The following is a 72,089-nucleotide window of genomic DNA, read 5'->3' on the forward strand; positions in this document are numbered from 1 at the left end:
AAACGCCCCTGGGTGCCATCATCCTGTGTTAACACCGCAGGTACAATACAAGTACTTTTTATCATAAAAAGGTGACCTGAGGAATAGAAAATGGTTAGATGTATTCTGACATAGTTTTAAAAAAAAATAAAATGGAGAAAAATCAAAAAAAGGTGTTCTAAAGTTTTGGTTAATAAAAATAGGAAATGAAAGATGTATAAAGATGCATTCATTTTGCTTTGGTTTAACATTTTCCCTTCCCATTTCTCTCTTGGTAACAAAGAAAAAGACCCAAGCATGTGGAGTAATAAAGGAAAAACCTTAAAACAACAACAACAACAAAAACCCCAAACCAAACAAAACCCAACCCCAAAACCCTCAACCAAACCCGAAACCAGAAATACTCCAGAACATTTTCAAGGCAAGTATTCTACATTCCTGTATTTTCAGGGAAGCCTGGGGGAGGAAATAGCATATGCTGAAAATAACTCCTTTTCATGAACTATATGGTAAAAATTACTCTGCAAGAAACCCCTTTCATGGCAACTGATTAGTGGGGTGCAGACAGGAGGAGGGGGAAGACGTGAGCCTCAGTAGCTGATTAAATACATGGCTTCTCATTTTCAGCATCATGGACTTCAGGTATAGTATTTATGACACCAATGTAAAAAAACCCAACAAACCCCAAACAAGGGAAAACCCAAATTCTTTTCCACAGGTAATAAAAGCACTCGCTGGTGCAGATCACCAACTTTCAACACTCCTAACAAACTCTATCTGTATGGAATAGCTCTTTGCTCCTACCCATATGACAACACGTAGAAGGCTGAAGAGGAAACAAAAGTTAAACCAAACCATTTAAAAATACAGTACTGTGACGGATTTTATTTCATTTTTCTCAGTACTACATGCTTACTATCACTATGAACAGACATGCCTTTTTTTTTCTTTTTTCTTTCTTTAAACCTATATTAAATGTTGGCCTAAAGCTTGCTGTGCCTTGGAAATCTGGCTCAGGAGTTAACTGAATGAATTTTTATTTAAATAGATAAGCACTTATGTTTGAAAATGAGACAAATACAGGTGAACAGGAAAATTAAATTACAAATTCAGTTCATACAAATATCTCTTATTCTACGCACTAAATTGTGTTACGCTGAGATCTTAAAAAATTCTTAAAATACTTATGAAACATTATTTACAAATTATATAAATAAATCCTAGGTCACTTTTAAATTAACCAATACAACAAAAAAGTCACCTTTTTGTACTGCGTGTACTAAAAATGTTCTTGTTTATTGATCGTAACCCAGTTTGCAGTATAAAATGTTTGATCACTTACATCAAAATGGGTTCAAATAGAAGGAAGGAAGGTATTGGTTTCAAAAGAAAACAAAACAATATTATAAATGCTTAAAATCAATGAGTCTTCTTAATGTTCTTTTCTGCACAGTCTGCAGTCATTTTTAGAAGTCCCTTCTACAGTATTTGTCTTGTGAACAGGTCATCTCAAAATAGCAGAGACATAGTTTTAGCAAAGGGAAAATACTCAGTACATTGCTCACACTTCACAAAGACCTTTCACAAGGAGGAAGAGGACAAAGAATGGAATGTCAGTGGCCAGCACAAGCCTTTACAACATTTAACTTAAAAGGCAGCATTTATAGAACTAATCACAGACTATACACATCCTGCACTAAACAGCAATCAAAAAGACTGGAAAATATACAATTAGGAAAACAAGAGACCAACGGTTTTCCATTACCTTTGATAAAATTAATGCTTTTCTCTTTTGTCTTTCGTTTTAAAACCAGCATCTACACCACCACCAACTACAACTACTTTTTTCTTTAACATAATATATGCCAGATAATTACCACATGTGAAAAATGTACAATAAAAGGAGAGAAACCACTGAATTTCCTATGCAGACACACGAAAATATAAAGCCATACAGATTCCAAAGTGCCATGAATACTAAATTCAAGTGATGATGGTTTATAGCATGTAGGAAAGAAACTAAATGAAACTTGCTCTATGGGTTGCTGAGCCCTTCAGCTGTACCTTCAGTTTCCCCTTTGGCCGCTTTGGTGAGAATTTCCATCCATTTCATCTGCAGTTCTTCATCTTCCGCACTGAAATATAGAGTTTGCTGGGACTGGCAAAGCTTAAAGATATGCTTTACTTCAAACTTCTCACCAGAACCTGGTAAACTGACTTCATATCCAGGCAGAGGAATAGGACGTGGGCTCCGTCCATCCTAAAGAAGAGAACAAATGTAAAAACTCAGCAACAAACAGTACTTGAAACGGGAGGAGCGGAGGCCTGCTGTGGAGGAATGAAAGATTCCCTCCCAGTGGGATTAAAGAAGAGCCTATTTTGAACGTTCCAAGCTCGCTCTGCAGTAGTACAGTGTGGCTGGAGATGCGTTACACCACACTGGGGGCATGGTCACCAGGCACAGCCTCAGGCGCAGCAGCTACACCACAGCTCCCCCGGCACCGGAGCATCCCAGGGTGTGCCGCCAGCTGACACACCGCCCCCCCCGCCCCGTGCCAGCGCCTGCAGAGCCAGCCCGCACACACCTCAACCAGCACAAGAATGCAGTTCCAGAGCCATGTACAGTCAGCTCCCCAGGCAGGACTGTAGCACACAACACAGAGAAGAGGCTATACTGACTGCTTACCTTCGAACAACAAAAGGCAAAGAGTTACTGGTGCTGTATTCTTATTTAACAAGTTTCTGTTCACAGCAAGAATATAGATCCAGCAGTGGCATCACTGGGGCTTTTCATCATATAATTTCACAGACAACTAATGCACGCTGTCTTTTACAAAAAAAACCCTTTGCATTAGGTATAGGCAACTGGATCCTGCTGAGAATAGGTCAGCATGGTCTCTTTTGAACTTCAAGGGACATTTGTAGGATTGGTTAAAAGGAGACAAGCAGAGTCAGGCACTGAGAGACATAAATACAACCACCAGGGAAGAGACTGAAATAAAGGAAAATTTCAGCTTTTAAATAAGTTGGTGAATCTTCTCAAGAAGGTCTGGGGTTAATAATACTGCTTTTCAGAGCTGTCAGGGGAGTTGGAGCTCAGATTCTTGAACATCCCTTCAAGGCCAAATTAACTCAAAGACCTAAGGAGCGATACAGGTATCCAACAGTCAGATCCTGAGCATCAACCAACTCTTCTAAGCTCTCAGGAAAGGTGTACTTCAGCAAGGCAAGACTATGCCATCACCAAGCAACTAATTTCAACTGATGCCAGCAAAGCACTTTCAAAGGTGGGTCCCCAAACTGAGGTATAAACCACACAAGCATCAATATCTGTAAGAAGCTGTTGCCTCTTGTAGCAGCTACCAAAGTTAACAAGGTATCCCACAAAGAAGTGGCAAAGTTGTTCTTTTGTCACCCCTTATGGAATGCAGATGACTTGGTAAATCTGGAAGGGGACCACGGCTCTGAGAACAATGGCAAACAAAAAAAGAAAAACTTCTTTTTTCTAACCCTCAGACTGAAGGAATTTAAGTTTCAGAACTGCCCCCATCAGTGCAAACACACACATTAACCACAGGGTAAAAACTACACAGTAAAAAATGTGTCTAAACATTTTATTAAATAAATACAGGCTTCCTTCTTGCTGTTATGCAAAAATGCCAGATCCCACCTCTTAAAGACCAAACACTATTCAAGGAGATTCACTGCAGCTTTAGGTCAAACACTGAAGAATTCAGTTCCTATTTGAGCGTAAGCAGTTGTCTTACAAGCAGCATACAATCTCTAGATCCTGACACCACAGCCATCAGTATGAACAGAGAGGTCTGCACATGCGGGGGTTCAAACAGACCTGCATACGTGGCAGTGCTAAAGCAAAGAAGCATGGGACTCATGAATACAAAATGCACAAGAGCACATGCAAGCTCAACCATGCCTGCTTCACTGAACTTGGTTTAGGAAAACAGGCACTACAACTTGCCACATGTAAAGCTGGAGGTTGTCCATGACAATGGAAAATGATTATCGTTTGTAGCCAAGAAGTGCAGTGTAAGAGCAAATTGATGTTTGAACTGTACAGGTTACACCTACCCAACATGTGCAGACACAGGCAAATTAAGCAGCCTGCCTTTGGTCTTGCTTCCTCCCTTTTCTTAATATGATGCCTTTGCGACTTTCTGTGTACCTGCCTGATCCAAAAGGAATGGATTTCAATTATCTCCGCACAGCTGCGCTACTGACAGATAAAGGCGAAGCACAGCCCCACATCACACACTCAAACCAGATCTCAGCACCATGAGCATCTTGGATTCCCTCTATTCCACTGAGCCCTTTCCCTCCTACCTGGAGGCCAGCAAATACAGTGGTTATTCTGCACGCACAAGGAATTCAGGACCTACACGGAGCACTTCAGTAGGATTTACAGGCCTTACAGAGAGACAAATTTCACATTCCGGTTTAAGAGCGTACTGGATTTGGCTGGTTTAATTGTGGTGTTTTGTTACTTTTTTTTTATATTTGCGCATGCAATATACTAAGGTTGCATGGTATCAGTATCCTGTGAAACCAAACCCCCCAGTCCTGAGGAGAGCTTTGCTTTAGCGTTGATTTCATTCCTTTTCCTGAGATAGTGAGTGACATATAAAAATCTACTGGATGTGTAACACTGTCAGTAATCACAAGCATTGTGCACTCATCATGACTCTAAGCAGTGTCATATAATGGGTTATTTATCTAGATAATCACAGCAGCATTTATTTATTGCTCTATAATAGCCATTACAACACATACAGAGGCAGCTCTATTTCATGCCCCCCCTCCATACAGACATGCCTCCTGCACTGCACAACTCTCTGCAGCATATGAGCTCCCTTACACAACTACACTGAACCCACTGATGGACCATCTTCCCCTCCTACTTTTGAGAAGGCTTAGAAAATCCCTGTTTTTTCTATCCAAATTCCACTCTCTACTCCCTTACGATCTAATTCCAACTTCAGACATACATGACACAATGTTCACCTTAGAAAAGATATTTTGGAAGGTCACTAGTCCCTAGCCTGACATCAAATTCACTGAACAGACCATGTCATTGTTCCCAACGACTGGAAAAAGGGAAATATAACCTCGATTTTCAAGAAGGGGAAAATGGATGTCCCAGGGAATTACAGACCAGTCAGTCTCACCACTGTGCCTGGCAAAATCTTGGACCAGATTCTCCTGGAAGGCATGCTAAGGCACATGAAAAACAAGGAGGTGGTTGGTGACAGCCAGCGTGGCTTCACGAAGGGGAAATCCTGCCTGACCAGTCTGGTGGCCTTCTATGATGGGGCTACGGAACTGATGGACAGGGGCAGAGCAGTTGATGTCATCTACCTGGACTTGTGCAAAGCATTCGACACTGTCCCACACGACAACCTTGTCTCTAAATTGGAGAGACATCAATTTGATGGGTGGACCACTTGGTGGATAAAGAACTGGCTGGATGGCTGCACGCAAAGAGTTGTGGTCAATGGCTCAATGTCTGGCTGGAGACCAGTAATGAGTGGTGTCCCTCAGGGATCGGTGTTGGGACCGGTCTTGTTCAACATCTTTGTCGGTGACATGGACAGTGGGATTGAGTGCGCCCTCAGCAAGTTTGCCAATGACACCAAGCTGTGTGGTTCGGTTGATACGCTGGAGAGAAGGGATGCCATCCAGAGGGACCTTGACACGCTTGTGAAGTGGGCTGATGCCAACCTTATGAAGTTTAACCATGCCAAGTGCAAGGTCCTACACTTGGGTTGGAGCAATCCCAGGCACGGCTACAGGTTGGGCAGAGAAGAGATTCAGAGCAGCCCTGCAGAGAAGGACTTGGGGGTGTTGGTCAATGAGAAAATGAACATGAGCCGGCTTCAGTGTGCGCTCTCAGCCCAGAAAGCAACCGTATCCTGGGCTGCATCAAGAGGAGCGTGAGCAGCAGGTAGAAGGAGGTGATCCTGCCCCTCTACTCTGCTCTTGTGAGACCTCACTTGGAGCATTGTGTGCAGTTCTGGTGTCCTCAACATAAAAAGGACATGGAACTGTTGGAACAAGTCCAGAGGAGGCCATGAGGATGATCAGGGGACTGGAGCACCTCCCATGTGAAGACAGGCTGAGAAAGTTGGGGCTGTTCAGCCTGGAGAAGAGAAGGCTGCGTGGAGACCTCATAGCAGCCTTCCAGTATCTGAAGGGGGCCTACAAGGATGCTGGGGAGGGACTCTTCATCAGGGACTGTAGTGACAGGACAAGGGGTAACGGGTTCAAACTTGAAGAGGGGAAGTTTAGATTGGATATAAGGAAGAAATTCTTTACTGAGAGGGTGGTGAGGCACTGGAATGGGTTGCCCAGGGAAGTTGTGAATGCTCCATTCTTGGCGGTGTTCAAGGCCAGGTTGGACAAAGCCTTGGGTGGCATGGTGTGAGGTGTCCCTGCCCATGGCAGGGGGGCTGGAACTGGATGATCTTGAGGTCCTTTCCAACCCTATTCTATGATTCTATGAAAAACCACTGGATTTAACAATTAACAGTGAGGAACCATCAAATTAACAGCACCACGATGGAGAGCCAGATTTCACTAGTGGTTAGGAGGGCACCAGCGATGCTAAAGACAGGCAGGCTTCCGAGATAGCTCAAGGGGAAGCTTTTGGCACCCTTTGGGCAGCAGACCCTCACAAGGCCAGCAGTGCCTAGCTATCAGAAACTCCACAGGTGTAGTTTACCTGGATTCTGATAATAGCAAAATCATGTGCGAGCAACCTGGTCTAGTGCAAGGTGTCCCTGCTCATGGCAGGGGGTTGGAACTGGTTGAGCTTTAAGGTCCAGCCTGAACCTGTCTGTGATTTTGTGATACAATTGTGTGCCAAGATGCAAAGCTCTGCAGGACCCTGAAAAAGGCAAGGCTGAGTTTTGTGCAGGGCCAATGAAAGCTTCACATGAACAGGGTCAACAGACAAGCCCAAAAAACACTTCTCTAAAACTCTGACCTCAACTTCAAACTCAGATACTCCTGTATTTTCTAGGAGTAAATCACATTTCCATGATTAACAAAAGATTTTTCTTCAGAAAGCACAGTTTTCTCTTGGATCCAACCTGGTGACTATTACATACACTAACTCTCACTAGTACAGATTCACTCTCCGTATTTCTCAAAAATTAACTTCGTTTCTAGCTATCTGGGACTCCCTAATTCTTCATTCCTCCATCAGGTGTAGGTTAATGCAGAGCTGTGGTGGTAGCTGCACATTTTACAAGGCCAATGGGGGCAGAAGCTCCAGGTTCTTTCCCAGGCTCTTTCCAGAGCTCTTGGAAAGACAGACCAGTGTCTATAACAACCCTGATCATTAAGCTTGAGGTGGTCTTTGCTTATAAGCAAACTTCTATAATTCTACTCCAACATTTAAAAACCAGCTGCATAAGCTCTGTTCAGTCTGAGGACAGATAAAAATGGTACGATTTCCGTATCTAAATAAGCTGTGAATTTTATCCTTATTGCCTTATGCAAGACTTACTTAAACTGTGAACATTCAGCAGATTAATTAATTCTGCTGGAACAAGGATCTAAAGCAAAAGAGCAGTTTTCTTGCTATTTTAAAGCCTGTGAGTTGTATTTCCATCTGCACATCTTCGGTGTAAGGGCTGGGAGTGCAGAGGACAAATGCTGTCAGGGCTTTTACTGCGTCAGAAGCTCCAGATTCACTTTGGTTTACTCCTTCCTCCCAGGAAGCAGCTATTCTTTCTGTTGTTTTAAAAAGCAATCCCCCAACTTCCCAGCTCCTGCAGCCATGCTTCACTTGGCCTGTGTTTGAAGACCTTTAATACCATTTTTGGCAATGTTATTCCCAAGAAGCCCCTCTTCTTTAGGCACTGAAACTTTTATGCTTATTTGCAGGCCTGAAGAGGTTTGTGAGACGCTTATAGGTGGTTTTACAAAATAAAACAATGCCTGGGTAAGTAACATTCAAGCACGTGAGTGTTTCCCACTGACTGCAGACACTCAGCCACCAGGAAAGAAGCTCTAGAAGAGATTTTTCTCGGAATTCTAGTGCATACTCTGTAAACATTAACTTGGGTTAATTATTAACTTGTGTTAATACCAAAGAATGCGATTTGCTTTGTAATTTTTTCCTTCAGGTGGATGCAAATGGAAGAAAGTAAACAAGTGGGAATGGTAAGCCCTTAAAGAAGGGGTTCATTTTTGTTCCTTATAGTCTCAGCCTGCAACTGTTGATTCCTGAGACTAAATCTTGGCTTAGTTATTGATAAATCAACCTTGTCCTGTATGCTTTTTTCCCTGCTTTATTGGAAGATTTATCTCACACCTAAAATAGTTGAGGACACTACCCACTAAATTTGACTGTCATAAAATTAACAATCAGCGTCAAAGGCATCCTTTCTCCCTAAAAAATAGCATCTTACTAATAATATCAGCAGAGGCTTAAGATCAAATTTGGCAGGACATGGAGCAAAGAACATAGTATCTGAAGCACAGAAGCTCCTACAGCTTCCAACCCTGACTTTTCACAACTGTCAGGAGGGGTCTGGAGAACTGAGCATCATTCTGCTGTGCATTAAATGCAGCTGATGTATATCCCATGGGGTTATAATTTGTACTGTCCTGCAACAATTGATTGGGCACTAGGAGAAATTATCTTCCTAGGTCAAACCATGTAAGAGACATTTTTTCCTCTCAGTTCCTCCTTCTAGTCATCTCTCAGATGACATACATTGCTCCTGAGTGAGGAAGGCCAAAAACTTAGACTTCTTCCCTCTAGTCCCACTCATCTTCCTCAAGCTTGCCTCTGTGTGAGACACTCTGGCTTGATTTGTATGGGATATAGGGCTTGTGCTGGTCTGCTGCTGAGACACAGCTTTCACATCACTTGAAAAGTTTTCCAGTGAAGCCATTCTCTTTGCTTTTTTTTTTAAAGCTTTTTTTCCTTTCTCCAGACTCTGACTCCAGAGAGATCTGAAGATTGGATTTGCTGTATTCATCTCAGTGCTTTGTCTGAAGCCGTTTGCTTCTTCAACTGGTAATTTCAGTCATGCATCTCCTGTTTAGTAGGAAAGAAGCCAGGCGGCCCATTGCCCGCGGGATGAATTGGAAGCTCACTCAGTGTGGGGTGCGAATCCCAGACAAAGCCAAGTGAGCTGTGTCTGGAGCTCCACATTTAAGCTTAGAGACTCTTCAAGCACTATGCATAAAACATCACACATGCTTATTTAAAAGCAGAGGTGTTCTTGCTGACAAGCAGCAAAACTAGCACACTTTTAAAGATGTGTTCTTCTTGCTGAACATTTGCTACAGGGTAAGCTTTACTCTGAATACCTGTATAAAATAATGAGTAATATTTAGTTCCCAGACTGTTCCTTGCTACAGCCATTCAAACTGATGCTAATAAAAAATAAACCCTTCACATCATGACATGCAGCAGATTAGGCTTAATTCAGACCCACTTCTTCCTCCATCCCACCCAGGAGATGAAACAAAGCTCTATATAAAAGTGTCAAACACCAAATATAAGATTGGGTATGGGAAATCTCATTTCAGCGTTGTCATTCTTTACCTTCAGCACTAAGGAAGCATGACTGATATTTCTATTTTGGATAGTCTATCTTGCATATAGATATTCCTATCCCTTGACTTTCATCACACGCAAATGCTAGTTAGTTTCAACAACACACTTTAAAAAAACCGAACCCACTTATTACAGTGATTATTTCAAGTAAAGATAAAATTCCATGATGCTCTGACAAGGAGCTTTACCAAATACAGTCCATTTTTGAGGCCAAACAACATCTACATTTCCAGGAAATCTTCCACCCTCTCAAACTTGAGCTAGGTTTAAAAAACCAGAAAAGCCTGAACCAGCAATTGCAATATTCAGACTGCTTTGCAGCTCTATACATCTTACCAGGAAGGGCTTTCCCTAATAAAATCTTTGAACACAACTGTCAGAAACCCCTAAAATGCCCCAAAACACAACCACATTAACCTTATTTTGTCCTTTTTGGTTAAAAACTTGAGAAGAAAAGCAATGAGCTTAAACATTTGCTCATACCATATCAGCAGTAACTGCAGATCGCAAATATTTGAAATCTCTGAGGCTTTGCGCTATATATTCAGAATACCAAGTTCATATGTGTTGTTGAAACCAAGCCAAACCCTTTGACCTATTTCCCAGCTTGACATATTTAAACTTGATGCTTTTTTCTTGTTTTCCTTTTGGTCTGTGTTATCCAGGAATGCCATTTTACCTGACTACTCCCTTGCAGGTACAGAACAAGAGGTTCAGTCTTGGGGATGGTCACCCACATTTTGTACCAAGTCTTCCCTTTTTCAAGGAACTGGAGGTAGCTGCTGAAGAGGCTGTTTTCAGCTGCCAAGATGCTTTGCTTCTGGAGGAAAGAGAAAAAAAAGAAAGAAAAAAAGAGAAGAGAGCTGTTTGTTTCCATTGATCCTTACGTGGGCAAAATGCTTCAAGAATTTAGTATAAAGCATACTTAATTTAAGTTGTTCAGAGTCAAATACTACTGTAGGGCAAATGCTGGATAGCACAAAAATGAATACAAGCTTAATCATTATTATATACTACCAAGAAACTGCACGATTCCATGTAATAGAGGCAGATGCTGAACTAATGTTCCCAGCGGACATGAAGCCAAATTCCACCTCCACCAAGTACATGGAGAATGGTGATAAAGATGATGCAGCTACTTTCTTGATTAGCAAAGTAGGCTGGGGGATGAATTCATATTAATGCAAAAGGTGTATTAACAGACACTGTTGTGCCTGGATGCAGAGAGACAGGAGCCAAATCAGAGCACTAGTGCAAAGAAAGATTGAAAGAGATTTTTGTCTTCTGACAAGAAGAAAAACAAACTTCCTGCTCACATTAGACCTTGCACAGACATCTCCTGGGGATTCCTAGCATCTGATAATAACATCTGTAAAGTGGCAATCTCCTCAGCTGCCATTAAGCTTGTTAAGAAAGTTTAATGTAAATAGGAGGGAAAGGAAAAGTCCGGCTCTGATCTTTCTTTTTTATACACCCACTTTCTTGCATTTTATCTGCTCCTTTGAAGATTGAGCAGAAGGCTAGAAGCCTGAGCGTATGACAGCAAAACTACTCTCTTCCTTGGGTTTTTACAACATTTTGCTATAATCTGCTTTCTAGAGTCAAGCCACGGGTCATATTTCCCTGGTCTGCTTTTTGGGTTTTCAGGTTAACAGCGCTCTTGGCTGGGTTAGCAGCAGGTTTTCTCTTTTCAGGCAAACAGCTCTGTTGAAACAGTGCTATAAAGTTTATCATGAGATATCATAGACTATATATAGTATGAGCATATTAAGTGCTCATCATCTATAGGCATTGCTTATGAATCTGTATATAATGCAGTATATATCTGAAGTTTTTAATACATCTAGAATCTTGTCAGTGCTCTGCAGACACGGCAGTTAAGGAAAGGGCAATGTGCATTTGTAACTCTACCCCACTTGGTATTCCTGAGGTTCTGGATGTGTTTGGGTACAAAGCACCTGAGCAGCAGGATTCGCTCTGGTGTACTTTTACCTACATAGGTATATTTAGTAGCCTGGAAAGAAATATGACATGCTGGGAAGCAGTGGGGCAGGGTCTAAGAAGACTATTCGAGAAAGCATTTACAACAGGAGCTCTGGATATGCACTGGCAGGTTTCCATTTCCTGCTCAGTCTAGCTATATTCCATGTAGTTTGGTTCTGCTAAGGAATATAACAGGTCTAGGAGCAGTGTAATGGCTCTGAGGGATGGCTTCCAGAAAGATGTTCTTCAAGATAAGATGTTTTTCACTATGGGCTGCGACTGTTTCTCAGTTCTCCATGCAGTGCTCAAAGCAGGATGGTGCACGTCACCATATCAGAAGGAATGATGGTTTGCAATGAAGTTTAGTTCTCAGCGTGTCAGTGTCACTTTCAGGAACCCAATGTCCCTGCAGGGTGCACTTCCAATTGAGACAAATGTCCTCTTTTATACACGCAGTGACTTCTGGCTGTATTTCACAGGTAAAATAAAAACCTTTTTCTCAAGGTGTCCCATGAAAAGCACGGCGTGTAATGGTACTCACAGCTCTGCTGTAGTCTAAAACGGGCACTGGTAAGAGAAGGTTCAGTTGTTGTGGGTGAGGATAAAACAAAGCAGTTTGCCAATATGTTTCTGTTCTTGTACAAAATAAGGGTAGGATGTGCTGCTACCATGGTGTAAAGCTTGGTGACATCTGTGGCAATTGTGAAGCAGTAGTTCACATATTATATAATTTGTGGAAGTCACATCTTGCAGGAAAAAGTCCGCATTATAGCACGTTTGAGAAAGTTTCAGCAAATCCTGATGGTCTTTCAGAAGGATGCCAAGCTTTTACATAATTGGCAAAATTCATTTCAATGAGATTCTGACAGGATGCGAAATAAGGAGTGCAAAAGTATCTTCTAGATGGAGTTAAAAGTGAAAAAAACAAGCCTTATTTTGCCAGCAGTTACTGAGCACAACTCAGGATTTGAAATGCACCATAAGAAAAAAAAAAAGCCAGAAGTTTTTCCTCTAATTTTTTTCACTTTGAAAGCTGAAGCTCAGCTGCAGTACCTGTCTGCAGCCCCCTGTAATCAGCATCCTCTGATGAACGCTTGCCATTCGCAGACAGCAGTCGGGCTGTGTCACATTCAATGTAAGTTAGAGACTAAAGGGTCAAATACCATGGTGGGGGAAGAAAGATAATCAAACAACTTTATTTCAAACAAGACTCAAGCAGCTGGCACACCATAAGTTTCTTAGCTGAATTCTGTACCTCTGCAGCTAGTCTTTTCTTGTGTTCTCCCACGGCTTCCACTCCAGGGCTGCAAGGGCTTGCTGGTAACTGCAGAAAACACTCTTTACACACTCGATTATGACGGTTGTTATCTGCAAGTGATTTAAACTCAGAACATTTTGCGCAGATCACCTGTATCAGAAAGATGGTGCTCTATTATGAATCATTAAAACACAAAGAAAGTGACTTGCAGAACAGTTGTCATTAAAGTAAAATCCAGAAAACTAATGTAAGCATAAGAGAGACCAATTGAATACTTACTTTATTTACCGCCATTAATAATTAATGGTTTTGTGATCCCATGCTGCATACCAATATATCTAATTAAAGAAAACACATGCCTTTTGGGAACTACTTTATGATTAACATCATGCAGGTTTGTTTTTCTTTTCTTATAAGCCTTCACGAGTCCAAAAGAGCTTAGGTTGACAAAGGAATTAGTGCTTTTTAATGCCAATCATCCAATGGTCTAGGAAGGACTGATTCTGAGAGTAAAGGTGTCTGACACTTCGCAAATTAACTTCTTTAATTTGAATGCCATTGCCACATCAGTAAACATGGCACAACCAACCACTGTTTAACAGCAGATTATTAATAATGCAATTCTTGTTATATTTCTGGCCACAACGGAAGCTAGTATTTGCAATGCAACATTGTAAACCTCCATAAACGTATTTCATGATTTTAGTAATCATTAATAAAAACAAACTGAGAAGGTTGAAAATCCCAACCCCAGTGCAAAAAGTGCCTCCTCCACAGTAATTTTATTCCAATTGCTGGAACTGAGGTTTCTTTAAAGATCTTAATTACACACTTAGGTGTCTCTCTTCAGCTGAAAATTTTTCTGCAGTTCAAATGAATAATGGTATTTAATGGTATTTAACGGTATTCTGTACTAGTAACATTAGAAACACTGAACTGTACAACTGAAGTCACAGTAGGCAGGTTTCAAGTCATATTTGCAGAAATCAATCTCATTTTGGCTGTGGTGATTTGCAGAGAAAACCCCCCATGAATTAAGCTGTCAGCGAATGGCACTGGGGAAGGGTGGCCAAGTACCTTCAGCAACCTGGCTTTGAAACTCCAGGACTGGTTTTTTTATGACTTTTCAAGCAGGACAAAACAACTTTGGCACAAGCAATTCTTGACAACTCTGCTTCAGGGGAAGAGGAACCCATCTATCTTTAATATTGGATGTTCACTGTTCATCCTAGAAAGAGCTGCTTTATGAAGTAAGGCTGTCAGGCGGCCATTCTGTTTTTGCACACGAAATATAGGGGACAGCTCCCTCCCCAGACACATGCACATCCCCAGGAAAGGCACTACCTTTCCTTTTATCTACCGAGGCACTGTATTTGCCTTTAAACCAGCACAGGCTATGCCCTTTGCCCCAGAGTTTTACTTTTTTTTCCCCCTGATTCCAGGGAGTAAAGCAAGTGGAAAGATCTGTCAATGACCTGCCACGAACCAGAACATCTTGTAGTTCCTGCACTGGAAAATATTAACAAATCTCTTCAACGGTCTCAGCAGAAGAATCTAAAGAGCTTAGCGCATCCTGATACTTACTGCCCCACACTGCTTACAGTGGTGCCGCCTTTTAGTGATGGAGTTGAAGCTTTCACTGCAGCTCTTGCAAGCCTGTTTCTCCTTGTCTCGCTTGGATTTGGAAGATTTCCTACAGGAATCACTCTGAAATGGAAAGTACAATTCTGTGACTATTTTCTTTTCCTTTTAAAGATTGCAAATCAACTCACAGAGCTCTCCTACTGACCAGGAGCCCTGTGGGTTTCACACCTTTCTAGGAAAGAATTCCCATCAACTCTGCCGATGGTGTGCAATGGGTGGATGGCCCAGACACTGGGTGGTTCTGGGGTGGCATTGAGTGATCTCAGGTTGCTAAAGCCAACTCCTCACGTCCCTCTCTGCCTGCCTGTGCCCTTCCTGCCACTGAGTGACTTTATCTCACCACCCTCTGGTAAGGAGGAAGAGGAACTGGCAACCTGATCTGGTTGAAGATATCCCTGCTTATTGCAGGGGCGTTGGACTAGATGAGCTTTGAAGGTCCCTTCTAACCCAACCTATTCTGTGATTCTACGTGGGCTTCTCAGGAGCAGCTTTCCTTCCAGCACTCACCTGTTCTGCCTCCCCCCACTGCAACATGACTTGGTTAAGCAAGGTAAATGCTGTTGACCTAGTGAGTGTGTTATACTCGTCTGTTCATGGGGAGGAAATGTGAAGATTTTGGGGGAAATGGCTTGACTGAAGAAGTGAATGGTGCTGACAGTGGATTTCTGCACCACCCAACTTCAAATGCTGAAATTAGGAGTTTCTTTAGGCTCTCTCCCAGCCCATGATGAAATATAAAGCTACCCAGGACAACAGGGACACCCATACCAGGGACCTACTATCAACTCCTCTGGCCAGCAGACACTTTCTATCATCTGTCTAGATGGCCAAGCAAGTTCAGCCTCTTCAGCTAAGCACTTAAGCTAGTACACAAAGTCACTCAGAGAATCACACAGTGTTTTGGGTTGCAAGGGAACTCACCCAGTTCCAACCCCTTGCCACAAGCAGGGACATCTTCCACTAGAGCAGGTTGCTCCAAGCCTCTGTGTCCAACCTGGCCTTGAACACTGCCAGGGATGGGGCAGCCACAGCTTCTCTGGGCACCCTGTGCCAGCGCCTCAGCACCCTCACAGGGAAGAGCTTCTGCCTAAGAGCTCATCTCAGTCTCCCCTCTGGCAGGTTAAAGCCATTCCCCTTGTCCTGTCCCTACAGGCCCTTGTCCAAAGCCCCTCTCCAGGTTTCCTGTAGCTTCTTTAGGTACTGGAGCTGCTCTAAGGTCTCCCCTTAAGGAGCCTTCGCTTCTCCAGGCTGAACCAGCCCAGCTCTCTCAGCCTGGCTCCAGAGCACAGAGGTGCAATTAAACTCAATTGTACAATTTTCTGATAAACTGAAGACCATGAACTTCACAATGTGCAGTTCACAAAAATAGTTTCACAGAAAACTTCAAGCAGATTTCCTGTTTTTTTCTCTTTGTTAAATAAATAAATGTCATTCCTCCTTCCTAGTCAGGATGGCTGTGTGCAAGGGAACAGGAAGCCCAGGGCACCCCCAGCCCAGCAGTGTCTGCTTGGAGACACATGCCCCAAGGATGTGGCTGCATCATGTTCTCCTGGCACAACTCCTTCATGAGAAGAGGTTTGGTAACTTCATTTTTGCTTGCTTGGCATGCTCATTTAACACTACTGGGAGAAGAAACATTTCTCTAAGTCAAAAGAGAAGAGAAGATCAACCAGGTGAGGACAGGCCCTTTGTTACACAGATTCTGGACTCCTTGACAACCCTCCCTTCCCTTTAAAGTACTAGCACATACTAAGTCACAGCTTAAATCCACTTGAGAGAGAACAATTCACTCAACAAATTTCCCCTTCTTCAAAGCTTTTCTTTAACACAGGATGTGGGCATGTGGGGGTGTGAGGAAAGGCAGCAACAGTTAAACTGAGCAGAGGTTGGTGGCACCAGCATTAGGGAAATCTCGCTACTCACTCTAAACTCTCACCTCAGTGGTTACAACTAACCTGCAGAAGTCATTAAAACAGGTTTTCAGGCCAATTAAGAAAAATAAAATATCACTTTTAAAAGCTGACACCTCAATCCCATCTTTCAGCCTCCCTGGGTACAGAGGAAAGCTCACTGTTTTTCAGCAGAGCTGCTGAAAGCACCCTGGCTTGTAATGGCAATACACACCAAACCCACACTAATTACTTCTGATTGGATTGGCTTTTTTAATGTTCATTATCTTTTCTATAGCTGCAATAGCAATGTTTCAAACTTGTATACAAGTACATAGGATACACTGGAATCCAGCCTGGGAAAGCACAGCCAGATGGATTTGTTCATTCAGGAAAATCACCACAGCCGCATACACACACTAACTGCTCAGCAAACCAGAATTCCTGCAAATCTGAGCCTTCCCCCCACAAAAGCAGAGTGCAGAATTTCACTTTTCTTGTCAAGAACCAGATGTAACCAGTCCCACCGGAATTACACCAATCAAACAATGCCTCAGATGAATCACCTGCACAAATGTTCCTCTCAGGATCTATCAGACTCCTCCAAAGCAGGCATGTAATTAAGGCAATTTGAAAAGCTTTTACTGATCAGCAGCAACCTACAGAGTAACTTTGTTATTTATATCACATATATAGGCTAAAGTCAGCCATTTCTCACTCTGATTTTTATACTAATGCTATTAATTGTTTTAGAGCACTGATTTGCCTTCTACTGGCTAGGGATGGGTTCCTCTTCACTTCTTAGGTCACAGCATTTCCTCACTGGTCAATCTATTTTTTCTCTCCTTACTAGAATTTGCATATAGCACAACAAGTCATTTGATTCTGATGGTAACATCATCACTAGTCTTACTGGCATGGCAAGGGAGTAAATCAAGGCACCATTTAGCCTTGTGAGATGTAGCTGGAAGATGATGCTGGTAAATGCTCAACAAAACCAGTTTTTTGCTTTCAATTGATACCTACATGTGCCTGCACAGCAAAAATACTGAAGTTCCTCTAACATGAACTGAATGTACTGCTTCATGTAGAAATTGGTTAATTTTTTGTACTTCAACAGGAATATCCATCATCACCCACATACATGTTTACATAACATAGGTAAGACTCCAGTTGAACACTTCCTTTAATGGATCTCGTATTTGACTTCATCCTCAATGTGCAACAGCCTAGACAGTGTTCCCTAGCAGAAATACACAACCCATATACTTAACAAAGGAAAGATAGCAGAAAGTGTATTATATTGGCCAAGATTTGTTATAGTTACACACGAGCTTTTCTTTCAGAGCATTGTATTTTAACTTGTGCTGTAGCATACAATAAGCATTTAATACTAACTTCATTAATCAAAAAAGCCCCTGTATAAAGAGGCCTTTAGCATTTGATGAATACCAGAAACGTTTCATAACATTTCTCAACATTATGAGAATACAGTGAGAACACAAGAGTTTGAAACATTGCTATTGCAGCTGTAGAAAAGATAATAAAAATTAAAACATATTTTCTTTATGACTTGGCAAATTCCAATGAGCAATTACATAAGAATGACTTACTCAGTATTATAATATTTAACTGTTGACACTGGGAAAGAATTAAGCAGTCCTTAGCTTTCCATCCTTGTGAAGCTATGGGACCCTGCTGCATGGGCAGCCTCCTAATCCCACTCAGCAGTGGCTCAGGTTGACCTTGCCACATACTCTACCTGTCACCATCTGAAAAGAGAGGCTTTTGTAGAAAACAAGGGCATGCATTGTCATTTACAAACCTTGTTCATCAAAGATAAATATAAGTCACTAGGCATCTGTGTCCTTTATTACACAAGCTACAGTATTTACTGTTGATGTATATTAAGAGGGAAGTACAAAGCTGCCCTATTTTCAACTATCTTAATACTAATCCACTTGAATAATTGTCATATTTCTCATCTTTCTTCCTGTACCCAGCTGTGTTTTGAACCTGGTGAACCTGACACAAAAAAACCCTCTTGCATAAAATCAAGTTCAGAGGCAGGATCTAAAATAACTTCTTTCAGACTGGGTTGTTTCGACCACTATTGTGCTCTTACCTTACAGCTGCATTTAACTCTCTAAATCTTGACAGTTTCCTCCAACTTTAAAATTTTGGTGGAAGAAGAGTATACACCTCAATGAGAGGTACCACTCCTACCTAGACCTAAGTGACTGCAAGGTGAAGACCTGTGGTGGCCTGCTCAATGAACCACTGCAGCCTTCATTTGCTTCTGAAAAGCGGGGAGGAAACACCAAAGGGCTGGAAGAAAAAGCAAGAAAACCAGTGGGCTCAGGAGACTGTTGTTCTGTGGTTTATGACTTGCTTTATATTTCATCTTGTCTGGGACAGGAAGTAGAAATGAGGCCTCGATGCTGTACATGCAATATAGACACACAGAGACATTTCTATAGGCAGATGCATGAGAAACAAAGGCATTTCAAATATTTTTCTTCTCATTATGCTTATGCTGCTGTGTAGTTTCCATTTACAAATTACATATTTGGAGACACCTGCAACAGGGCAGAAAATCACCAGATGCTTCTGGAAATCACAGAACCATAGAATGGTTTGTGTTGGAAGGGACCTCACCCAGTTCCAACCCTCTGCCACGGGCAGGGACACCTTCCACTAGAGCAGCTTGCTCCAAGCCCCTGTGTCCAACCTGGCCTTGAACACTGCCAGGGATGGGGCAGCCACAGCTTCTCTGGGCACCCTGTGCCAGCGCCTCAGCACCCTCACAGGGAAGAGCTTCTGCCTAAGAGCTCATCTCAGTCTCCCCTCTGGCAGGTTAAAGCCATTCCCCTTGTACTGTCCCTACAGGCTCTTGTCCAAAGCCCCTCTCCAGGTTTCCTGTAGCCTCTTTAGGCACTGGAGCTGCTCTAACATCTCCTCTTCACAAAGCAGAGGGGCAGGATCCCCTCTCTGAGCTGCTGCTCATGCTCTGGGGGTGCAGCCCAGCACACGGGGTGGTTCTGGGCTCAAGTGCACACTGAAGCTGGGTCATGGGGAGCTTCTTGTCAATCAACACCTCCAAGTCCTCCTCAGGGCTGCTCTCAGCAGCATGTGTTTGTGCTTGAGACTGCCCTGAGCTAAGGGCAGGACCTTGCACTTGGCCTTGTTGAACTCCATGAGGTTTGCATGGTGCCACCTCTTCAGCCTGTCCAGGTGTCTCTGGATCCCATCACTTCCCTCCTGTGTGTTAACCGCACCACACAGCTTGGTGTCATTGGCAAACTTGCTGAGGGTGCTCGATGCCACTGTCAATGTTGCCAACAAAGGTGTTGAACAGCACCGGTCCCTATACCAGCCCCTGAGAAACTCCATTCATCACTGATCTCCACTTGGACATCGAGCTGATGATAACAGCCCTTTCAGTGTGACCACTCTAAGGGGAACAGAGGGCCCTATATGCCTGCCTGATCAGACTCACTGCTGCCTTCCTGGAGTCCGAATGAGGGACGTCACCAGAAAACTCACTCATCTGGTACAGCCCTGTGGCTACTATCCTTTATTAGTCTTCCAGGTGAGCAATGAAGAAATCTCTTCAAGATGCCTGAGAAGACTCAAGAAAGACTTCAGGGCACTGGGGGGTGACTGGTTCAGGATTCGGGAGCCCAAGTAGTGTTCTTGTCCCTCCTGCCAGTCACAAACAATGATAATGGTTACATCAGAAAAGTCACATTTATTAGTTCCTGGCTCTGTGACTGGTGTCAGCACCAGAATTTGGGGGTTTTTGACCATGGGTCAGTTTACGCAGCACTAGGCCTGCCAGCAGCAGATGGGCTATGCCTGTCCTAAAAGGGGAAAAGGATTCTAGCCCAAGAGCTAGCAGGGCTCATAGAGAGGGCTTTAAACTAGGTTTGAAGGGGAAGGGGATAACACCAGGCTCTCTAGAAATGAGCCATGGGGTAATGTGCCACTGCTGGAGTCCAGATGTAAAGGGCAACTTAAATGCATTTATGCCAAAGCCCGCAGCATGGACAACAAACAGAAGGAACTGGAAGCCATTGTGCTTCCAGGGAAATCATGACATAATCACCATCACAGAAACGTGGTGGGATGTTTCACATGATTGGAGTGCTGCAGTGGATGGCTACAGGATCTTCGGAAGGGACAGACAAGGAAAGAGAGGTGGTGGGGTTGCGTTGTATGGTAGGGACTGCATCGACTGCCTTGAACTCAGTGTTGTGAGCGAGAAGGCTGAATGTTTGTGGGTGAAGATCGGGGGAAGGCCAACCAAGCTGGTATCCTGGTAGGAGTCTGTTATAGACCACCCAGGCAGGATGAAGCTATGGATGAAGCGTTCTTCAAACACCTGGGAGAAGTTTCACCATTGCTTGCCCTTGTTCTCGTGGGGACTTCAACCTACCAGATGTCTGCTGGAAGTATAACACAGCAGAGAAGAAACACTCCAGGAGGTTCTTGGAGAGTGTGGAAGACAAATTCCTGACCGAGCTGGTAGTGAGCCAACTGGGGGAGATGCCTGGCTAGGTTTGCTGTTGGCAAACAGGGAAGGACTGGTGGGTGAAGTGATGGCTGGGGCCATCTTGGGCAAAGTATCATGAAACGGCTGAATTTTCAATCCTTGGAGAAATCTGGAAGAAGGTCAGCAAAATCTCCACCTTACACTTCTGGAGGGCTGACTTCGGCCTGTTTAGGATGTTGGTTCGCAGAATTCCTTCAAAAACATTACTGAAAGACAAACGGGTCCAGGAAGGCTGGACACTCTTCAAGAATGAAATCCTTAAAGGCACAGGAGTGGGCAGTACCCCTGTGCTGAAAATCAAACTGGTGGGAAAGACCAGCGGGGCTGAACAGCGAAATAGTGCTGGAACTTAGGAAAAGAGAGTTTATTGCCTGTGGAAGAAGGGATTGTTAACCCATGAAAAGTATAAAGATGTTGTTAGGTTATGTAGACAGAAAGTTAAGAAGGCAAAGGCACAGATGGAACTAAATCTGGCCACTGCCATAAAAGATAATAAAAAGTATTTTTTCAAATATATTAGCAACAACAGGAGGGTCAAGGAAAACCTCCATCCTCTGCTGGATTCTAGGGAAAACCTAGTGACTGAGGATGAGGAAAAGGCTGAGGTACATAACACTGCCTTTATCTCAGTCTTTAATAGTCACACCAGCCATCTCCAAGGTACTCAGTACCCTGATTTGGATGGCAGAGATGGGGAGCTGGCTGAAGTCCCCATAATTGAGGAAGAAATGGTTAACAACCTCCTGCTCCACTTAGATATGCACAAGTCTATGGGACCTAATGGGTTCCACCCAAGAGTGCTGAAGGAGCTGGCAGAGGAGCTTTCTAAGCCACCCTCAGTCACCTATCAGCCATCCTGGTCTAGTGCGCAGGTCCCAGAATATCTCCTGCTATGATAAGGTGACCTGCATGGTTGACGAGGGAAAGGCTATAAACATTCTGTATTTGGATTTAAGCGTCCGACACTGTCTCACACAGTTTGCTCCTGGACAAATGGAGGACATTGCCTATGGCCTGGACAGGAGGATTCTTCGCTGGATTGGAAACTGGCAGGATGGCCAAGCCCAAAGAGTGGTGGTGAATGGCAGCACATCTAGTTGGTGACCGGTCACTAGTGGTGTCCCTCAGGGCTCAGTGTTAGGGCCAGTGTTGTTTAATATCTTCACTGATGATCTGGATGAGAGGATCAAGGGCACCCTCTGTATATTTGGAGACGACACCAAGTTGGGTGGGAGTGTTGATCTGCTCGAGGGTAGGACGCTCTGCAGAGGGACATGGACAGGCTGAACCCATGAGATGTCATCAATGGGATGATGTTCAACAAGGTAAAGTGCTGGGCCCTGCACTTGAGCCACAACAACCCTCTGTAACACTCCAGGCTTGGGAAGGGTGGCTGGAAACTGCTCATGGAAAAGGAGCTGGGGATGCTGATTGATGGAGCTGAACAGGAGCAGCTTGTGCCCAGGTAGCCAAGAAGCCACCAGCATCCTGGCCTGTATCAGCACCAGTGTGGCAGCAGGGTCACGGCAGTGATTGTGCCCCCGCACTGGGCACTGCTGAGGCCGCACCTTGAACCCTGTGTCCAGTTCTGGGCCCCTCACTACAAGAGACACATTGAGGTGCTGGAGTGAGTCCAGAGAAGGGCAATGGAGCTGGTGAAGGTTCTGGAGAATAAGTATGATGATGAATGGCTGAAGGACCTGGAGGGGTTTAGTTCAGGTTGTTTAGAAGAAAGGGCTCAAGGGGACCTTATCACTCTCCACAACTACCTGACAGGAGGTTGTAGTTAGGTGGGGTCAGTCTCTTCTCCAAAGGAACAATGGACAGGACAGGAGAAAATGGCCTTAAGCTGTGCCAGGGAAGGTTTAGACGGGAGATTAGGAACAATTTCTTCACCAAAATGGTGATCAGGCATTGGAACAGGCTGCCCAAGAAAGTGTTACTTTCCTTGGAAGTGTTCATAACCCGTGTAGATGAGGCCCTCAGTGATATGATTTAGTGGTGGTCTTGGCAGTCCTGGGGTAACGGCTGGACTTGATGATCTTAAAGGTCTTTTCCAACCTGGTTGATTCTATGATTCTACCAAGCCAATTCCTTATCCACCGAGTGGTCCTTTTGTTAAATCCGTGCCTCTCCAGTTTAGAGACAAGGATGTTGTAAGTGACAATGCCAAATGCCTTGTACAAGTCCAGACAGATGACATCAGCTTGTCTGCCTTTATCCACCAACCCTGTAGCCACATCATAGAAGGCCACCAAATTTGTCGGGCACTATTTGCCCTTAGTGAAGCCATGTTGGCTGTCACCAACCACCCACTTATTGTCCATGTGCCTTAGCACAGCTTCCAGGAGGATCTGCTCCATGATGTTACCAGGCACTGAGATGAGACTGACCAGCCTGTATTTCCCCATGTTCTCTTTTTTTTATCTTTTTTAAGAATGGGGCTTATATTTCCCCTTTTCCAGTCAGCAGGAACTTCACCCATCTGCCACGACTTCTCAAATGGCTTGGCAACTACATCTGCGGGTTCTGAGGGTCTGCATCTCATCAGGTCCCGTGCACTTGTGCACCTTCAGGTTCCTTAGATGTTCTCTCTGATCATCTACAGTGGACAGTTTCTTATTCTCCCAGTCCCGGCCTTTGCCTTCTACAACTTGCTTGAGGAGGCTCAAGCTCTTGCTGGTGAAGACCAAGGCCAATTCTTGGCCTTCTCCATGTCCTAGGTCTCCCATTTCCTTCCAGAAGGGGCCCACATTTTCTCTTGTCTTCCTTTTGTCACTAACATACCTGATAGAGGCTTTCCTTGTTGCCCTTGATGTCCTTGGCCAGATTTCATTTTATCAGGGCTTTTACTTTCCTAACCTAATCTCTGGCTCCCTGACAATTTCTCTGTATTCCTTTCAGGCTATTTGCCCTTGCTTCCACTCTCTATAGGCTTCAGCGAAATGCTGTTCGTATGTGAGAAATTAAATTATATAGTCTATTTTGTACTTTGTAATGCAGCAAAATTGTTTAGTTTGTTTCTCTATTTGCCAATGTCATACATGCAATGTTACATGCAAGACAATCTTCCCCTGGCTTGTACCTTCCTCATGCAGGCAGAAGTTTGAGCAAAAGTTTTTCTAGCAGTGCAGTGCAGCAAACAGGGACCACAATGCTGTAGAGCAAGCAGACTACACTTCCTGCAGCAGGTTTCTACTGTCTGGTTGTGCTAACCTGCAACACTAATGAAACCTCAGCAGCCTCTTTACCAGACTCAGCAGAACCACAGGAAAGAGACGTTAGTTTGCTGACCACCACCACCACCAAGTGGTTTGCCTGTGGAAGTTGTCAAGCACAGAATGTGCTCGTTCTCATGCCCTCACTGAGATGTTTCTAAAGGGATGTCATCATTAAAGATTAATAGTTTCTAAAGCTGCAAGTAACATCTGAATCCATGGCTCATGCTGATGTTATACATTTGCTCCAATACAGCAGAATGAGACCCCAGAATCAATACTACACAATTTGTGACGTTTTCAGCTGTGTTTTTTGATGAAGTCCGTTTTTAGTGCTACCTCAGGAATTATTTCTTTTTCAAAAACACCCAACTTACGTAAAATCACTTCCTGTACCAGATACTCTGTGCAAATCACTGACAACCACTTATAACCAACTACAAAGACCTGGTTTTTAAAATTTAATTACAACCAGAATTAACATTTCCCTAAGAAACTTGAGACTAAAAAGGATTTTTCTGTTTGTTTTTAAATACTCTCAATCAGTAGCTAGCTCACTGGGGCATCTGTAACTCACTGAACAGGGGCACTGATCACAAAACTGACTACAAATAAAGAAAAAAATGCTTAGGGCAAAGATGATGTGTGAACAAACAGTAAACAGCAAGGAGCATGCTAATTACAAACACTTATTTTTAATAAGCCAGAGGCCTGGAGGAGTCCGCTGAGTGGCTCCTTCGTTACTAAAAACATCATGCTAATACCATATATCCTGTAGTATGTCTTCACAGATAAGGGGTTTTTGGGTTATTGTTCCTTCTTTTGGGGATTTTTTTTCAGTAAACTCATCTGACCTTAATGCATTTCCTGAAAATCTGTTGTTCTCAGAAGACATTTTAGAAGGGAGAGATAAGAACACTAAAAGATAGACCTTATCAGGACTCAGAACCTCTGGCTTGACTCAGCAGCAGTCACAGGCGTTGTATAGAGCAAAATGAAAGAATACCTTTAAAAGCATATTTTGCTTTTGCAGCAGACAATCACTTACAGGCCAGAGGTGTATGAAAGTACCATAATCTCCCCCTCTGTATTGGCAGAAACATGAAAAGCACACTATGAAAGATGTGTTAATCAAAATCCAGTTCTGGAGATGAGATCCTGAGTTACACAGTATGACAGCATTAAGCAGATAGATTTCCTTGCCTCTCCTTGCCCACCCTCCCCCTAGCATTCACTGTAGTTCCATATCAGAATTTAAAACCAAACAAACACAAACGACAACAGAAAACCCCAACACTACAAAAGTACCAATTGGCTTTCCTCAAGCTGGGTACCCTGTAACTAGGTTCACACACACGTGCAGCATTAATCTGCAACAAGACGATTTCAGTGCACTGATGCTGCAAACTGTAGCTGTGGGTGCAAGGTAGCCAAGATGTTAAGGACAGCACAGCTGCAGCAACAGACAGCAGAATACACGCCAGCACACTGAGGTAGCTCTGGGCTTTTTTCCTGCTATAAAAGAAAAAGAACCACCCACCCGCCCTACTCTACCCAAAGCATTAGCTTCAGATTACTGACCCCTCCAAATGCACCACCACCATCTGCTCCTGGCATCGATTCCACCGAGCTGGTGCTTGCTATCTGAGGGAAACAGAATGACACAGAACAATTTCAACATGGACATTCCTCCTAAAAGATACTAAACGCTGAAAAAGAAAACATGGCATCATTTGCTTTCAGCTCCTCATCCATTTGCTTGTGAATATACTTTAATTGCACATGTTCATAGCCACCCTCCAGTGCTGGGTTGACTATGAAACAGGTGACTTTGCAGATGGCACTGGATTGCCAAGCCTGCTCTTCCCTGCAGCCTGCGCCTATTCCCCACAAGCATCACAGAATATAAACAGCCACGTTTTGAATTCCATGTCAGCCCTGCAAGCCAGAGGAGCAGGTGCATTGCGTAGTCACCGCATTCTGAGGAGGGAGAGTATTTACTCCATTCAAATGGAGTTAAAAAGTTAAGCTTTTCTTAAATGCAATACATCTCTCAGTCTCTTACTAAATGCAAACTGGCACATATATGTATTCGACACATATAAAGGGCAAGTAACAAGCTTATGTACATCAAAACCATAGGCTACATCCTAGAAGGAAAACCATCTTATCTGTTATTAATTTACAAGGAGTTTTCTAGTTTACAGGTGATCTCAAAATATTAGACTCTTTATGATAAATTTTCCTGTTATTCCCATAGATCGTTCTTACTTTGACAATCAGAGAACATCTCCTATTTCGAGGTTATCCAAATCTACAGTGCATTTCTGCACTTCATTCCATTTGAAAGCAAAAGGGTTTAATCTGTTATTAGAAACAATCTGAACTGTAGCTTTGAGTAAGTGGCCAAATTGGAATGAGTAGCATTTCAACACCTAATTTATCTATTTATATACCAATACAACCAATCGAATCTGGAGAACAAGCAAATGCATTCCCTGAGACTAGGGCTGTGCCACCCCTGGAGCACTTCCTCAGGAAATTTAACTTAATTAAAGGAAGCATCATGTACTCAACTGTAGCCAATTACTTCTGCCTCCACACAAAACCAAAAACCCGATGAGCTTCACATTATCTATTCTCCAGTCCTGGGGAAAAGCGCTTCCTTCCACGGGAATCCTAACCAATCCAGGTATTTAGACCTCTCTGCCTAGTAAAAGGACATGTGTGTGCTGTGACACTGGACTTGGGAAGGGAATGCAAAAAGAGGAAAGAAAATGGGATCTGAAAGAAAGATCAAGAAAACTCCCAGCAAGTTTAGGGGAAAGGGTAAATATTTCTAGTTGCCCATTCAGATCCTCATGCCCTTTTAATATTTATTTGGAATAATGTGCCAAAAATCAGATACCCTCTACTCTTAACCTGGAAGAGATTTCAGAAGGGTTTCTCAGAACTACACCAGACCTAAGGGGAGGAACAGAAACAGGGGTGGGAAATCATGATGATTTAACAGGATCTAAAAATCATGATTTAACCAACAGAAGCACACCTACGTCTCAAATCTTTGGGATGCCACTTCCACAGAGCTCAGCTCTCTGTGGCACTTTTCCTTGCCAGCTTTCTAAGAATGCACAAACTGGGTCCTTCCCCCACACAAACCTCCAACTCTTCTAATATCAAGCAGTGATAAGAGAGATCCTTTTCCTCGAGAACATTTGTAGATGGATTTAAAAACCCCCTTCACATACCCTTGAAATGCTACAGATGAAAATGGAAAACAGGGAAATGCGTGCCCTCTTTCTGAAGCAACCAAGCCACAAAAGGACCCTGAAGACTCCTGACAGGACTTCTTTAAATAAAAGACCACTACCACAGTCACCCTGCCAGGGCTGCCTGGCAATGACATCAAATATTCACCTCTTCACAGGTGGGAGATTATTAATTGCTGTGGATTATTGCATAGGCATAATCTTAAGACTCAAATGTCAGATCTCTGCACCTCCAAGAAACCACATGTCTTCTGGAGGCAAATTACAGGCTGAAGATGAACCCTTAATGCTTGGATGAGCATATGTAAATCAGCAGGGAAAACAAAAGCATGCTAAGAGTTGCATGCAAAGGCATGCACTGGTCATGCAGCTAAAACAATTCATAAGCACTGTAATGTATCAAATGTACAGCCAAGGAGAGAAGAGCAATTTGGCTATTTTTCTATGGGCTTACTAGAACCAGAGTCCAATTTCTAGTAGCTGTTACATATCCAGGCTGGAATCCCTGAGTGCATATCTATTTCTTGAGTCATGAGAGCAAAAAAGAGAAGATTACTGCCATTGTTTCTCTAAAGCACATTGCCCAATATTCCATAAAGATGACTGAATACCTCTGGTGGATGCTGCCCACTGCAGCATATCGCTACCAAGAACACTTTCAGTATTTGTTCAGTTTTCATTACAGAACTACCTTTATCTCTGTTTAAGTGACAGCAATTCTGACACATTTACCCATGGCATCAGTTTTCAAAGCTCATTACCCAGATAAGACAATCTCCTAAAAATGCAGCATTCTGGCAGAAAAGAAATTAAGGTGTGTTCTGCATTAATAGCCAGGAGATAAACCAGACTTCTGCTCTACTTGACCTTCATGAACCAGTGGAGCATAAACATGTGGCTACACCATTTACACAGAAGCAAAATAAAATGGAATTTACAAAGCAAGATTGAACAGACACCATGTCTTAACTGGATAGAAAGAAGTGTGCTTATTAGTTTGCTTATTAGCAAGGGGGAATTTTTTGATCAGAGCACCCTGGTTCTGAAGGCAGCCCTGAGTTAAAAGCAGAGGCATGAATCAATTATTTTCCACCTTTTTGCCTATTATTTTTATCTGATGAGTAGTTGATGATCAATAAGCTAGGCCATATTCTGAAAAAGGCTCATTGCTGGCTGCTGTCAGCAACCGGATCATCTGCTGGTTTGTGACGGAGGTTTCTGATGATCTCCGTTGTCAGTCTGATTAATGCTGGGATGAGAGGAATATCTGACATCTCTCTAGAGCCCCCTGGGAAATCAGCTGGATAAAAATCCAGCCTTACTGAGTCACTGAAGGGAGAGGTTTCCAAATGGTTAGACACCAAAAAAAAATAAATATGGAAGATAAAATGACCCCCAAGTTTAACTCTGCAGGTGGTCCTTCTCTCCCCACTCTCCAAGATCCACCAATCTGACCACCAACACACACCACAGTGCAATACACTGCAGATGCAGAGAAACGAAATAAATTTTAAGACTGTTCTGCGTATTTAGTTGAAGAGTATCCTTCCTGAAATATATTTATTACCTGTAAGACAGGAACTTATATGATCTTTAAGGTCCCTTCCAACCTTAATCATGCTATGATACTATGATTTTAAGATCCTTTTAAAAAGCATCCATTTCCTTTCAATTCTTTAAATAATAATAAAAAAGCAATCCCAAAATATGTCTTTGAGGAGATGGGAAAAAGTAATGAACAAAATCTCCCAGGCGAACAAACATTCTTCCAGGCAGCCAACCACTCATAACACGGAAGAATTACACTTGTTATGCTAAATTAGCCACTAGTCTGGAAAAAATGACCAATAGGTCTCTTGCACTGAATTACCCTGGGTAATTTATTCCATACCTGCACGGCTACGTAACTATGGCTGATATGCATTTGAGAGCCAGAGAAATGGAGCTGTACTGTAATGTAATATAAAAATCAAGAACAAGACTATTTTAAAGCTAACTATGTTAAGTCTACTTTACCGGTTGGTAAAACTGATAGCAAAGAAGGAGAATTAAGCACTTGTACTTACAGAGGAATCTGGAAGATGCTCCTCCTCTTGAGAAAAAGAGCTATTGAAAGCTCTAAAAGTCTCACTGTTCTGTTTGTGCTTTTCAATTGTTGCTTGAATGACCTGAAACAAAAATTCCAGCAAAGATGAGAAGTGTCATAAAAGGAGCCTTGGAAAAATTCTCTCATAGGAAGATGGTTAGGGTTATCATTTTGGTAAAAAACCCTTACGCTTGCATACATTAAATGGAAACTTCAAAACCTTAATAACTATGAGCGGTGCTGTTACTGCACTACTGTTCAAGTTCAAAACCAACAGAGCTATGAGGCAATATTCTCTGTCAGTCAGATTGCAAGAATATACAAGGCTAAACTGATGTCTCAGTCTCATCTCTCACTGGGCTTGAGGATGGCAGGAAATGGGAAGCCATTTGAAGCACCCGTACACTGCCTGGGGACAGTGGGTCAGCAGTGGGAGCCTGCCTGGGTCCACATTTCTGCATAAGCAGCTTCACCAGGCTGGACATCAGCTTCCTCGCACAGCTGCTTTCATGCAGAACCCGAAAAAGATCATTTTAAAAACAGCAGGTGCTGATTGCATGGCGATTTCCACCCATTCTGTTATGGTTTTGCATTAACCTGAATCCATTCTCTCTTCTCCTCTTCTGTCCTGTTAAAACAAAAGAAAAATACAGAAAACATCATAATTCTACTTCCAATATTCTCAGTAAATTCAATTCACATCTTCACAGCTTTATACACATCAAGATTTTAGCTTTGCTCTCCACCATTTTATAAACAATATTAATAATTACTGACCTCAACCACCACCAAAAAAACGCCAAAAAGTTTGAATTACTAATACAGTGGAACCTACAAGTACTACTAAAAACACTGGTAGCATTCAATGAAGCAAATCAGCATAGCAATTTAACACACTGATTTAGGACCAACATATTCCCTTGCATATGGAAGTTATGCATCTCTGGTGCTCATCTCCTGGTTTAAAGCTATGTCATAGTAGCACAGCCATATCCCCTGGATGGTAAATTTCTACATGAATATTCACAAACCCTGAAAGACAGAACAAGCACCATACCTGGCCTGTAGTTCCAATGATCTCTTTTTTCCCGTTATTGAAAATGTATGAGCCACATTTTGCTTCGCAATTTCTTGGACCTGTAAAAAAAACACGTCAGCTTCTTACCAGTCTCCGCTGCTTTCAATCAACTTACTAATATGGTCATTCTGTGAAAAACTTGGCAGAAAGAATCACTCAGAATACAGTACAGAAGTAGCAAAACCAAAGATTGTTTCCACAATTACTTACTTGTCTTGCTACAAAACTTGTGAATCTGTTTCCACAACCCATCCCCTACAGCCGTAGGGGAAAAGGTGGCTCCTGTATCAACTAGGTGATAAGAGAAGGCTTTCAATCAAAGCATGGACAGTCACTCTTTTCTAATCCACCTTTGGATAATTACCTCATAATAATCCCCCCCAGGAGATTCAAAGCTGGATTTTAGAATTTTATTATATTTCTGTTTACATATGTTGTTATATTTTGCATTGAGGAGGAAACTGATGCTATTGAGTGTGGAAGCATTAAAACACAGGAAAGAAGAGATGCAAACCTGCAGTCCTGCAATGTCCATCTTCTCCCGAACACTGAACTTCTGGCCTATCAGCCTCAGTTTTGGCACACAGTATAGCACCATGCTGTTAAACTGTAACAAGGGAAGATTTTAAATGAAGGGATTTCATGCATTCTGGCCGTTTAGAAGTGGTGTGTTTTACTTTGCAGTTCTCAAGAAGAGATTTAAGGAGTAAGCTAGGTTCACAGATCATTACTTGAGAGAAGTGGACAGACAGAAATGTGTCAGCCAGTCGCTTTTGCCTTCTCCCCTCTCTCTGGTATCAATTTGGCTGCTCTGAAGGCAAATGAGAGCAATTCTGTGAGTGCCAGAAAGAGCTGGTTACCTTACATGGCAAGGTGGTCCTCAGGCAGCAGCCTCTGAGGAGGGAGGTGGGAAAACCCCCTTTAAGGGCTGGCAAGCCATCAGCAAAGGCACAAGCATGGAAGAAGGAAGGAAATCTTCAAGGAAATAGCATCCAGAAAACTGCTGCTCAGAGGAAGGAGTAGCTGGGCTCAGTTGGTGAATACTTTTTTTTATTTGAGAATAGAGAGATGGAAATGTACCATTTCAGAGCACAACTCTGAAAATAAGACAGCAACAAGAAAAACTCACCAGGAATAAATATCTATCCTGGGCTGTGCCATTCTTTGCAGAGAGTTTCTGTATGTGTCCTTCTTTAATGAGCTCGTTGGCTGGGTTAACAATATCCTCTTCACCACCAAGTCGCTCATAGACTTCCAAAAGCTTGTGCATCTTTTCCTGCAAGTACAAAGTGAAGTTTCACTTCTTGTACTGTTGCTGATACAATGGCAGTTAGGTTTCCATCAGGAAGCATGGTCATATTCTGCATTTCTAAGCTAAGTCTAAAACCACGGCTATATGAGGAATGCTGCAGTCTTACACAGGGGCCTCCATGGCAAAAAAAGTACCTCTGAAACAGGCAAAGCCAAAATGCTTAAAATATAGTTTTAATGTCATTCAGGCATCCTTATGTCTTCATCAAAATTCTCTATGAAGGGATCACTTTTTCCTTTTCAGCAAAGCACTGTTTCCACTTATGTTAAGTCATCCAAATATTAAAGTCAAAGAGGCTTTCACAAGTCAAAATAAGAAAGGTGTGTAAATCTTGCTACTAAGTTTTGGAAAAGTTTGGCTTTTAGCCACAAGCTGGACTGATGTGCTCCAAATGGCACTGCCAGCAATTGTTCAAAATGTGAAGACAGAGATCCATATGATTATACCCAAATATATGCCCAAGCTCATTTCTAAATCATACCTCTACCCATCTATAGATCAAGCTGGAATTTCAGGTCTTTACACACTCTGTTTATCACCCTTTGACTTGAGAATTTTCACCACAAATACACATCACACCAGTTCCTGTCCTAATCAGTTCTTCTGACCAACGATTAAAAGAATGAACAATGAAAGAACCCCAACAAAAAACCCCAAACAAAACCTAACCATTAACATAAACTCACTGCAAAACACAATGGATGGTGGGCGGCTCTGGACTAAAAGCAAGTAAGGAAATCACCTAAACCCAAAAGCACGCTTTTTGCACCAGATGGGAGGATGAGCAAGAGATGCCATTAATTTAAAGACAAACAAAAACCAGTGAACTTATTGAGCTGTTTTTTTCAAGGGGGAACTAGAACACCAAGAGCAGTTCTGTGAAGTCAAACCTGACATTCTTACTCAGATATTTTTCCTTCGAGTCTCTGCTCAGGTAAAACCTGAATTACAGAAGAATTCAATGTAAAAAGAAGCCCTGATTAGAGGCTTCAAGTTCTTATCAGAAATAAACAGGGGGTGCAAAATTATTGTAGCAGCCTTTTCCAATAGGTTTTTGTGTACTAGCAGAAAAAAAAATCCAACACAGAAAGCAACTAGTTGGCGGGTCCATATTCGTCCTGTCTGTGGGGGTACTGTGCACAGTCCCCAGCAAAGTAGTTGTTTAGTGCCTAAAACCGGAAAAATTTCCATCAAAATATATCCTTATCCAGAGAACACACTAAATGCACATAGACATAGATGGTTTCAAAACTGGTTTTCACCGCGACATACTGAAAACACAGACATCAGATGGTTACTTCCCTATAGCAGCCACAGGAAATGTTTCATGGTGTCCCCATCAGTAAGGGGAAGGAAGTAAGTGTCTGATAAGGAAGGGAACATAAAACTAAGACGCATAAGTGGTCAGTGAGTGTTAAGCTGGATATGTAGCATTTCAGATCAATTAGATACAAAAGCTCCCAAGGCACCTGGGTGCACAAAAGGGGTATTTGTAACTATAAAGTCCATTTACTTTAATAGTAATGCACTTGCTATTCTGGATACAAAGCACATAAAGCTAACATTCAGAATCCCCACAGTCTCAGACTGCCCAGCTTTACAAGTAGAGCTTACCAAAGCTACTGACACATACTAAGCGCACTAAGATGAGGCAAAATCAAACCAAAACAACCTCCAGTCTGGCGAATTACTGTAGGACAATAAAAACCAGTGAAAATGTGCAAAGACACCTTTTGAATGGATACAATTGGAATACTTTCAACGTATTTAAATTAAAAGCAAATAATGAGTTTCATAAAGACCTCCTTTTTCAACCCACTGGGTCGTTACGGAGCAGGAAAGTGGCCCAACAACCCATGGTAAATGGAACAGGATCATTTATGATAAAGACAACTCAGATATCCAACTGATGTTTAAAGCCTGACTCACTGTACTGGAAAATTCAACCCCAGTCTGCTTTATTGAGCCTGTTGCAATGGGGGACCATTGGTTCAACCAACTGTTTCAGTCAGATTACAGTTCTATTATGCAATTCCTACTCACCATCTTTCGGATGGCTGCGTTCGAATGGTTTGCTGCTGTAGATATGAGCTCCAGTGACTCTGCAATAAAGGTAGCAACAGTTATGCACTCTCCAAAATATGTCACTTAACAACAACTTAGGTTTTTTTTTTCACCCCTCTGATTAGTAATTTTCCTGCAAAATTCCTGTTGCAAAAGCAAGGACTGTGTATTTTTTCCTTCCATGAAGTAAAGGGAATGCTTTATATACACAATCACTTCTGCATGTTCAGCTGGCCCATGTGCATCTAAGTGTTTAATCTTTCTCTCCTAGAAATCTAGGCAAGCCAAACCACATAGTGGCAAAAAACGCAAACACCTTCTAGGAATCAACCTACTAAAAGTTAACTTAAGTTTCACTTAACTTGAGTCTTCACAAACACGTTTCTAAGAGTGTTTTCCCAAAACAGGGCTTCTGTGCTGTAACATGAAGTAACATGAACCCTGTTTTGGCTGAGATCACAGACTCCAAGAAACCAACACAAGTCCATTTCTCAGCAGAGTCTAACCTGTTTTGCTGGCAAGCATATGCATTTAAGGCCATTATTATATTCTCCCTCTGGGTATTGCAGAGAAGTCCTCCTGTATTTGTCCTTGGCCATACAACGGATTAAATAAAAATGAGATATATTCTACCATTACAAACTCCAATATTTTGTCACTGTTTATTTGACAAAGCTCCCTTTATTCCTAGAACTAACATATTAACCCTTTTTATTCTTTAAGAGCATTCAAAATCCCTTTGTGCTATGTTTGGGAATAAATTATTCATTCAGATCTCCATTTCAACCATAGCCCTAGTTGAAAGTATCTGAACATGTGAAAAAAAAACTCCAAGATTTTAATTGTGCTTATTATATGGAGAAGAGTTTACATGTACTTTCAGCATCTTTCCTATCTGGAGATTCTTCTGGAAGTTTCTTTAAATAGTCCTTTAGGAGAAGCTCATAACGAGGAATTCTTTGCACTGGTTCAAGCATGTGATGTTGTAATGTCAGGTTTCCACACACCTCCTGTTTCTGTAATAGAGAGAAAACAAGCACAGAAGAGTTTGTCTTTATAAGTAGAGGAGCATAAAACAGCTTCTCAAGCTATCATAGAATCATAAACTCATTTAGGCTGGAAAATGCCCTTAAGATCAAGTCCAACCATTAACCTGGCACTACCAAGTCCTCAACTAAATCATGTCCCCAAGGACCACATCTACACATCTTTTAAATACTTCCAAGGATAACTTGCATTTACAGGGACAGCCTGGACAGCCTGTTCCAATGCCTGAGCACCCTTTGGGGAAGGAATTGTTCCTCAGCTCCATCTAAACCTCCCCTGGGGCAGCTTGAGGCCGTTTCCTCTTGTCTCATCCCTTGCTCCTTGGAAGCAGAGCCCAGCCTCTCCTGGCTCCATCCTCCTGTCAGGCAGTTGTAGGGAGCAATCAGGTCCCCCCTGAGCCTTCTCTTCTCCAGACTGAACCCCCCAGGTCCCTCAGCCGTTCCCCATCACACTGTGCTCCAGGCCCTGCACCAGCTCCGTTGCCCTTCTCTGGCCCCGCTCCAGCACCTCAATGTCTCTCTTGTAGTGAGGGGCCCAGAACTGGACACAGGGTTCAAGGTGCGGCTTCACCAGTACCTCATCCTGGCCCTGCTGCCACACTGGTACTGATACAGGCCAGGATGCTGGTGGCTTCTTGGCTACCTGGGCACAAGCTGCTCCTGTTCAGCTCCATCAATCAGCACCCCCAGCTCTTTCTCCATGAGCAGTTTCCAGACACTCTTCGCAAGCCTGAAGTGTTCCAGGGGGTTGGTGTGGCTCAAGTGCAGGACCTGGCACTTTGCCTTGTTGAACCTCATCCCACTGGTGACACCTCATGGGTCCAGCCTGTCCAGATCTCCCTGTAGAGCCTCCTGTCCACCAGCAGCTATCAGAGCTGATAGGTTTCATGTGAACCTTAGTCCCATGTCTTGCATTGTCTGCAGATATGCAACAATCCTCTTTCAGATCTTGCATGCTCCTTCCCAAGCTCAGAAAAGCTCTTTCCCTCCATGGCCCTACACAGCATTTTTCCTCCCAAAGACTATGTAAAGTCAGAAATCCCAGAGGACTGTAGTGCTTGCTAGAGCTTACAGCACAAGCAGCAGACAAACTGCTCAGACATCCCCTCTGGAGAAGGAGCTGCCTCAAATTCTCTTCTTTTTTCTTTCCATTTGACCAAGAAGGGGGAAGGTTTGAGACTGCCTACACTAACTACTACCCAATAAGGCAGTGATCTGCTCTGCTTGCAATGATAGAGTACTGCAGTGTACTTATTCTTCCTGCGTTTCTCATTTCTCCTCTCCTCTTTTAAACAGAAATGCTCATTCACTTCATATGGATCCTTTAAAAATAAGTTACTTGCTTTAAAGCACACAGGAAATTTCTGTTAGTGATGTAATCCAACCCCTGAATGCCACATCAGTGTGTTAACCACACACATGCTCTTCTCCATAGCATTCATTTTACGTCAGCTCACTAATGCCACGTGTTGGTCTGTTCTACTATGAGCAGCCCCTCAACAATCATATTAATTTCAACATGTTTTTCTCAGAGAAATGTGCTCGCTTCAGGTATTTGCAATTTTCCTCATAAATATTACAGCCATGACATACTGCTGGCTCACCCAATTCCCCAGGCAAAGCCTGCAGTTACTGAGTGTCTGAGAGAAAAGGAAAAGCTATCTTTCCAGAAATTCAGATGTAAATTGCTGTTAAAACTCTCTTGTCACAGTGGAGCAGCATGAACAATATTCCTGTTTATAGGAGATAAAGTGAAATTATTCTCTCTCAGTGTTTTACAGAACCACATTTCCCAGAAAAGGCAACTGGGATGGAAAGAATCAGAGATTCCAGGAAGTACTAAAAAAGTCATGGAACTTCACTACTGCATATTAGTGCTTGGTTTATACTCCCAATCCACTTACTACAACCTTCTCCACTGCCTTTTTATTCCAGCAATAGGATGAATCTTAATACTGAACAGCAATAAGGAAGCAGAGGAGGAAGTCACATCAAGGCTCACATCAGTTGCATTCACATGCCAAGGGTATCCCTACCTAAAAAAGCCAGCAGTGACAAAATAAACTGTTCAAAATAGGAAAAGTTTAATGCTGTGCAATTTTCTAAAGTTTACAGAGTTTACACTGCAATTCACTTCCATTAACAGCTTAGGTGGATAGTTTGTTACTGAAGGACCACAACAAACTTCAACTGGTATTCTGAAAAGTAACGGTGACTTTTGACAGCACAGAGACAGACCAGATGAGTGAACTAAGTATTCCTGGTCAAATCTTTGCCTCCTGCAGGTATGGGCATTGACAGAAGCAAAAGGTGCTTTGATGTTGCCACTAAAATAACCTACAGTGAAATCCTGCTGTCGGTGAGGTTCAGAATGACACCTTCCACATGCATTGCCTGCACTCACACTGTCTCACAAAGTCTTGCTCAAGCAACAGCAGAAATGGTCATGGTCTCAGGCAGCTGCAGACCATCTCTGCAGACTAACAGCTAACACACATGGCTTGTGTTGGTAGCTTGGTGGTGAGAAAAGACAGGGTGGGAAGATGCCAAGCTGGGTTCATACAGAACAAGGTTAAGAAAGTGCCATGTGGAGTGAGTCTAGTAGGAGAGAAACTTCCCCAATCCCTGCTCCTCTAAGCCCTGACCCTCCATGCAGGGCCTCTCTCCCTGATGCTGCTGGGGATTACTTGATTCCTGACAGCTGGCCCAGCCACAATCCTCCCATTGAGGGCAGGCAGCTGTGCTCCCTCCTCAGCTTAACCCACTCCCTGCCAGCTCGCCCTTCGCAAAGGACGGTATTTGCTTTCCCAGCACAGGCAGAGATGCTTGCAAGTGTGCTGGAGCCTGCTTCATCCCTTCAGCTGGCCCTCAGCCTGAGGGTAGAAAGAGGTTTCACAGATACACCAGCATCCGCAGAGCTCTTCCCCCCTCCCCACACAGCTTTTTGTATAATTAAAACACATGAAAACCCATGATAAGCATCTTCCTGCAGAGCTGTGAGCCCCAAGAGCTGTATGCCACTTCCTGAGCCTCACAAAAATCAGACCAGCAGCACATGCTGCGGGTGACACACTTGAACTCAAACACACCCACCTCAGAATGGAAATGTATTTATTAAAAAGCAATTAAAATTAGTGATGAGGAAAAGAAATCAAAAAGCATTTATAAATGGACACGTTCACAGTCAGAACTGCCGGGCCAGGAGCAAGGGTTTGTTCTGTGACTTCTGATACTCCTCTTAAATATATGAGCAGAAAAAAAGCTACCTATGTGAAAAATACGCGTCAGACAGTAAAAAGAGAAGAAACGACTGCCACTAAAAATGATGTATTCTTAGTATCAGAGCAGTGTTGTAGCTAAACACTGTGTGTCACATACTGGGAAAAAAAATAACTCAAACAAATGAATGAGGATCTCCGTATTATGCCAATTAACCACATACCTGTATGTTCTGAACAACATCTTTGAATGGAGAGGACCTCTGCATACATGTGTTCACCATGTCCATTGCCCTGTCAAAGTTCTTTACATATTCTCCATACATCTTCAGAAAAGGAGCAAGTTTCTGTAGGATATCTCCAAGCCGTGGGTTGACGTTCCTATGGGAAAGAGACAGGTAAGCACTGAAATCTCTGGAAATCAGTACTATCTTCTGAGAAAAACCACAACTGCAAGACTTTCACAATTGTCCCCCAGAGGCATAAGCACTTACACACATATGCAATGAAGATATTTCAGACTAATTTTAAAGTAATCTATGCCATATCCTAGATGAAACATCCAACATCAATCTAGACATACAGATGTTCTGCCCCCAGTGTCACTCTTGTAAGTGAGGATCAAATTCAAACTGACCACCCGTTGTTAAAGAGACTTCTATAGATGTCTGCTGTCCAGTGCAAAATCCTACAGGAAACTTTTACTTTGTTAAAATCATCTGTTCTACCACAGCCAAACATCTGAAGAGGTTTTAGTACGGAGAGATCACTCAGTGCAGCTGGGTAGTCCCAGAGACATGTCTTCTGCAAAATCACAGCTGGGCAGAGCGACAGCCATTTCTTCCACAGCTTTCTTCTCCTGCAGAACTCTTCAGCTATTGAACAAGCTTCTGCCCTCTCTGACTTCCAGACTCTGCAGTTTCCCTTCCTGTATTGCAGCTGTACCTGTAAGTGCCAAGTCAGATCCAAGGGTGCTGATACTCACTAATTCCTTCTGGTCACTGATGAACTATATGAAGACTGGCCTCAGCCAAGACAGATGTGAATTCTGGTCTTGTCTTCATCAGACAGGGTACTTGGAAAGGGGCAGCACTATCTGAAACTTCCACTGCAAGGCACTATGCAGTCAATGTGTCATCTCAAATCAAGTTTCCTACATCTGCCTTACAATTAACATTTCTACCTATTGTGAATGCTCCATCCCTGGCGGTGCTCAAGACCAGGTTGTACAGAGCCTTGGGTGACATGGTTTAGTGTGAGGTGTCCCTGCCCATGGCAGGGGGGTTGGAACTGGATGATCTTAAGGTCCTTTCCAACTCTAACTATTCTATGATTCTATGTTCTATGGCTGTATTTCTGCCTTATCTACAACTTTATGCAGCTGACAAATTTGAACTGGTATTTGACCTTTACTACTCATTGAAAAAGAAAAACGAACTCCAAGTTACAAAACCAAAAAACGAACAAAACCCTCAAGCCCCAACAAACAAACCCCCCACAAAAAAAAAACCCAAAGAAACAAAACCAAGCAAATAAAAGCCAACCCAAAAACTAGAACTACACCTATTCTCTCGAAGAAAGCAGGTATACATTGTAACCAATACTATTTATTATCTTCCAGAACAAAAGACCAACAAATTCTGGCGTAAAAACTTACACAACGCTGTGGCGCTCAACAACAGAAGTGGTTGTGTAATGACATAAGCAGATTTATAGATATGAAGTCATCCAACTCATCTGCCCAGATTTTCCACTGGTTGACCGCTATAATGCTAATTTTAACATTAAATCTTATATAACCACAACAAAACTCAAAAAAACCCCATGAAGTGGCTGTTTCTGGTGACACCTCCAAAATGGCATGTGAGCCTGGACTGTGACATGATAATGCATTTTCCTGCTTTGAGAACTGAGGTTCTTTAACACCTCAGAGTGGGGCTGAAATACTTTATCTAGGGAGCCAAAACAAGCAATTTCCTTCCTTCCCAATACTGCAATTTCATAGTACTGCACTAACAGGAGAGTGGCAGTACAGTGAAGAAAACAGCTCTGGCAATACTTTGGACTCACAATGCACTCCAGATTTTGAGGGCTCAAGTCTATTCCGGAAGTCAGAGATGCTCAAGGGACTCCAGACTAATGTATTAAATAACAAGTGAGCTGCTGCATTAAACAATTAAAAATCTGGAAGGAGACGAGGCCTTATGGTTGCTCTGGCTTCTTGAAAATGCATTGTTAAAACAATTGTAATGATAGTTACCCACCATTCTTGTGTAATTCTTGTTTTGAGCTCAGGAAGAAGAAATTGTCCATGGAAACAATAGATGGAAGAAATATTTGAAAAGATGCCCGTGATCACTTCAGATGAAATACCTGCTTCTGACAACTTAGTGCAAAAAACCTGCATAAGACAACAAGACAGTACCAACATATTTACAAAAACCATCCCTGGACATGCTGGGTTTAGATTGCAGTATTACAAAGCTGACTGCCTTAAAAGAAAGCTACAACTTTTGACTTCTGGTAGTCATTCCTTGGGGTCTTTCAGAAGGTTCAGAAAATGTAAGCCCACTGTCAAGTACGGTTAGATTTGTGACTCTAGGCCATAGTGATATGGGTAAATCAAAAAGATTGCAGCTAACAAGAAGATTGGACATCTTGTACTTAGGAGTGCCAGTTGCAAAGAACAACCAGTCCCTGAAGAACACTGACACCTATCTCCGTGAAGCAAAATAAACTACGTGATTATTTTGTTTCTCTGTGTACTGAACAACAGGGAAAGACACCCACGATTTCTAAGGTCCTGAAACAGTCTCTGATTATCCAAAGCCAACATTGCAAAGTGTTCCACAGAGTCCTATAGTCAGAGGGTAGAGTGCTCTGCAAGTTACAGCTTCTAACAAGATTTCTAACAAGGTGACAATTTTCTTCCTGCCCTGGTTTTAACAAGCCCTCAGTTAGCAATGTGACTCACACCCAGTTTTACTCCTTTCCTGCACATTCAGATTTGGTTTTTTTTTAATTTGAGCTAATTATAGAAATGCTGGAACTCTGCAACTTGCCTTGGTGTTTATGTGGAAGAAAGTTCAGGCTCATCACATCAGCTTTACCTTACCCCATGTGTAAACATGATGGACAACAATTACGAAACACAGTGGGTAAAAAGAACCCCTAATTTCTGTGAGCCTGGGACTTACTCATGTGTCCTGATTTCAGTAAAACTCAAACCTCTTGCACATTACAGAGCAATCACTGATTTCATAATTTCGCAGCGCCTCCAGTGTCCCTGTGATTTCCTCTCCACGTACACCCCAGGGAATAACCAAATGTTGATGGTATCTGTATGCCATTGGGCTGCTGCTTTCCCATTCTTCTTTCCAACATCCTCATCATTGGGTTCCAGCTCTGGGATCCCCCTTGCCAAAAGCTCTCCTCTGAGACCCATGGCAAGCAGCCTGGCAAGCAAACTCCATCTCCCACCTCTAAACAGGGGTTTCACACCACTGGGCTATAGGTTAGGGGATGAACAGGAAACATCCCTGCTGCTCACAGAAAAGAAAGCAGAGTTTATTCAAAATCAAATTACCTGGTCCAACAGATGGAGTCTTTTAACATACGCTTCTTCCGTATGGAGCAGTTCATTTGCGATATTGAATAGCTTTTGGGGCTCTGTACACTGAAAGAAAAAGTTACAAATAACACAATCCATCCGCACACCTCCAAACCTAAGTTTCATCACCTCTTCTCTTTTCCATTTTCTCAATGGGCCAGATTCCCTGCCAGCAGAGACACCTGAAGTGAAGGATGGTAACACATTTCAGAGTCTGCTCCGCATCCCTCATCAAAGGATCTGTTTGCTCCAGAGGCATTTTTAAAGCTTTTTTCTGAAAGAGCAATTAGTAATGCAGTCAATGTCTGGTCAGCATATCACTTGAGTTCATTATGATTTTCTGTAAGGAAGCAGAAACATCCTCTAAATCTGGAAATAAGTTTATATTTGGTAACTAAGGCATGAGAGTATAAATCAACTGTTCTCCTTTTTGGATTCAGGTCCTGGGGCTAAAAAGAAAGCTAGAAACCAGACCAGTTTGGGCACAGGTCTCTCTCCCTGGCCAGCACAGCATTATTCTCCCTGGTGCATTTCTGAGATCTTTGCACAGCTTTAAAGACCAGCCAATTCCCTGGAAAGAATTTTCTGGAACAGAACCTGAGTCATTCAGTGAAGTCTTTCATGAAACTCCTTTAAAAAAATTAATGAGAAAGGATTAATTAAAAAACCTGAATGCAGTTATAAAGCACTGACTTGATTCACAATTTAGCCAAAAGCTACACAGACTCCTCGCTCTCCAAGTGCTTAAAATACTCAAATTATTAGGATACAGGCTTTAGCTTTCTGACACACTCTAGATACCTTTTAAAGGGTGCAGGTTTTTAATGCCATGCTTACGTATTACCAAACCAGTCAGAGCTGAGGGCTGGCTGTTCTGTGGTCAGGAATACAAACATCTAAAAGGAGCAGCAAGGATGATCAAAGTAGGGAAATTTTACTGGGCTGGATCCACAACAAAAGACAACTGCCATGAAGGTAAGAGAGATGTATAAATGACCAATGGAACAGAGAGCAACAACTGGGTGCAATTATTCACTATTTATTCCACAGGAAAACTAAAGGGCATCAAAAAAAATTACCAAAATGCTGCTTAAAGACAGAGAGCCACTTCCTCAAGTGAGATGTCACTGCAGACAAGCAGGTTCACAAAAGGACTGAACAAATCCATGGAGCAGAAGTCCAGCTGAAGTCTGTTCAACTCACAGGGCTGCTTCCCATTCAGGAAGCACCTGGGCCTCTCACCAGGAGCAGAGCTTTCCATCCCAAATGCCCATCTCTGTGTGCTTGCCAGTGCTTGTGTCAGGCGCTTCTAGACATAACTCTGAGGGCCATCACCAGATTGTCAAAAAATGTCAATTGAATGCTCTCTTTGAGCTTCTTCAACATCACCTTCTTGTGTTTCCAAACACAGCTGACAAGAAAATATTAAAGTAACACCCCCACCCCCTCGCCTCCCTTTAGGCAAACTGCAATACAACCGAAAAGACCTCTAGGACTCTTCAAAGCTAGCCAAGAATTCAAACAAACCAGACCCACAGTTACCCTACATGAAATGAGATACCACTTAGCATGAACTACCCACAGTTCCTTGATATAAGTATTAATTGTAGAAGGTGAACAGCTTTTCTGAGTTTAAAAGTGCATCGGTCTTCCTTTAAAGCAATCCCTCTCTTCCTAGGCACAAACCTGGAGATGGGCAATCATGCCAGGAATAAAGCTTTGGCACATACTCTGCTTACCCCACTACTCAAATTATTTCAAGCAAATTCCAATACTGATATTAAGATATCCTAGCAATGTACAGAACATCCTGCTCCATTCATTCATGTGATATATATTAATATTTAGGAGAAAAGAAAAAAAAAAACAAAACCCCAACATTACAGCTTAGAATGAAATGCATTGCTGGCCATTCAAATTCCAGTAACTGCAAGAATCTCTCAGTGAGAAAGAATTTATCTGCCAGTCCTGCAGGGCACAGAAAAGAGCCCGAATGAAAGACACTGATGGAGCAGGCCAGCACGCCAGCCGCCAACAGCATCTTTTGAGCTTTTTGAATTCAGAATCTGAAAAATCATTTCCAAGCAAACACATTTGTTCTCAGAAGCAAATCTTTAGGCAGCACAGCCACTTTCTAACCTCTGGACCTTCACCATCTGCAACGAAGTTTGTATTTCCAAAAAAACCTTGCTGACATCTGCTTACATACTAAGTAGCAGCTAAACAGATTCTCAGCTTGAGCTCAGTTCTAAAGAGACTCTATCTGCAGTTGCTGTCTTTGCTAGGGGCAGCGAGGCATTTCTCGGACTAATTTGCAATGTATTTGCTTTTCAATGGACAAAACATTTTAAATGAAACAGCAGATAAACGAGGGTGATGCAGTCCCATTCTTCTCAGGATACTCTGTAGCACAGCAGGACTGCTTCAACAAAGCCTGAGCCACAGTTCAGTTCACTATGAACGGGGTATTTCATGGTCTGTGTTTTCTAAAGGAAAAGTAAAACAAATTTGCAAACTCAAATGTAGATTATATCCTACTCTGCCCAATGCATCTGCTGACTGAGCTCTCAGCATAGCCATGGCATACTTTGACTGTCCTCCACAGCTGTACATCACAACCGGACCTCTACTGCAGAGCCTTGTCAAAATTGTTTCGCTGCTGAATTCAGAAGAAAGATGAGAAAACGGAAGCAGGAGGTGTTGACACAGACATGACCCGGCTTCAGCGTGCGCTTGAGCCCAGAACCCCCCTGTGTGCTGGGCTGCACCCCCAGAGCCTGAGCAGCAGCTCAGGGAGGGGATCCTGCCCCTCTGCTGCCCTCTGGAGAGACCCCCCCTGCAGTCCTGATCCACCTCCGGGGCAGCAGCACAAGAGGGATGTGGAGCTGTTGGAGCGACTGCAGAGGAGCCCACAGAGATGCTGCGAGGGCTGGAGCAGCTCTGCTCTGGAGCCAGGCTGAGAGAGCTGGGCTGGGTCAGCCTGGAGAAGAGAAGGCTCCTTAAAGGGAAACCTTCCTGTGTCCTTTCAGTACTTAAAAGGGGCCTATAAGAAAGATGGGGAGAGACTTTTCAGCAGGGCCTGTTGTGACAGGACAAGGGGTGATGGTTTGTAACTAAAAGAGGGGAGATTCAGGCTGGATGTGAGGAAAAAAATTGTTTACAATGAGGGTAGTAAAATGCTGGCACAGGTTGCTCAGAGAGGTGGTGGTTGCACCATCCCTGGACATACTCAAGGCCAGGCTGGACGTGTTCTGGGCAGCCTGATCTAGTTGAAGATGTCCCTGCTCACTGTAGGGGGGTTGGACTGGATGAGCTTTGAGGGTCCCTATCAACCCAAACTATTCTATGATCCTATTCTATGACTTCACACCACAGAAAGCTCACTCCAGTGCTCAAAGCAACATGATGCTCTTTCACTTCTTTGTGGAAGGTTCAAAAACTCATTTCCAGCTGTTACTGTCCAAAAGACATTTTAAAGAAAAAGGACCTTCTTTCAAAGGTCAGATACACACCAGTGGTGGGAATGCACCTGTACCTCAAATACCCCAGTCACAGACACAGATTAGGCCATGGCACATGCTGAGCTGCCTTGTGCAGTCAAGTGCCCTCAAGTGCGTTGCTGCTTCCTGCAATCCTACTCACCTACAGGGCTGATCCCACTGAGTGCACCCAAGCCACGGAGCCCTGGGTGCAGAGACTGACCCATCTGTTCCAAAAAGCAAACTGGAAATGAACATTTAAAGTAATAAACAAAGGCTTGATAGGAGGAAGCTTAAGCAATACCCTGCAGCAACCACTGTTCATACAACTGGTTGTGCACAACCACATTCAGTATTTAGTCAGCACCTCTACCACAAGGGGCTTCCAAAGAATCCTGCAGGAAAGTTGCTGGATACAGCTAAGGCTAAAATCACATATAGTTACGCTTCAAAACCCCACCAGCCACACCTACAGAGAACACAGACAGTCCTAGAAAGACGACAGACAACTTCCTACTCGAAAATGCTGAAAACAATACAGAAAAGTTGTCCTGTGCTTGGTGATCATCTTGTGTATTGAGATCTCATTTTCCTTAGGATATTTTAAGAAAAGATGATGAGAACATATCTGATTTTTCTTAGCCAGAATTATGACTGGTTAAAACATTGACTTATGTAATTTTTTTCTCAGCATGTAGATACTACGCAGAGATAATCCCACCCAAAGGTCTGACTTGCAGGACGGGAGGCCAACTTTTCCAGCACAAAGAGGAGTCAAACTCCAGCCACATCCAGGCAGAATGCAAGCATGTGTCAGGGACTGTGTAAGGCCCACGTGGGACCTCATTATTACTATTTTGCACAGCAGGAAGCAGGACAGATGGAAAAAGGCATTTTTTGGTGATTATTAATGAGCACACATCTAAATAAAAAGATACGAAGAAGTGTTAGCCATCTCCATAGCATTACTCTGTTGCTCCCAGGTAGCCAGCAGAAGCCTTGGGTATATGACTACAGAGCATGACAGCCCCTCAGTCTCACTTTCATGCCTGGTTTTTTTTTGTAACCATCAAGGCTAACATGCCCCAGTTTCCGGAGCTCCTGACATTTTCTGAGACATCATCAAAACGAATAAGCTCCCTTTGTTCATTTTCATTGTGACAAGAGATTAACTGGAAAGCTCAGTAAGTCACTCCTGAGCTTTTAAACCATATTCCAATAATTTTGAGCTAATAGTGAGACCAGTTAAATTGTGCCGCAGACTCCCAAAGGAAGCCACATCACACTGTAAAGTTAAATAAAACAATACAAGTCCTACATCAGGCGGCATTGCCTCACCAGCCATGGGATGTGTGAAAGCTTGGGTGGTGGATGGGGAGAGACCTGAAGCAGAAAATTAGTGAGGAGAGAAGCAAATCTGATTTTATTCCCCTACTTACGTTTATTCATGAGCTTCCCTTAGCTTGACATACTAGGAGTTACTGAGCCATCACTAAATCATTCTGCAGCTGTACTTCTTATGCATCTTCCTCCAACTATAACAAAGCTTTCTGGAAACCTGCAGATGTAAGGAGCCCTTGGTTATCCCTGTTGTGCAGTTGCAAAGCCTGGTACTAGGGGTAGCACAGGGGACACAGGAAAAAGATGCTGGCTCCTGATACAAAACTTTCTAGGGGGAGCTGGGGTCTCCCCAGCCCTCAAGCCAGCAGCTGGTGCTGACTGCACTCTTCTCTTGCTTCAGGCAGGACAGGTATCTTGTTTTCCGGAAAATTCCCAGTTTTGTGATGTGAACTTCAGCCTAAGAATAATCACAGAACAAGTCAACTTCGAATGACAATGGCTCTCCTTGCTGGAAGCTATGGCCCTTTACCTTAAGCCTTGGTCCATAGCGCCCCAAATCTGCAGCAGAATTGAAGGTGAGAGCAGGAGGATGATGTGCACATGCACATTGGCTTCACATGCTGCATCCCCAGAAGAGAGCACAACCCTTATGCTGCAGAAAAGGCAGCAGGTTTCTAAGCCTTCCCCCTCCACTCGGCTGCAAACCCAAGCTAACAGCATCAAAACTGCCTTTTGGAAGCTGAAATCAACTCAAAATACAAGGGAAAACCTGAGGTGCATCACCTAAATGCACTTCAGGAAGGAGAGTAACACGAGAAAACAAAACGAGAAAGATCATCCTCTAGAGATACCTCTTTTATAAATTCACCAAGCATCCTGCAGAGAATTATGACCTCATAACTCTGTGTTTTATCAGCATTATTTCATACTATGTGAAGGAACAAGACTTAAAGAACAACCATCAAGACTGATGTATCACAAGACACTGGCATTTGCCAGCAAGTCACTCCTTAATCACATGGCAAAGTCTTCTGCTTGGCTTGTCACAGCCAGTTTGATACTGCATTCCTACTCCAAACAGTAAATTTAATTACCAGATTAAAGATATTTTTTGTTTAATTCAATGCATTATTTTCTTGCTGGCATGTTACCACTAAAAACCAATCTTTTAAATAAGATTTCAGTTGCACACATGCACATAAATTATGCATATAAAATAATTACAGTATCTCACAGTGTGCATATACGTGTATAAACACACACAAGGAAAACCAACAGCAGCACGCAAGAAGCCTTGCACTGTGATGGTGATGCTGCCCATCTGAGATGTAAAAAAGCTTTCACTGCAGACTACTGAGGAGATAGAGGGTGTCAATGGCTGCATTAGATGTTGTGTTAATAGATCATAGAATCACAGAGTGGTTTGGGTTGGAAGGGACCTTAAAGCTCATCCAGTTCCAACCCCCTGCCATGGGGAGGGAAACCTTCCACTAGAGCAGGTTGCTTCAAGCCCAGTCCAAACTGGCCTTGAACACTGTCAGGGATGGGGTAGCCACAGCTGCTCTGGGCACCCTGTGCCAGTGTCCCACTACCCTCATGTACCCACCACTCCCATAATTTTACAAGTGCAGATGTGGATAATACAAGATACTGTATTAGCAATAGATGCTAATAGCAAGACGTTAATTGGAGTCTTCATCTCTAAGATGTTTCCTGGAGATGCCCACTTTAAACTCCTGCACACAAGATAAAAGACAGAGATCTACTTTAGCAGTACAGACCCTGCAGTCCTACTGGATCCCCTAACTTGATGCCATGGATATACTCCTGTGCAAGTCCAAGGCAACCTGCAGGACAGCCTTCCATGCCCAGGTAGTCCCATCCAGGACAGGCAGTCCAAGGCAAGGGCATGCTCCCTGGCTCTCTTGGAGGTGGGACAAGCTGATAGGTACCTCCTCCTGAATCTGCACCAGCTGCCAGGGACTGCAGACTCAGAGAGAGGCAAACGAGATAACATCCTCCCCACCTACCACATACATGCAACTTTCATCGTGTCACTGCCTGATTTGAGCCAGCAGCTACTGCGTGAGTTTTAACTGCCACGTTTCCAGGGGAACAAGCTCTTGACACGCACAAATTGGGATATACTTGGTGATTTCAACAGAACTACTTGATTGGCACAAACTGAGGTGTGAATGATACAGTGCATTAGTTGCTGGTACTCACCATATACTTTGAAGAACAAAAATCCATTATACTAACTTTACTGTCATGATAGCTGAGGGGGGAAAAAAGGAAAAAATCCAGACATCTCCAAACACCAACTAAAAGCCCCACCAAAAAAAAAGTGGAATATTTTGCAGACATTTTGCTCAAAGCATCTTCCACTTTCTTTTTTGGAAGAAAACTAGCCCATCCTATCATCACTATTTCTAAGAATAACTGTCTTGATAAACAGATAATGAAAGGAATCTGTCATTAATCTTAGGCAGATGCAGCAAATGCACAACAGCCTGGACTACGTTAGTCTAGATTCAAAGAAAATCTCTTCCAGCTACAGTTTCCTGAAGAGTAATTTGGTTTATCCACCCTCAAAACAACTTCTTTGCACTCAAAAAGTAATCACACCAATAGAAGCACAGTCTTTGTTTAAAAAAGAAATCACTGTTGGAAGAGATTCCATCGTGCACGTCCTTGCAGGATGCAAGGCTATGACCCTGCAAGATGCACTATCCAATTTGCCCTCTGCAGATCATGGAGCCCCACTGAAAACATGATCTAGCAGCTAGAAGCCGCTAGAAGCTGCTAGACACAGAACAAGACACAGAAAAGCTCACCTACAAAAGCACTTAAATTTTAACACCTTACCTCTCGGTGTGATGTATTCTTTTATATTAAACCTTTTAAATCAAGACTAGGAGCCTTTCTAAATGGTACTATCTAGGTCAAGAGCAAGTTATGGCCTGCATCAAGCAGGAAATCATGATGACTGTTATGATCCTTTGACGTATGATACAAACAACGTATGAAAGTGATGCAAGGGATCACTTAACAGCAACGAACTAAATTACCTTACCTTGTTTATATCCAAATACTCTAACTTTGGCACTTCTACCGTCTCTTGCTCCTCGCTGCTTCCTTCATCAATGTCACTGTCCTCCTCCTGCGTGGAGTCTCTCTTCTGCTCCGCAGAGGAAGGTTTGGTGCCCTTTTTGTCAGACTCCATCTCCCCTGGGTTCCCAGCCATGCTAGGCTTTTTCTGCTCTGGACCTTCTTCACTGGGGAAGGCTTCCCCTGCCACGCTACAAGAAGGACTGTCAATGCCACTGTCTCTGTTGGGAATTTTACCATTACCATTCAATTCTGCAGTTGAGTCTTTATTGCCAAGCTCTGCAGAGGGCTCTTTGCTCACAGTCACAGCAGTACAGTCTTCACAGCTTTTGTTATCACCTATGCTTAGCTCTTTAATTTTCATGATGTCTGTGTTGGACAGATCTGCACTGCATGGGACATCTGGCTCGTTTTCATCTGGTTCACTTTTCTCATTTGAAGAACTGCTAGAAGCCGTCATGTCACAGTCACACGAGCTCGGCTGTTTGGGTGAGTCCAGGCCAGGGTCCATCTTAAGAGCTAAATTGAGTTGGTTTCTTTGAAGAATATGTACAGGTTGCCTGCAGGCAAAGAGAAAGCACCACAGCCATTCATAATAACATCCAGAGGTTTCAAGAGTGCCCCAAAAAAGGGAGGGCCTGATTATTATTCGATTCAAGTTGTATTTCTTGCACCCCCTTGACAATCCTAGGAGGCAAGTGTGTCCACATTGCCACAATGATATTCACCCAAGAATTCCCAGTAAAAACACACCACCCCCAGCCGTGAGTTTTACTGAAATGGTACCACTAGAACTTTGGGCCTTTAATACTTCCAGCGCTGCCTTGAAGAACAGTCTGGTTTGATTTGGTCTTTGGAGAGTTCTCATGTATTTGTAAACAAGCTGGGTTTACAGCAAAATACATATATTTTACCATTTAATGCCCCTTATATATAAAGTTTCAGAGGAAAAGTTGTTCTACAAGATGCTGTTCCACAATATACTGCAATTTAACTCTCCCCTGCCTTGAAGAAGCAAGCTAACAACATGTCTGGTGTTCACTGAATCTTAGTCAGAAAACTCAATTACTTTATATCACAGTAATCAAGTTCCTACAATCAAAACCCAATCCTCCCATCAAGGCAACGTACTGAAAGCAGACTCTTGGCCTCTTGTTTCTCATAGAACACTTACCAAACTCAGCAGGCCTTAAGCTCCTTAAGAACGACTATGCATTACAAACTGAAAGTTGCTGTAATATATGCTTTTATAAAAACAAAAAAACAAATAAACAAAAGCAACTCATTGTGTAGTCAGTCAAGTTTTGCACTTCCAGTAGAAAACATCTTGAGAGGAATTTCTACATGATAATTACAATTAATGTTTTCTATGGTTAGATTCCAAGTTAAAAATGCAAAAAAGGGAGATTAGAGCAGATCTCCAAAGCCATATTTACCTAATACTTTCAAATCTCTCAATAAGCGTGTTGACTCCTGCTGATATGGGTATTTCTTCTTCTCCAGGTGCTAAGCTCCTTGATGACTTGGGATCAGCTGGCAAAGGCCGAGAAGGTGCAGGAGGAATTCTTTCCTGTCCAGGTTTGAGATGGACAGGCTTAGGAGGTACTAATAAAAGACAGAGGAAAAAGTGGGAGGATAAATCTCCATCTTCTTCATCTTAAACCGGGAAAAAAATCCAAGCACTCAGTGTAGATCAAGGCTATCCATTCTTTCCCCATCCTTTATAAATGGCACAGGTGCAGTCCTGAAGTATTTCTTGGGCAAAAGAAACGACACGCTTCTATTTTGTGTTTCTCTTGCTGTATCCTGATAACAACCCAGCAGCTCACAGAACTTCACCACTTCCTTGTTATGAAACAGGATGCACAGCTCACCCTTCAGTTTTGCAAATTGCTCACCATCAAAATCCCCTCCCAGACTTTTCAGAACTCAGGCACTCTGTTGAACCTCTTATACTGGAAAACAATAACCAAAACCAACCCAAAACAAACCACCAAAACCCATCCCACCACGGATTTCAGTGCCTCGTGTTTGCTGGGTCACAAGCACCACAGGCAGAATGTAACAGTTTTTCTTCCTTTCATTCTCCCTCCCCCATCGTCTGTGGTGCTGTCTTCATTTCCTCTTTTGGTTCTACATTCAGTTCTGTATGATATAAATAAAGCACAGGTTGTATGAATGTATACATTCTGTTTAAGGATTCAGCAGGAGGTGAGGGTACAACATTTAATGCAGCATTTAAAAAAAATGTCATTTTAAAACATTTCTTCAGACTTTGCATTGCTTGCAGAGTACATGGGTTTGAAAATACGCAAGCATTAACCTCTGTCATCAGGTTCACGAGCTACTGCAGCTTCACACAGTGAAAGCAGCCTCACATGGGCAGACCTGACATTACAAGGTAGGAAAACCACCTGCATGACTGCTCTCAAAGCACACGCCACATGGGTAGGTAAAGCCAAGGATCCCCTCCAGTCCAGACCATCCACAGAGTTAACGTATTAAAGGAGGAAACTCTAAATATGTGTTTTCTTTCAAGAACAATTTATTTCAGGCATTTCCAATTTTTAAATGGTCCAGATGGCACAACAGCATAATGTGATTAACATTGTAATGGAGTTTTAATTAGCAACTGCTCTGAATATAATTTCAGGGTTACTTTCTGTAGGAGGATAAATGGAGGCATATGCACCCAAAAAGCCAACTGCTGTTGTCCCTACCCTGCAGAAGGCTCTGCATCTGTTCTGAGCTCCAACACAAGCCCAGATGTCTTCCCTGCTCTAGTGGATCAGGAGCTGCCATGGATGGTAATTGTCTGAGGTCTGTGATAAAGGACTGTTCAAAAAGTGTTTGAGCTCCAAGTAAAGGTCTGCTTTAAACTACCTACATTCCTGAATTTATTTCAGTACCAAATGAGACATTTCCTATAAAAAGGACTTATTAACCCTGTCTCCAAAACCAGCCGGAATTCCTGTCTTAAAATAAAGGTGTTAATAGTTCAATTTTGAAACCGCCACCACAAAACCTTACACAGGAATAACAGGTGAGCAGGAAAAAGAAATAATCTTGCATATGAATGGGATGGTGGAGCCCTGTGTTTGAGTCACTGGGTTTTCACTCACACACTGCATGATCAGTGAGAGCCCAGCCACATTTCCTTGTAAAAGCAAAACCAAACCTAAAAAAAGTATCCATGCAGCCATCTGGCTCATCTAGCCAGCAAAGGCAAGCTCTAGGCTCTTTACAGAAGGGGCATAATGCAGCAGGCAGACAGGACAGAACCTGCCCCACATCCCCTGTCGTGCTCTTCATAATTTCAGAATGGTCCACAACACTCAGAAGTTCACTGCCAAAGCATTTACACTAATGGCAATGGGTGTCACTGCTGTCCAGGAAATCATTTTATGTCTTTCCTGCTAGTGGACTCCACCTGAGTCACCCAAGACAGCACACCACACTGGACAAAAAGTAAGGAGGAAAACACTTCTGTTAGCTCTGAATTTTTATTTAATGAAATAATTTTGAGCACTGAGGCAAAGCCTATCAAGCATGACTTATGAAGCAAAATTCAACTACACAAGATGTCTACTCTAGAGCTGGCACAAAAAGCCTACATTCAGAATTTACACATCACAACACACACTTTTAAACTCAAAACCATTTTAGACTGCTATAGAAGAGCAAATGGAAGACTTGCACACTAGAAACAAACCACATCAGATGAGCTCACCAGTACTAAATGAACAGTCAGCCCTGGAAAAAATGTAGGTGCTGCTTTTAGGTGGGGATCCAGGACCCAGTGTGGGAGCCCAGGGAGCCTTCCTGCCCATGCTCTGAAGCCACCTTCCACACATCAGCCCATGCAGGAACCAAAGCTGCTATTTTCATGCTGCAGGTCCCAGCCACAAAGCAGCACAACCTTGGATGCAGCTTCCAGTGCCTGTTCTGCGCACAGACAAGTAAACTGGTGGAGAAAGGAAGCAAGCCAGCTGCGTGGAAGAGATATTAGTATTATGCAGCACACTTCAGGTGGTGCCTGAAGGCGGAATCCACACGCTTGAATGGTATTTCCCCAGTCCTTCTTCATTCCTGGAGACAGTAAGAGGAGGCTGGGTGTGTTTCTGAGCAACCTGATCTAGTTGAAGATGTCCCTGCCCAAGGCAGGGGATTGGAGCTTTGAAGGACCCTTCCAACCAAAACCATTCTATGATTTGCTGATAGCAGCCTACAGCTGTTTGGAGGAGGCAGAAACCAAGACACAAAATCTCTGTTGCAGAAGAAGCAAGTGAAACAATGAGAAGAAGAGGGACAGAATTAAAAAGAGAGAAAGACAAGGTTAAATACATGGGAGAAGGTACAGCCTGGGGCTGTAAAACAGCAGGGAATTAGTCCCCTTTCCTCACTGCCAAACCAGCATCTCAACCTTTGCGTTACTTCAGTCCCCCTGGCAATGAATTTCTCTCCCACATGCCTCCTCTGTAGTAATGCACATTTATCAGTGACTCAATGGCGGCATTCCCATCAATCAACCCAGTGGTGGTGGGTCTGGCATGACTCACTGGGAAAGCTGGGAAGACCTAATAAAGAGAAATTCAAGTGATGCCTTACTTGCAAATTTACTTGCTTCAGTTACGATCCCTTGACAAGAAAAGGCCTTAAAAAACACACATGATGAAGCAGATTATGAAGGCTTATTCCCTCACAAGTGAATACACTCATAAGAAGAATAAACAACCCAAAGGCACAACCTTGGGTGGGGATAGAGAGCTGCTCTACCCAGGTGATGCCAGCATAGAAACAAGCCTTAATGAGGCATCCATATAGCTCTAGGGAAAAAGCCCTGGGAAGAAAGGTTCTTGCATAAAAATACCAACAAAAAACAGGAGAAAGATTTATGGCAATCCCAGGCACAGCTATAGGTTGGGCAGAGAAGTGCTTCAGAGCAGCCCTGAGGAGAAGGACTTAAGTGTGTTGGTTGATGAGAAAATGAACATGAGCCAGCTTCAGTGTGTGTTGGAGTCCAGAAACCAACCGTATCCTGGGCTGCACTAAAAGGAGCGTGACCAGCAGGCAGAAGGAGGTGATCCTGCCCCTCTACTCTCCTCTCGTGAGACCTCACTTGCAGCACTGTGTACAGTTCTGGTGTCCTCAACATAAAAAGGACATGGAGCTGTTGGAGAAAGTCCAGAGGAGGCCACGAGGATGATCAGGGGCTGGAGCACCTCCCGTATGGAGACAGGCTGAGAAAGTTGGGGCTGTTCAGCCTGGAGAAGAGAAAGCCGCGAGGAGACAGCGAGGCGAGCAGCTTCTAGTATCTGAAGGGGGCCTATAAGGATACTGGAGAGGGACTCTTCATCAGTGACTGTAGTGATAGGACAAGGGTGAATGGGTTAAAACTAAAATAGGAGAAGTTCAGGTTAAATATAAGGAGGAAGTTCTTTACTGTGAGCGTGGTGAGGCACGGGCACGGGTTACCCAAAGAAGTGATAAATGCTCCATCCCTGGCACTGTTCATGGCCAGGTTGGACAGAACCTTGGGTGACATAATCTAGAGTGAGGCGTCCCTGCCCATGGCAAAGGAGGTGGAACTAGATGATCTTAAGGTCCTTTCCTCATAGAACCCTAATTATTCTATGATTCCATAATTCTGTTGCTGCAAGGCCATGTACCACACTGTCACAACTACATATTTATGGACATGGACACCAAGAAGTAAGGATGGTTTACAGGAAAAATGTCAACTTCAATACAGTTAATTCAATAAAAGCCAAATTATTATTATTATTATTTTGACAATTTTATTTTTCTGGAGAGGCATTTTAAGTGTTCTCATTTCTTTACTGGGTATACGACTCATACAGTAAGAGGAGATCAACAAACTCTACAGGGAAGAAAAGCCTTTTCAAAGCCAATAAAAGTGAATGGAAAAAAAACTGTACCATCTTCCCTTCCTTGCAAAGTCTCATATGTCCTGTCCAATCCTGTCAGGCGTAAGCTAATTGCAGATACTTTTAAAAAGTAGCTTTAGTATAAAGAAGTGAAGTGAAAGAACGAAATTATTATTTAGAATTGATGACCAAGAAGTGTTTTTCAGGAAGATGACTGGCACATCCATGACCAAGACTTGTAATGCAGATTTGTCACTTTGGCTAACCTAGTTCAGTGTCAGGCATCAGTATATGGTGTGATTTTCCAGTACTGGGTACTACACAACAGTCTCTCATGGGGATTTTCACTTGGACTCCTGTTTCTTCTTCCACTACTTTTACAGCAGTGGCCAAGATATCTTTTCTCTTTTTCTCATGTGACAACGAGCAACTATCACACGGACATGCTTCTTATATAAAATTTGGTTTATGAATTCAGAACCTTCTTTGGAATCACTCTGCTTTGTTCCAAACACCTCAAACTACATGCTTTCTGCATCTGCAATTCCCTTAAGGCAAGCACCCATTTTATACAGCATTTTAACCAATTCTACAGTGTGGTGGCAGGGGAGGCATTTGACCAACTGACTTTACAAATAAGACCACATGTCATTTCACTGATGGAGAAACACGAAAAGAATTTATCCTCTTTCAAGAAATTTACTGCAGTCTTTTTTTAGCATTCACAAGCTTTAAGGAAGAAAAGCTGGGGAGAACAGAAGACATGCCTGCAGACCAGATAGATTATCTTCCTGCTTTCTCTTCTACCATGCTTTGGGATTGCCACCTATTTGACTATGAGTCAGGCAGGTCTGTGCTATCACCACAGCACACATGCTACCCTTGCATGTGACTGATTTAGCTTCCATTTTGCATTTTCAAAATGCATTTGTTCCATTTAGATATTTCCTGCTGCTATGCACAGTTCTGACAGTAAATGGAAAACAGAACAGCTTTTAACAATAAGCTATTCTTACCTAAATACTTAAAAATTATTAAAGAACGGAAACAATGTTGCTAAATTAAACTTAACACTTTACAGTTGCATGAGGTATAACAATAACACAGGAAATATAAATTGACCAGCTCAGTAATCTGTTACTCCTGAATCAATTTCTTCTTGAAGATTTCCCTAAGAGGTTATATCTAACATTGGAAAAAATGAAGGTAATCAAACACTACCAGCTGCACTTGAACCTTCCAACACAAAAATAATTATTTTGCTGTGATCTAAAATTAAAGCAATTCATTTGAAAAATATAACACTTCAAGTGCAATAGAAGCTTGTACAGTTGCTAGAAGGACAAAGCCACTTGCCTTGGGGTTTCTGCAGAGGATGCATTTTGGCCAGTGGAGTTTTGGTTTTGGGCTTCCTTCCAGTTTGATGGATACATTGCGCCGGGCTGATGTGCTGCAGTTCCCCACATGCTTCCAACACCGGATTTGAGTCAATGTGACATTTGATTTGAAAAGGAGAGCAAGGGCAACCTGAAGGAGGGAGGGGAAAAAAGTATTTATTTCATTCTATTAATCCTGAAGAAAAATTGTGCTACTTTTAGAAGCATATCAGTCATCTAAGCCCCTGGGGAAAGGGAGGGGAGTAGGAGAAGGGTGAGCCATTCACTTCCAAGGTATTACAACTAATATATCCAGCCTTAATGATCATCTAGCTGATGATAATCAAATTGGTTGACTGATAAAACAGATTGAGTTTTGGTAATCAAATCTCCGATTAATTAATTACTTCTTTAGTAAGGACACCCAAAATAAAAGACTAAATATAGAATATAAAAACCATTTCAAAAGGATTTCTCCAAACAGTAATACAAGTGCCTCAGTATAGAATATCATGTTATTTAGGAACATAAAACTAAGTTATGGTGAATTAGAAACATGTCTGCATGGAGAGAATGGTATAATCACCATTCCTTCAGGATATGTAATCATTCAAGCTGCATTTTACTGCTATTGATTATTTCTTCTTTAATAAAATACTAATATTCTTTCAAAAGGCTCTAGTTTGGAAGATGCCATTAAGATATAATGCAGTGAGAAAACAGAGAAAGACATTCTTGATTCATTTGTGTGGGAACTGTGGAAATAAACCTATATATCCACTTTCATATACTGGATGCTGCATTGTTTAATTTGGTTTGGGACTTTTTGGAGTTGTGGCAAGCCTACAGATTAACTAGTGTGTCATAAGAAGGTAAAAAAAGAGTGTAAAAAGGACTGTGGTTTAAAACTGCTGTAATGGAACACGGTAATAAACATGCTTCCAGCAGTGTTGAGAAATGCAAAACATATCAAATGTACAAATCTGAATGCTAATTAATGAAAAAATGGCAAACATTCTTTCCATATTCCCATTTTAAAGCGGACTAGCCGAAATAACCTGCATTCCGTAGAAAGGATTCATCTAAATGTGAAACATCAGTGTTTGCCTTCCTGTGATGTGTTCAAGAACATGGCACTAGCTTCATAAATGCAACCTACTCTTGGCAAGATTTATATTAAGATCAAAAAACTGAACTGACAAGCACCTCCATCCGCATCTGCTAAACTATCCTGAGTTTATACTAATAGTTTTAAATAAGGATGTGACTTTCTGAATAAAACCTCTGAGCCATCCAGCCAGCCTGGGGAGATGAGTTGAGGGCTTAAAACGCAGAAACTTCCAAGAGATACACATTTTTGGTTTTTTAACATTAGTCAATTCTGCTGACAAAAATCAAGTCAGTTGGCACACATGTATTTACTGATCTCTGCCACTCAAATACACAACCCTGGAACTCCTCGGTATGGCTGACAGTTGCTGCTGTTGAAGCTTCAGTAGCATTTCTAGCACAAAATCTGCTTTTCAGCAGATTAGAGACCAGCTATTAAAATATCCTTCCAGCTGAAACCAGGAATTTATAACTACTAGGCTTTATTCAAATATAATCCCACTTATCAGGGAAAGGTAGTGAAAATAGAAGTAAATTCTTAGAGCAGATTAATAGATTATTGCAAACACATCATCATAGGAAGAGCTTACGCAGATGCCTCAGCTCTGGGTGTCAAGATATCCCTCTGACAGCAACGGCAAAAGCAGTGCTGCAGCAGGATGACTTTTTAGTGGAAGGACCAAGACCTTCTCCTTATTAACAGTAGCTCAACACAGCAAGAAATTAAAATCAAGCTAAGGGACAAGCTCTAATTCAAGAAAATGAAAAGGGCAGAAAAGAGAGCTCAGTGTTTCAGCAGGTATTCACCAGTGCCTGTGTCTGGATGACAATCCAGCAATGCTGTATCTTCCTAAAAATTACTTTAATGAACCAGTTCTTCAGTGGACAAATCTCTGTACCTCCAACAGCTATAGGAGAGATCAGAAGACACCTCTAACCAGGCTGTGTTGTTTGACCACAGAAGCATTGTCTCCGTCCTCAGGTTCCACAACCCAGGGGTATCTTCAGCTGGGCATCCTAAGCTAAGCCCAGCTACTCTTAGGCTGACTTGGGTTAAGGTACTGGTTGCCCTAACATTCCCTGTTCCTCTTCAACCAATGCCACAAAAAAGGACTATATTGTTGGTACCATTTTGTAAAGTTTCAAAACGAATTAAAATCCAATTCTTTTCCTTTTTCCTACTCAGATTCACTGGTGGGAAAGCAGGTCCAACCATCTTTCTTAGTGGTAAAAATAAGAGCTTGTGCTCGCTTGCTTTCAGGTGCATGGCACCACCAGACACCTCTTTTATCTCTGGAGTAAAAGCTCTTACAACCTGCTTACACTACTGAAAAACAGAGCACTTTGATGCATATTTGATGAATCCACATAGAAGTTTTTCTCTTCTACTGCATAAACTTATCAAACAATCAAGGCATGAAACCCTCCAAAAGTATGCACTCAACAAACACGTCCAACTTGCCCAAAACAAGCTCTGAACTTGGTGACAAATGCTCAAGGACTTGTGGCCAGAGGCGTCTGCAGAGGAAATACTTAGCAATGCCTTATGCTACTTCCCATTAAACAAGACCTGATACTAATGGAAAAAAGAAAACCCAACCCACAAAAAAACCAAAACAAACAACAAAACCCAACCCCAAAACCAACCACAACAACAAACAAACAACAAAAAAAAACCCAACAAAATACAACAAAAGTAAACAAAACAACCCAACAAATCAAAACCCCTAAAACCTTGGTATTTTGTATCATCTTGTATCATCTTACACATCGCATATCCAGGTTACTGCTGAAAATAGATCACTGCTCACCTACTGGCCACACCCAAACTACACATTTATTGATGGAAAGAATGCATGGGCACATCGAAGAAAATAAAATTGGTAAGTAGTTGGAAAGAAGAGGAACTTGGAAAGCCACAAGTGCCTTAAACACCAAATGCAGTGTTGGCTCTAAATCAAGACAAATATGCATGGGTGAAACCACAGAAGTGGCTTTCATTCTTTTTTATTCAATGGAAGCCAGGATGGCTCTCTATTCATCTCTGATATTGCCCCAAGGGGTGCTTTTTGCACGCAAGACAAAAATCCACTTTCCTTACTTTTTTTTTCAAGTGCTTTATTATTTGTGAGAACAAGATTTACTGGATTATTTCACATGGAATTCTCTGAAAGTAAAACCCACTGTCTGCTGGGCACACTCCAAGGTGCTCCTGGGAATGGAGGACAGGAAAAACATATACAAGATCCAGGCATAGCCCACAGAGCCACCCTCAAATGTGATGGTTCTCCCAGACACTTCCAGAGGTGGGAGGAGGCGATGGGACCCCCATCACCTGCCTTTCTGCACCCACCAAACCTGCAGGACCCAAGGTAGAAATCACCTGCTCTTTGCTGTCCGGTCCAGTGTCGGATTGTGCGAACCTTCCCTAGACCAGATTAGCCATAATTGCCATGGAAGCACTTGGGATGTGCACCGGTATTGGCAAATTGATAAAAAGTGGTTATTTCTGTCCAAACCTTATAAGAAGCTACTGCTAATAAACCATTATTCCCAGAGACCCTCGCTGATGCTGACTTCACATCTGATCCCTGGTTATCTGTGACAGCTCCAGTCAGTCACCAACTGTTCAGACATGGACATGCCAGCACCTCCAAACACACAAAACTGGCAGAGCTTTAACAGCTTGAGCAAGCACTTCCAAACATCTCACACTTTGCTGTGAAACTCACCTTTGCTAAGCACAGTCCTTGTGTCTCTAATGTGTTTTAGCGTATATACTTCATGGCTTGTTTGCAATTCTACTCACGTGAACAACACTGCTTACGATTTCCCTGTCCAAAACCAATCCAAGCAGAAAATGGAAAAGACAGTGCTTTCCAGAGATATCTTTTTGCACTCTATTAATAAAATAATAGGTATTTAAGACTCCTAGTAAGATTAAACTTAAACAAAACTTCTGAAAATGCCTAAGAGAATGTACAATTTATATCTGCAACACAAACGGAAAAATAACTTCAGCCCTTTCAACAGAATTCAACACCAGCAGAAAACTCTTTCACGGCACAGAGAAATTTCTCAAGTATCTCCCCTTATCCTCACTAAGCTGTTTGTACCAAAAAGCAAGCCTATAGTTTTGAAAAATTGCTCTCAGACGCTGCTGCAAATTTGAAGGCTGAGATCTGAAGAGGGGCTTTGGACAAGCGCCTGTAGGGCCAGGACACAGGGTGCCCAAAGAAGCTGTGGCTGCCCCATCCCTGGCAATGTTCAAGGCCAGGTTGGACACAAGGGCTTGGAGCAAGCTGCTCTAGTGGAAGGTGTCCCTGCCCGTGGCAGGGGGTTGGAACTGGATGAGCTTTAAGGTCCCTTCCAACACAAACCACTCTGAGAGTGCATGATAAATTTTTCTATTGGACTAAGATAAAACATAAGGATTTTGGGTGCTCCACTGAATGTAACAGTAAAGAGACCAGGAGAACCCAAGATGCTGAATGTCAGGCTTTCTCAGGCTTTTTTCCCCACGCACAAGCCAGATTCAGATCTTGTGCTTGGCACCTAGGCCCCAGTTAGCAGCGTTCAAAAATAACCCCCGTTTAAAATAAAAAATACCTTGGAGGCCTATGACAGACAGCAGCAAGAACCTGAAATGTCCATACAAGCTACTGGTTTGGCACATCCTATGTTTGCTGCTCTGACAGAAGGAGTTCTCACCCAGCCCTCTCTTAGAGGAAGAGTTTTGTGGTATTCTGGGGGCAAAGGAAGTAAGCCCATACCTCATCTGGCCAGCCCACCTGCTACCCCTCCATGAAGGATGGAGAATGTGCAAGAAGCAAGGAGTAACAGGGAGGATAAATACTGGACCAGCAGAAAAAGGCTCTGTAGACTAGACATGCTGGGAAGATATTGATAAACAACACCTACTTGTTAAGTTTGCTTTCACCAAGAATTAGAATCGCTGGGGGATTTCTCCTTCCATCTAGAATGATGGAGGAAAGGTTTAGATGGGATATTAGGAACAATTTCTTCACTGAGAAGGTGCTCAGGCATTGGAACAGGCTGCCCAGGGAAGTCGTCACTGTCCCTGGAAGTGTTCACACGCCCTGCAGATGAGGCCCTCAGTGCCATCCATGGGTTAGTGTTGGCCTTGGCAGTGCTGGGGAACGGCTGGACTGGATGAGCTTAAAGGTCTTTCCAAAATAGTTGATTCTATGATTCCATGGATATGACTTTGAATGCCCACTCAAGGGAGGCTTGTCCAGGGGCAATTCTCAAGCCCTCTGCCATGCCCAAACCTGGACCCCAGGAGAGGGGAGGCTCTGCCCAGGGCTCCCAGCTGCCCCACAGGCAGAGTGACCCTAAGCCATGGAGCCCCTGCTCCTCCTTGGGCAACTTTCCCTGCCATCTGGAGGGAAAACACTGAGTGATAGACCAGTGGAAGGGCTTTCCTACTCCTGCCATCACTGCTATCACCCACAGCTCTGGGAGCTTCCAGTTTCCTAATTGGTGATTTAGGCTCTCTGCTACATCAGTGAAGTCAACAGCTCCAAAAGGCTGTGTAATGTGACCCAGGTCCCATTCTAACCATGGGAAGACATTAGAATTCTCTAAGCATCTAAAGTGCATCTTCAAGCATCTAAAAGTGAAACTGGCTGTTGCATCCACAAACGCATCCAGTAATGTTGTCTCCATTTCTAATGCTGTTCTGTAATACGCATCACACACATTAAAGGGATAAGCAATCATAACCAGTCTGATTAAAAACTTGCCTGCAGAAAAATGCACAAAGACAAACGAATTACAATCTACGTAATTGTAAAAGACATTTTTGCAGCTAACAGGAATCTGGACAACTAAACATGTTGACCAGATTTTAAAACAACAACAAACCCCTCAGCTGTTGACAGGTAGAGCTATTTCAAAAGCTATTCCTTGCTTGACCATCTTAACAGCCATCTTATCAGGAATGTAGCTCTTCCCGAAGTCTGGCTGTAAACCAAGCATACACCATGTACCTCTAATCTCTGTCAATAGCTTCATTATGTCCAGCTCAAGCATCCCCGTCTTTTCAACTGAAACATCCACTTGAGAATTCCCTAATGCTGTCACTAACTGAAGTTCTCTCTTTCTTCATCTCTTCCTCCTTAGTAAAAGCCTTTCAGGAGGGAGAACCTGTTCTTGTGGCAGAAACCTACTTTGGTAGAAAGCAAAGGGCTTCAAGGTCACAGCTGATGTCTGTATTTGAATAAAAAAACAGACTCCTAAGAGGAACTCTGACACAAAATAAAAGGTGCTGATTATGCTTTCCTTGTGTCAGCAGGAATGTGGTGAGTAGTATAATGCTCTGTCCTTCATGCTCAGGCTGTGTTGCAGACACAGCTAAGTGAGGCCACCTTTCAAGAAGCTACAGCACTCACTACATTGTAGGGAAACTCAGTGTCCACAGCCTCACCTGCCATATACTGCAATGAAATTACCCCATGGAGCCAGCTCTAGCAATGGCACAATGCTATCCTGCTTGTTACAATCAGTTATAAACCACTCAACACTATTCCCAGTGGTCCAGGACCAAAAGCTCTGGAACCTCTGTTTTTCCTCATCTCTCCAATTCCATAATGCCCTGCACTGGACTAGCACCTAACCCGCTCCTGCTGAGCAAAACAGGGACAAAGCCTTTCAGATCCTGCCACCAGGCACACAAACTGCCCAGAGAAGCAGTCCATCCCTGGCAGCGTTCAAGGCCAGGTCTCACGGGGCTTGGAGCAACCTGCTCTAGTGGAAGGTGTCCCTGCCCGTGGCAGGGGGTTGGGACTGGATGAGCTTTAGAGTCCCTTCCAACCAAAGCAGTTTGTGGTTCTATACCCTTCTCTTCCCTCTTATGCTGCTTCATTAACTCCAGTGTTTTCCTTCTATCCACTTAAAAAAACCCCCTCACCTCTTCCTCATGCCCATGGCCTGTAAACCCCCTGAGGGGTGTAAAGCAGCGCATGCCGGGGCTGTACACATGCCCTCCTATCAAACCCACCTCAATGACAATGACAATGTAACCATGTTACTTCACATGACAACTATTTTTCTGTCATTTCAAAATGTCAACTTCAGTAAAAAGAATGACAGCTTTAAGAAACAAGATACAATCAGGAAAACATCTATGTTCAAAAGCAAGTGAGAATCCAGCACGCACTGCGATTCCAGATCAAAACAGATATGTATTACTTACTTGTGTTCGAGCAGAGACCCCCACTTTTTTTCTCATTTGCTCAAGCTGCAAGACAACTAAAAATAAGGGTGACCAGCTCGTGCTGCAGCTCTCATTTCATGGCTTAAAATGCCATGCTCACAGGAACTGACCCCCCCATCCCACTTCCGACCATCAGTGCGGTTGGGTGACTCAAAGAACAGAAACGTGGCAAGCGCAGGCAGAGGAGCTTTACTGAGCACGAGTTGCAGGAGACTGCAGCGAGTCTGCAGAAAAATGTTCTCTAGGTTTATGTTTCACGCATGTCTGAAATGCAACATATAGGACGTGGATGGCTTGGAAGCTTGAATCTCTCTGAAGTAGAAGAGAAATTTGGATCTCTTTAAAAAGCTCTCTGCTTGGTTTAGCATTATATGCAAGAACAGCCAGTAACAGCAGTAACACGCCACAGAAACAAAACAAACCGGAAAACGCCACTTCTCAGCATTCAAACTCTCAGGCTGCTTCCCAGCCCCTCTGGGGAATGAAGGGCTCTGGTACAACCATATGTAACCTCCCCCGAAGGGTTAGACTGGGTTATCTAAATAGCTTTCTGAAGGTACAGGCACTAAGTCTGCTATGAAACAGCCGCAGAAGTGACAATAAACACAATTCAGGAGGCTGGTTAAAAGGTTTCCATCAGAAGTCATGGAAATTTTCCACACTTCCCTCCTCCTCCTGCTCTCCCAGCAGAATCCTACCATGAGAAACCATCAAGGAAGAAACAAAATGCAGATTTTTTCAACTGAAACACTTCATTTCAGGACAAGCACCATTCCCAGGGAGCTGCAGGAGGGCAACGGGTCTGTGTCCTCACAATAAGTCCACACAGCCTGCAAAGCACCCCAGGTTGTATTGTCTGAGGAGGCCTGTGGGACCTGGCAAATTCGCTCTAACACACACACACCACCACAGAAGTATCTCCAGAAAGAAAAAAGAGATTTTTCACAGAAAGAACCAGATAGCTAAAATAAACAGATCTGTGCATATAAAGCACAAGGAGCAGGTTCTGCAGACCTGCAGTAGTAGGACTTTGGATTTTGAGATTTACTGTACTTTTATCCTGTTCTACTTTTAAATGCCTTCACTGAGGATGTTTCTTTTAACAGACATTTCCACAGCGCCCCAAGGGGCACTATTAAACATCACTGCCACGGTATCTTCCATGCACTTACATCAAGACTTCACACCTTTAACTTGCTTTTAAAACAAGTTCCTGTATGCTAATCCAAGTAATTCAAGGTTACACTTTACAGGCACCAGCACATACCTTATGCCGCTCATCTGATTCAGAACTTACATACTCTTGAGAAACCAGGTTTTGGCTCTTTTTCTGTTCTTCTCAGAACTAGACCAAAGGCCTCTCATACCACTGAGCACTGCTCCTAGCAGCGAGCTCCCCACATACAGCCATGCTGCACTCCCATCTGGGAGAGCCGCAAGCGGAGCTAGCTGCACAGCCTTCATTGAAATTAAGGGTATTTGACCACTGACTACTTCACTATTGCCTTCAGAGGGGAATAAAATTTCACTGTCCATTCAGCTGGACACTGGACTGAGAGCAGCTCTGAGGAGAAGGACCTGGGGGTGCCGATTGACAAGAAGCTCCCCATGATCCGGCTTCAGCGTGAGCTTGAGCCCAGAACCCCCCTGTGTGCTGGGCTGCACCCCCAGAGCCTGAGCAGCAGCTCAGGGATGGGATTCTCCCCCTCTGCTGTGCTCTGGGGAGACCTCCAGTGCAGTCCTCATCCACCTCCGGGACAGCAGCACAAGAGGGACGTGGAGCTGTTGGAGCGACTGCAGAGAAGGCCATGGAGATGCTGCGAGGGCTGGAGCAGCTCTGCTCTGGAGCCAGGCTGAGAGAGCTGGGCTGGGGCAGCCTGGAGAAGAGAAGGCTCCTTAAGGGGAGACCTTAGAGCAGCTCCAGTGCCTAAAGGGGCTCCAGGAAACCTGGAGAGGGGCTTTGGACAAGGGCCTGTAGGGACAGGACAAGGGGAATGGCTTTAACCTGCCAGAGGGGAGATTGAGATGAGCTCTTAGGCAGAAGCTCTTCCCTGTGAGGGTGCTGAGGCGCTGGCACAGGGTGCCCAGAGAAGCTGTGGCTGCCTCATCCCTGGCAGTGTTCAAGGCCAGGTTGGACACAGGGGCTTGGAGCAAGCTGCTCTAGTGGAAGATGTCTCTGCTTGTGGCAAGGGGTTGGAACTGGATGAGCTTTAAGGTCCCTTCCAACCCAAACCAGTTTGGGATTCTGGGATTTATATCTTTTATATATTTTTTATATCTTTCTATATTTTTATATCTTTCTTTTATATCTTATATCTATATTTTTATATCTTTCTAGCGCTTCTCTGTTTTGACACACTCATTTCAGTGCTGTGTTTGTATCTCTTATTACAATCTCTCTTTTATTGCCCCATCCAGAACAACATCTAAGCCAGGTCTTGTGCAATGCCATTCAAACCCTCCTCTGCCTCTGGGACATTTCACACCTGATCATGCAGTCAGACATTACTCCACAACTGTTATAAAGAAATCATCACAGGATTTTAATGAGTCTTTTAATCTAATTTTATTTCACTTAAAAAATTAGCTTTTCCACAGACATACATTAGCCTTTTCCTCACAACAGTCAAGCATACTTCTTGCCCCACTCAACACTGCCTGGACAGGGTACTACAGCACAGTTCTCATTTTCTATCCTGCATGTAAACTAACAAACCTCACTCCCCAGACCCATTTGTCCAGCAAGAACTACTGGTTGTACTGTTATTTCAACACGGAAGGACTGCATCCGTCAGCATGAGCTCTCTTGCCTCCCAGGACTGCTGCGTGTTGTTTGTTCACTAGGGTTTCTCCCTTAGGTATGGGTTAGCTGGCAAACTGCTATTAAAAATGGGCTATAGAATTTATTTTTAAGTATTTGCTCTAAATTTATAACTATGTATGTGTATAAAATTTATATACATTTATATAATATAAAACAGTCAGGAGAGGATCTCTGAGCCACGGAAATTATGAGCTTCACATCTAAGTATGTATTAGAGCACAACATAGATGTGTAAACCAAATTCCTTTATACTTACCATGAGACAAGGTAAAGAAAACACAAGCATGTCTTAGAAACCTTGCTGCTGGCGAGTCATTGCGCACAACCTCACACCGGGGCAAGGGAAAAAAAAACACAGACAACAAACCTCAGCAGCACTCTCTTCTTGGTTTAGGCTTTTCATGGTGCTCTGACTACAACTGGCTACCACACCACCCACAGCAACACAAAACAAGGACTCTCGAAAGATCATTCAGATATTCCACATTCCCACCAGAGTGGGAATGACAGCATTTGCTGAGGTGTGATCAACTCCACTTGCTATCAACAGAGAAAATTCAACCTACTTTTCCAGGAGAAAAAGGCAGAATCTAGCATTAACTTAGCATGGAAGGTCATTTTCCCTAGCCAAAAAAGTATTTATTATTATTTTCTAGCAGGCTGCCAAGCCAATTGTCACCAGATACAAGGCAAAAGGAAAAGAACAGCAGCTGAAAGGGAGGTAGGACCAGCTCCCAACCCCAGTGATTCCAAAGGGGCTGCAGGAGCAGTAGTAGCAACCAGAAAAACCATACTGAGAACAGAATGAAAATACATTCACTTAAAAGGAAAACAAGAAAGAAACCAAACAGCACATAACACACTCTCCACCAGAATAACACCACGCACACTAAAGCTCGAAACAGAAACATTTTCCTTTTTTTGCATGAAACAGGATATGTTGCTGCAGCCAACAGTCACTTACCCGTGTCTCCTCAGGTTACGAGTGACGCTAAAAAAGCTGTTCTTTTTAAAGCAAACCAAGTCCTCTGTACAATCCACGTGGGCACTGAGGTCAGGACTGGCTGCACTGCACAGCCCCTAAAAGCCCTTCAGTGGCTAATAAACCTCTAAGTGAATTTAATTCAAAGTTTGCTGGAGTTTGGGTGGAGGTTGATGAACTTTATGTTTGTTTGGGGGGCTTTTTTTAGTAATCATGTGCTCTCTGTTCCTGCTATCTGAGGTATGATAATGAACTACACAGGCAATGATCTGACTTACGCCACTGTTAAAATCCATGCTTTGCCACGTATCCAAGTGGCTATCCTCAAGCTCCTTCTTTCATTTTGTGACAAACCTGAACCAAAGTAATTCTTTTTTTTGTTTGTCTGGTTTTGTTTGGTTGGTTGGTTTTTGGGGTCTTTCTGGTTTTGCTTATATTCTGTACCCCTTCAGAAAATATCAGTCTGCCCTTAGCTCTTATTTCCACAGCAATTGACACAGGCGCCCACCAGCAACCTTAGCAGTGCAACAGCATTTCTATCACATCTCAGAACTTGGACACATCTTACTAAATCTGGTCCCAAACTTTAGCAATATAATTTAAAGCCTCCAGTGACATTCATAGGCAGGGGACAAAGGAAACATTTCCAGTTTTAAAACAACATGTTTAATGTCTCACTCTAGTGCTGGAGACTGCTCAGGGGTACGTAAATCCTTGAATTTACCTATAGTTTTCTTAGCATTTACATGCAGCCTGCTTTCCACATAGGCATAGAGTAAACATTGAGGGATACTGAACATCAAGCCTCCATAACTGGAAGGCAGAGTTATGAACTTTCATGATTTAACAAAATAAAAAGGACAGGCTGTGAAAAACCCATTTTTCTGGAGGAAGCATTTAGCTGACTTTTCCCCCTGAAATGGCACCATTGAATTACTCTAGCCTAAAATAATAAGCACAGTAACTTTCCATGACACCAGGATCAAAGGTAAGGGAAAAAAAAACCCAACCCTGAGGCTCCTCCATCTAATAAGGAAAGCAGGTTATATGATGTATAAACACTGTGGCACAAAACTTGACAAAGCAAAGGAGAAGCAGCCTGGGGCAGTTGTCAGTCAGTGTGACACTGTAGGTGACAAGAGCCCTGCTCACAGCACACACCAGGAGATCTGGCCATCAAGTGGGGCTGTCAAATGATGTTCCTCTACAACAGAAAGGTGGGCGGGAAGAGAATAGCAGCCAGGCTCATCTCCTTGGTGCATACAGGTCTTATTTTGGCATTCTGAAGTGCAAAGCAACTTGTTTAACTTCAGATTTCAGACTTAATTCCTGCAGCAGGCAAGGCTGCTATCAGAAGTCCAGCTGAAGTTGTTGCAGGTGCCTAATTTAGCAGATGGAGGGAGAATTGGATTTTCATTCATATATTTCATTACCTTTATAATGAGACCCAGCATTCAGTAATTCATCAACCTTGGTTTCCTTCCGTTTTCTCTTTTGCAGAAAGATTCACTGAAGATGGAAGATAATAAACCCTCATTTATTCCTGATCTCTTACTACAAAAAAAATTTAGTGGTATTATATAGTATTGGGCAGACAACAGAGGACACTGACTCACAGGCTGAGTCTCTCATATCACCACTGCAGGGTCCTGCAGCACAGCACCAGTGTTTCAACTTATCTTTCCCTCTCTCTTCCCCTCCACAGTTCAAACTGGCTTCTCATCCCATCCGTTTCTTGTTACTAATTCAGTTTAACTCTGGTCTCTGGATTCAGCCTGAATGTTTCATGCACAACACTGAGATGCTCACCTAGGGACTACCTCTGGTCCCCCAGAAGGGAACACCCCACACAAAACTGCCCTTGATTCCTATACAGTGTCCTCAGATAGGAGCTGAAAGCTCACTGAGGGCAAAGTGCAGTACGTGGCTGCAAACTATAGCTTTTCACCACGGATTTCCCAAGTTAAAGCCACTATTTGTCTATCTGACAACCTCAGAGCTCTCACTGATGCCTGCAACATGGCCTCTCCTCTGAGAAGATGCACAGGCTGGACCCCTGCTGACAGGAAGCAGGCAGAACAGCCATTAGGTGGTCCTGAGATTTCCCCTTAGATGAGCACAGAGTTTATTTGGGTCTTTTTCTCTTGACAGGTAACAGGTTTTTCATTATGATGAAAGAGTTCTGATTTATAATTACACTGATTATGCAAACCAAAGAACATATTTACAGTATGTTAGAGATTGGAAGGGACCTCAAAAGATCATCTAGTCCAATCCCCCTGCCGGAGCAGGAACACCTAGATAAGGTTACACAGGAATGTGTCCAGGCGGGTTTTGAATGTCTCCAGAGAAGGAGACTCCACAACCTCCCTGGGCAGCCTGTTCCAGTGTTCTGTCACCCTCACTGAGAAGAAGTTTCTTCTCAAGTTTAAGTGGAACCTCTTGTGTTCCAGTTTATACCCATTACCCCTTGTCTTATCATTGTTAGCCATTGAGAAGAGCCTAATTTCAAGCTAATAACACTCCCAGGGACTTCACATCTGTACTTCCTTAACACAGGAATCATGACACCAGAGCAATCCATTACAGTAAAAATCTAGAGAGTCTATACCAGTTAGACAGTAACAAATGATCCCAGCCAAAGCCATTTCATTTGTTCCTTTTGGATTACCTGCATCTGGTGATTTTACTGTCTTGGGGAAGACAGACTCCCAATCTCTTTGCTCTCAAAGAGGAAGACAGTGGATCTGCAATTCCCAGAATTGTCTATATTGTGGGAAGGCAGGGGGGACAATAAAAAATACATTAAAAAATGAGGGAAAAGTGTTATGCTGCCCACCTTTCAGTCATTTAAAAGACTATCCTACACAAAGGTGAGAAACAGCTAGATGCTAGTCTCCATAAGCCAGAGTCCAGCCTTTATTTAAAACTCTGTCACAAAAATAGGCTTTATGTGCTTCATTTCTCCTTTTACTAGAAGTGTATTGATTGGTTTTGCTAATGACCAAAGCACCATGCAAGACTCTCACACTGCTCAGCTGATGTGCTTGTGGATCTTCTTAATAGCACACATTACTGTAAGTAAACTCTCATTTAACCAGCAAGGAGAATAAAAATTCTCCTTTGCTTAAGATTCAGTGACAATCGATTATCTCCAACAGTGTCCCAAACAACTGGTTTTCTTTTTTTATCTTGAATCATTTAATTAGGCACAGCTACAGGTTGGGCAGAGAAGAGATTCAGAGCAGCCCTGCAGAGAAGGACTTGGGGGTGTTGGTTGATGAGAAAATGAACATGAGCTGGCTTCAGTGTGCGCTCGCAGCCCAAAAAGCAACCGTATCCTGGGCTGCATCAAAAGGAGCATGACCAGCAGGTCGAAGGAGGTGATCCTGCCCCTCTACTCTGTTCTCGTGAGATCTCACTTGGAGCATTGTGTGCAGATCTGGTGTCCTCAACATAAAAAGGACATGGAACTGTTGGAACAAGTCCAGAGGAGGCCACGAGGATGATCAGGGGACTGGAGCACCTCCTGTATGAAGACAGGCTGAGAAAGTTGGGGCTGTTCAGCCTGGAGAAGAGAAGGCTGCATGGAGATCTCAGAGCAGCCTTCCAGTATCTGAAGGGGCTACAGGGATGCTGGGGAGGGACTCTTCATCAGGGACTGTAGTGACAGGACAAGGGGTAACGGGTTCAAACTTAAACAGGGGAAGTTTAGATTGGATCTAAGGAAGAAGTTCTTTACTGTGAGGGTGGTGAGGCACTGGAATGGGTTGCCCAGGGAAGTTGTGAATGCTCCATCCTTGGCGGTGTTCAAGGCCAGGTTGGATGAAGCCTTCGGTGGCATGGCTTGGTGTGAGGTGTCCCTGTCCATGGCAGGGGGGTTGGAACTAGATGATCTTAAGGTCCTTTCCAACCCTAACTATTCTATGATTCTAAAAC

At 43.1% G+C, this 72,089-nt stretch overlaps 1 protein-coding gene across 3 annotated transcripts; it reads right to left on the reverse strand.

The window, feature by feature from the left end:
* Positions 1-847: 847 nt before the first annotated feature.
* On the reverse strand, positions 848-51,510 carry FGD3 (FYVE, RhoGEF and PH domain containing 3). Of its 3 annotated transcripts, none has more exons than XM_080625678.1 (17): positions 51,169-51,510; positions 49,698-50,292; positions 41,778-41,867; positions 40,456-40,592; positions 38,416-38,572; positions 34,805-34,943; positions 33,907-33,965; positions 31,681-31,827; positions 31,066-31,158; positions 30,531-30,610; positions 30,071-30,101; positions 29,454-29,555; positions 25,700-25,762; positions 14,397-14,519; positions 12,810-12,962; positions 10,251-10,388; positions 848-2,239 (listed from the first exon to the last, which is right to left on the reverse strand). In XM_080625678.1, the coding sequence occupies exons 2-17, from the start codon at positions 50,241-50,243 to the stop codon at positions 2,015-2,017; spliced, it is 2,283 nt and encodes a 760-aa protein (XP_080481804.1). In that variant the 5' UTR covers positions 50,244-50,292; positions 51,169-51,510; the 3' UTR covers positions 848-2,014. The 3 variants fall into 3 exon arrangements, with proteins under 3 accessions (XP_080481804.1, XP_080481803.1, XP_080481805.1); XM_080625677.1 differs by having other exon boundaries at positions 10,251-10,391; XM_080625679.1 differs by lacking the exon at positions 25,700-25,762 and having other exon boundaries at positions 10,251-10,391.
* Between the last annotated feature and the right edge of the window lie 20,579 nt (positions 51,511-72,089).

Source organism: Psittacula echo (genome assembly GCF_963264785.1).
Source record: "Psittacula echo genome assembly, chromosome: 9".
Taxonomy (NCBI): Eukaryota; Metazoa; Chordata; class Aves; order Psittaciformes; family Psittacidae; genus Psittacula; species Psittacula echo.

Coding starts and splice junctions, on each gene's coding strand:
- FGD3 (XM_080625677.1), bottom strand. CDS start 50,243: ATGGACCCTGGCCTGGACTCACCCAAACAGCCGAGCTCGTGTGACTGT. Junction 31,159..31,680: donor AGGATAGATATTTATTCCTG/GTGAGTTTTTCT, acceptor CCCTTGTTACAG/TTTAACAGCATGGTGCTATA. Junction 14,520..25,699: donor GTGGTGGTGCATTTGGAGGG/GTCAGTAATCTG, acceptor TTTCCATTTCAG/AGTGATTCCTGTAGGAAATC.